General features: G+C 36.2%; 4 protein-coding genes across 8 annotated transcripts; 2 read left to right on the top strand and 2 right to left on the bottom strand.

The window, feature by feature from the left end:
* Positions 1 to 2,356: 2,356 nt before the first annotated feature.
* LOC131157392 (protein yippee-like At4g27745) lies at positions 2,357 to 4,226 on the bottom strand. 4 transcript variants are annotated; one of them, XR_009137262.1, is made up of 4 exons: positions 4,035 to 4,225; positions 3,588 to 3,660; positions 3,375 to 3,466; positions 2,357 to 3,062 (listed from the first exon to the last, which is right to left on the bottom strand). XR_009137262.1 is itself a non-coding variant. In XM_058111502.1 (4 exons), the coding sequence occupies exons 3-4, from the start codon at positions 3,426 to 3,428 to the stop codon at positions 2,564 to 2,566; spliced, it is 321 nt and encodes a 106-aa protein (XP_057967485.1). In that variant the 5' UTR covers positions 3,429 to 3,466; positions 3,588 to 3,660; positions 4,035 to 4,226; the 3' UTR covers positions 2,357 to 2,563. The 4 variants fall into 4 exon arrangements, 3 of the variants coding, with proteins under 3 accessions (XP_057967485.1, XP_057967487.1, XP_057967488.1); XM_058111502.1 differs by having other exon boundaries at positions 2,357 to 2,791; positions 3,336 to 3,466; positions 4,035 to 4,226; XM_058111504.1 differs by having other exon boundaries at positions 2,357 to 2,791; positions 3,336 to 3,466; positions 4,067 to 4,225.
* Positions 4,227 to 24,615: 20,389 nt separating this feature from the next.
* LOC131158253 (oligopeptide transporter 7) lies at positions 24,616 to 29,804 on the top strand. The gene is made up of 7 exons (XM_058112990.1): positions 24,616 to 24,840; positions 24,957 to 25,468; positions 25,569 to 25,666; positions 27,081 to 27,650; positions 27,770 to 28,025; positions 28,514 to 28,696; positions 28,871 to 29,804. Exons 1-7 carry the CDS (start codon positions 24,804 to 24,806, stop codon positions 29,477 to 29,479), a joined length of 2,265 nt encoding a protein of 754 aa, XP_057968973.1. The 5' UTR covers positions 24,616 to 24,803; the 3' UTR covers positions 29,480 to 29,804.
* Positions 29,805 to 31,725: 1,921 nt separating this feature from the next.
* Positions 31,726 to 58,777, top strand: LOC131158089 (N6-adenosine-methyltransferase MT-A70-like). Its single transcript, XM_058112687.1, has 7 exons — positions 31,726 to 33,131; positions 39,093 to 39,191; positions 39,375 to 39,458; positions 39,567 to 39,922; positions 41,290 to 41,506; positions 52,714 to 52,793; positions 57,630 to 58,777. Exons 1-7 carry the CDS (start codon positions 31,941 to 31,943, stop codon positions 57,907 to 57,909), a joined length of 2,307 nt encoding a protein of 768 aa, XP_057968670.1. The 5' UTR covers positions 31,726 to 31,940; the 3' UTR covers positions 57,910 to 58,777.
* A 1,232-nt stretch (positions 58,778 to 60,009) lies between these two features.
* Positions 60,010 to 63,992, bottom strand: LOC131157691 (cation/H(+) antiporter 14-like). 2 transcript variants are annotated; one of them, XM_058112026.1, is made up of 3 exons: positions 63,600 to 63,937; positions 62,003 to 63,004; positions 60,010 to 61,486 (listed from the first exon to the last, which is right to left on the bottom strand). In XM_058112026.1, exons 1-3 carry the CDS (start codon positions 63,828 to 63,830, stop codon positions 60,398 to 60,400), a joined length of 2,322 nt encoding a protein of 773 aa, XP_057968009.1. In that variant the 5' UTR covers positions 63,831 to 63,937; the 3' UTR covers positions 60,010 to 60,397. The 2 variants fall into 2 exon arrangements, with proteins under 2 accessions (XP_057968009.1, XP_057968010.1); XM_058112027.1 differs by having other exon boundaries at positions 60,236 to 61,486; positions 62,003 to 63,014; positions 63,600 to 63,992.
* Positions 63,993 to 72,089: the final 8,097 nt, after the last annotated feature.

Raw genomic sequence — 72,089 nt, 5'->3', positions numbered from 1 at the left:
GGCAACCCTCATCCCTGTAGTAGAATCCTCGTGTTAAAGCACTTGTCACTTGCCACCTACTAGCCAAATAAAAAGGAAGTGATGCTATGCACTGCTCAGTCAAACAATGTCCCTCCATAGCCCAATTGAGTATGAGATGACACCACCCCAAAGGATGCCAACAGACCAATATGAGTATACGTCTCAACCTTCAAGCCAAGAGTGATTCAAGACTTCATTCTCCATTGAGTTGTCTATGGGACTCCCAAACTCGCACGGAAGCCTAAGACACTTCTCGAGGATGTCAGAGTTCGTCCTGAGCATTTGTCAGGATGCTCACTTAGTGCCCAAGAAGATAATGGGGGAGGTAGGCTGCTCACTTGGTGTTTCCCCAAAGGTAAAATCTTTCTGTCATATTTTCACTCATGTACCAACAACCATCCATGGGTCTAATGATCATACATCACAACCTGAGAATACCACCATGACAACTATCCAGACCATCTCAATGTTATAGTTACATTCAGAATGCCTCCTATAACATCTCTATAAAGGAATCCATGTTAAGAAAAGTTCCTTCCAAGGCTGCCTAACAATCCATTTGACATGTGTCATGAATGCAAGAACGGCGCACTATGACACTTTGCAGACAAATCATTTTTTTTAGGGAACTCAAAATCTTGCTACTAGGATGATGGAGTAGGCATACAGGGAAAAAGAGAGAGAGAGAGAGAGAGAGAGAGAGAGAGAGAGAGAGAGAGAGAGAGAGAGAGAGAAGAGAAGAGAAGAAAAGGGAATAATAAGAAGAAAGGAGAAGGAAGGTGAGGGAATGGGCCATACAAGACTGGGGGTGGGGAGGAGGCGATAGTTATGAATTCAAGCAATAGTCGTTGCATCATGCTACAAAAAACAACAACTAACCTTTAAGTCCCACAATGCCCCTCGGTTAAATGAATCTTTTTTTTGTCAATTCACACTATTGAGAGCGTTTTCCTCAACTTAAGAACTGTTAAATCATTTCTCACTACCTCAGTCCAGGTTAATTTAAGTCTACCCCTACCTCTTCTAGTACCATTAACAATAACTAGTTTGCTCCTCCTCATCAGTGCCCTACTGAACTTGCGTTTCAAAAGGCCAAATCATCTAAGTCACCACTCCCTTATCTTATCTTCTATTGGCAATCCACCTAATTTATTGTGAATATGTTCATTCCTTAATTATCAAGTTAATCTTATCATCAATATTCCTCCTTACATGACTGAAATTACAATTCATATATTATGCCTTATTTCTACTAATACACCCAACTTAAAAATAAAACAAATAAGTACAAAATTATCAACAATAGAACACCCAAAATATCCCTTAGTTCACTAAAAATCTAAAATAGCCAAGTTTTCCACACTAAATTAAAAATTCTAATTTTTAAATCAACAGCCACCATATAAACATCTAAAATTCTGTATTGGTGGTTCCTACATCATAGAATGGCATAATCAAGTTATTTCAAGTAACCATTCATTCCACATCTCTATAAACAAATTGTCAAGCTGTAAAAACTGTTTTAACTACAAGCAACAAGCCTAGTTCACGAGAATTCCCACAAACTATGTTGCAAAAAAGAGCAATATATCAGTAGCTAATTGACAGGCTGTAAAATGTTTATCTGGAACCAACTAATGTAATTCTCTTTGCTTTTGGAGTGGGGAGACAAATGGCTACGTGTCTGTGTCTGTGTAACACATTGATGCATTCTGAACCAACAGCTCGGAGTCTTTGGGGAAAACTGGTTTGTCCCTTACTGCAGGTATTGAGGTATTCTTTCTTCAAAAATCTTAAGAGTTCCGGTAGTGGAAAAGAGAGGGGATTCTTTGGTATTGTCATACGTACACAGTCATGTTGTCTTTACGGAGGATTGGGTTTGCCCTTCTTCACAAAAAGTATTTTTCCTCAGAAATTTTCCAGTAGCAGAAATGAGGGGAAGATTCTTTTGTGGTTGCTAGTTTTTTGCAATCGTGTTGGGTGTTTGGATAGAACATAATGCTAGGAATTTTAAACGGAGATTTATCAATCCCAACATGGTTCAGAGCACAGGGCTTGTTTTGGCTTCATTTTAGATCTCCAATTTAGGTGTGTTCAAACTTCAAAGGAGTGCCCTTGGCTATGAAAAGAGACTAGAAGGCTTTGCCTCATTAATAGATTCTTTTTTCTTTTTTTCTTTCTTTCTTTTCCTTTTTGAAATTATTTGTTTGATTTCAGTACTTAGTAGGAGTCGAGGTAATTAGAGAATCGAATAATCCAAATCCCAACTCCATGAGAGACAAAAACTTTCTAAAGAATCTTGAAATTAACACTCGACCGCACAAAGTCACAAGCATGAACAAGAGAAATATCCGCAAGTTTATTCACAAGATAAATAAAATTCAATACAATATTCAAACAAGGAACACAAGAAGACTGCACAGTGAGGAGCGATGAGCAAATGTTTTCAATTGATGGCAATTTCCTGGACAAGATGAACATGGGGAAGCACCCATACACTTACAGCTCACTAAGACAGACTATCAATGAACCTTCATTGGGACTACCAGTTTTCCTTGACAATTTTTGACTTCTCAAGTATAAATTTCCCTTCCTTATACTTCTGAGTTTCCTCATAAGCTCGTTCATACTTCCAACCTAGCACCTCACGGCAGTCATTGCAGTGGACATCCGCAACTGTATGCAGACCAGTCATGAGCTGTCTGTCCTCTTTGGGCCCCACCACGATGTTCATTGCATGAGAAAACAGAAAGGCACGGCCATTTCTTCCCTAAGATCAACATTATAGAAAATTGTTGGGACAAATATCTAGCCAAAGGTTTCAGTAGAGTCACAAATTCACAGTCAAAACTAGCAGAAAATATACATAAATCAAATAATCAATCCACATTGTCTTTCACTGAAAAATTAAAAAGAAATAAAATTTCCCAATTCTGTCTGATTTATGAATCATGAGCAATTCATACTTCCCCTCAAAATGCTAGACAAACAAGGATCCATAAGGTTAAGGCCCCTTTCGATTGCCAAGAAGAACAAAGTAGCTGCAATGAACATCGTGGATCCATAAGGTAGAAATCATCAATCCTCCTTGAGAAAACATAAAACTGCCACACGACTACTTAGATGGAGCAAGTTGAACTCTTCATTGTTTTGTTCAAGTATCAAACTAAGCAAATGACAGAAAACATCAAAATCAATGTTTGCTTTGTTCCATTATTTTCCAAGGAACCAAAACCCAGAATATATTCCTTCTCTTCACTGACAAAAAATTGGGGGCAGACAATTTAAAAAGAAAACTGTGATAAGTTGTTCACCTGAAAAGCTTTGGAAATGACATCATCGTGAAGGGCTACCTGGTTTCGACAATTACAGCAGCAGTACAATCTAGGGCCAATCAACTCCGCCATAGAAGAATCAACACAGAGCACCTCCTTTACAGTAATTACTGTTCCATATCCAGATTGTTTTCAAAAAGGGGGGGCATAAAAGTAAACAACAATAAGCATCCCTTCATTACGATCAGAATTGAGGGAAGAATAGAGAAGCAGAGGGAATTAGGAATTTACATCTTCCACCGACAAAATGTACAATCTTTAAACCCCTTCGCCTGCTTATCTTTTTTCATAAAGAAAAATTAACCTGAATTAACAGAGAAAGATGCAATCAAATGCAAAGCTTCGACAATAACATATTGAAATAAATAATTTAGGCAGACACTTTAACAACAAAAGCGATTGATGACGACCCAGTTGAAAAATGAATTCACAAGATTCGTAGACAAAAATGAATTAAACCCAGCGGCTGACAAGATTAAAAACAACAATATCTAATTAAAGCCCGCGACGATCTGACTTGTGATCTTCTAAACCCTCGAAAGTAACAACAATCAAAAACACGTGAAATTACGATTTATTGCAAGGTAAAAAATTTGAATAAGAAAACACCAGAGGCATCCAAACCCAAGAAATATTGACAATGAATGAACAGATCGTTCTAAGGAAAACGAGAATTACATGTGTAAATTCACAAATTTGCATTTCTTTACATGTTCTTGGGCGAACCTGGCCAGCGTGCCATTGAGTGTTGTGATTTGTGAACTGCGAGAGAGAGAGAGAGAGAGAGGGAGAGAGAGGGTTAGGGTTTTCTGAAATCTGAATAGTGTAGAGTTCGATGAGCTGTGATGACTACTGAGGGCGAAGATGACGGATTTTTTTTCCCACTTTATTATTATTTTATAATAAAATATAAAATAATATTTAGGAGAAAATTTTCCCTATTTAATAATTACGCTTGCAACTTAGTCCTGCGAGATTTATAGGATCAGACAAAATGGAACGCATGTCAAGATAAATCTCACAGGACCAAGCTACGAGATTTGACTGGAAAATGGAACAGTTGCTCAGTGTATAACGCATAACAAATCTCGCAACTTAATCTTGCAAGATTTATTTCGGCTATTCAACAACCATTTCTCTTTCAATTTTTTTCGCAAACAGAGGGGCAGTAGAGAGACCAGAGTGGAGGAGACTGCAGAGCAAAGGGCAGAGTGCAGAGGCTGTTCGATTTGCATTTGACCGTTGCTTGTGAACGTTGAGGAGGAGGATATAAAAGGGGGAGATGGGGAAAGTTCAATGAAACCTGCTCATTTGTTTTGAAAAGTAAGTTTATATTTTTGATTGAAAAATTGTTAGTTTGATTGGTAAAATTGTTAGTGTGACTCATAAATTACTGCGTAGCACTTTTAATTTGCTGACTGAATGCATCATTTGAAAACACCCAAATTTGAGGTTAGGGTTGTTCTATTAGTATTTTAGTTCCTTTCATTTATTATTTGTTATATGTATTATGTGTAATTTAATTGACAAGTATGCTGTAATGTAGTGTTTTAAATTTGGTATTAGAAAATAGTTGTATTATTGATTGGATTTTAATTTAAAATGAATTATTATTAAAAGTTTGTATTTTTTTCAGATAAAATATATATATGTAATTATTGTTAAAAGTCTTGTATGTAGAATTGATTAAATAAATTCTCTTATGATTTGTTTGATATATGGATAATAGTTACATGCATGTGTATCGAGAATAAATATATGTTTTGTTTAATCATATATATATATATATATATATATATATGATTATCTTATTATTATTCCTAATGATTTGTTTGATACATCAGAATGGGATGGAGAAAAAATTGGTCTTCCTAAACTTATTATAATTTTTATAATATTCTTATCATGTCCTCACAATTTTATTATATTCTAATGTACTGAAATTTAGGTAGTATTCAAAACTCATTATTTGCTTGCTGTGCAAAATTAATAAGATTAATTTATTAAATATTCCTTATATAGTTTTTCATTAGTAAAATTCGAAACACCTAAGATTTTCAAGTATGACACTTCAATCATTGAGTTTTTTTTAGTTCGTTGGTTGATAGGTAGTCAAATTTAGAAAAGATAAAATTTATTAATAAAATTATTCCATTGTCCTTTCATTATTATGATTAATGAAAACTCAAGTCTAATAATAAATTATCACTAAAATATTACAAAAAACTTACTCTTTAGTATCTTGCATATTATTGGGATTTAAAAAACATATATATGCTGCAAAATAAGTAATTAGCATAGGTTAATTAATATGAAATTGCAAGTATAAATGAAAGAAATAATGAATTTAAATTTAGAAATCATTACAAAAGCAATTTGTTATCATAATTACCTTTTTTAATATATATATATATATATATATATATATAAAATTGGAATATGCTATTTGTGAAAGAGTAACATTTTTAAATATATATATATATATAAATTTTTAGTAAATATTTATCATTGTACCTTAACTTTAATTAATCATGGTAACAAAATATTCATATTTTTTTGTGAAGATGTGCTTTTTTAATCTTAATGTTGTTTTATTTTTGGGTAGGGCTGACAATGGAATTTTAGTTTATGGATTTATATGATTGACAATGAAACACAAACATTTTAGACAACTTCATATATTTTATATAATTCAGTAGTCACATCATATATATATATATATATATATATATTCGTGTTCATGCACACAATAGCTTTACTTCTTAACTGATATTGAATATACTGTTTTTGCATGATTAATCTAGAACGCTAACTACATGGCTGATGCAGTATTGTGAAATGCATGTTGATAGTTGATTAGGAGTGCATGCTGATTGAACTGAGTGTCACCTGCATGGTTGATGCAGTGACTTGTGAATTGCATGTTGTAGAAACTCTTAGGATATTTGGTGCATGGTTTGTGGTATGCATGATGGGAAAATGTTTAGTTTATAGACGACATGCTGTCGAATTTTTTATAAGAGTTTTCCCACCAAAATTAATCAAAGTGTATAAACAAGAGTACTGAATGATTAACAAATGCTGCATGTTGAACTTTATTTTAAAGGATTACTGCATAATGAACGGAATAATGATTATAGTTGATTAGATTACTATTAATGAAAAGAGTTGTTATGTCATGTGCTTATATATACAATTTTTTTTTTTCGTAAGTTTTTATTATTTCCTAAGGGTCGATCTAAATGGCACGAAGTGTCTTGCCCTGAACCTGCAGATGGGTCCCAGGTGTGAATATAGTAACCTAACATGTCTTTGTATCAATTCAAACATACATGATACAATACAATAAGAGGGTCCGACCCCATGGGGTACACGGATGCCCTATACACATACACATATACATCCATACTCATCAATTACGCAGCGAAAAATGCTTCATCTTTCTATATTACATACCATACTAGAGTCTGTACAAAGTTAGGATACATGAACCCATGCAATACTAAGGTATTCAATCCCATAAATACCGTACGTACTCTGGGTGTCTACAAAACCCATCATGACAACCTGGTTACAAAATCTCGTACCTAACCAGGTACTAACAGCAGCTAATGACACCTCCGCCTCCAATTGCCAAGATGCTAAATACGGCTACCTGATGGACCTGAAAACATTATACGTACATTCGAGGTGAGACACCTCTCAGTAAGGAAGAAAGCAAGTTATATCAATGTGTGGTATACCAGTGTTATTTTACGCAAAAACATAACACTATACAATACGATACAGTTCGAAAACATTTCCAAACAGTTCCATACAGTTCTAGTATTTTCACAAATACATTCCAGTACATACGATATCCAAAACATACGATTAGTGTCGTCACACTAATACACAACTACGTTATGAAACCCGAAACTTCACAGCAATTACATTGCCAATACGATGTAGCTCACACTAGTACGCAACTACTCCATGAATCCGAAGTCTTACAGCGATTACATTGCCAATACGCAACTACTCCGTGAAACCCGAAACTTCAAAGTGACTACATTGCCAATATAGTATAGCTCACACCCCTCGGTGACCAGCCGGGATACGTAGTGATATTTCACACCCTCATATACAGAGTCGGACACTCTCGCCCACGATTTTCACACCGGTACATGGCGCAGCGTATAGTAACCTGTTCTGGCATACGGTAATTAGCCGCCACTAGCCGATTTCACAAAACTTGGAATCATTTTGGAGCTCACACTCCTATACATATCAGCGTATGATAATTAGCCACCACTAGCTATTTTACAAAATACCTGGAATAATTACATACAACCATACGTACCACACTTATTTGGTTTACGGCAAATCATATCGTTTTCCATTTCAAGTATACGGTTTATACAAATATGGATAACAATCATCTCAATAATACAGTTTAAATAAAACAAACGTTTTTCTAAACAAAGTAAAAATGATACCCAAAATCCCCAAATTTTCTCAAAAATTGTAACCCAAAAATCCCATATTTTACCCAATAGATTTCCTCAAATAAGTTACCAAAACATACAAACGATCGTGGCCTACAAGCTTACCAATCCCGATTTCGAAAATAAACTAATATAAACAGAATCCCCTTACCTTAACCCGAATTTCAACTACGAATTCTACGGTCCCCAAAACTACGAACCAAGACTCCAAAGCCTACAAACCACAGTACAATACATACTTATAATTTATATTACTACACATATTCTGAATCAGAAACGAAAACCGAGCCTTACCTAGATTTTAGCCTGAAACCCGAAATTTCGATTTGCTAAAAATGTAGAGAATCCTTCCCTGATCGTCACAATAATATCCGATTTACAAATTAGGCGACCAACGGCGAAGAAATCAAAAGAGAGAGAGAAAGAGAGCTTCGAGTTCTAGAGAGAGAGGGAGAGAAAATCAAGCTATCTTAACTTGGAAGCAACCCTTTTGGATATTTATAGCCCTTTGACTCGGGTGAATTCGACGAATTGGCATATTCATCGACAAGTCCACCATTACCTTCGTTGACGAGACGGTGGCCTCGTCGACGAGCCGAGGTTCTAGATTTTCCCAAAATCCCTTGGTATCTCCTCGTCTACGAGACACTGAATTTCGTCACCGAGAACAGAAGGGACTTCGTCGACGAAACTTGCCCAAATTACCACTTTACCCTTATTTCAAATATTAAATCCACATACTATGGTTTGGGTTCTTACAAGAAGCTCAAGCAATGTTTTGGTGATGGTGGGGAGGAGGTCGATGCACCCTATCTATGTCATTTTTATTGGACGACATTTTCGAAGGGGAGGAGGTCGATGCACCCACTATGCCATGTCGTTCTCGTCCAAAGACATTATATCAGTTCTCTCCCCGTGCGCTTGGCATGGATGATGATTATGCAGTACCTCTTGATGAAAATGATCCACAGATAGGACGGCGACGTGACAGGACACCTGATGCAGATGACTAGCAGGGGTTGGGCAGACGCAAGCGGAAGCCACCACGACCCTGGAGACGAACTCGCTGCGGCACTGAGTAGTATAGCATTATGTTTATTTCATTTGTATAGCGTTGCTTATTTTCATTTCATTTGTATAGCATCGTTGTATTATTTATGTATAATTAAGAATGTTTATTCATTTTCCCCAACATGTATATGTGAATGAAAGTTGCGCATGACAGTTTCGAATGAAACACAATGTTATCACCTATTTTTAATAGTGATATAAACGCAATGCATGCATCTTTTAGCCTTTAATAATGTTCTATATTATAATTTATTTAATTGTTTATTTTGCATTTCAGAACCCGAATTCATGCAAATTATCTATTCATTATCAACGAAATAGTCATCATGATGCAAATTATCTCAAAAAATTATCGTCACTATTTTAATCCTCCTATCATACACGCAATTATACTTAAACAAAAAAATATATATAAACTGAGGAAAATCTTAAAATCAAACATTCACTTATATTTTTTTTAGAAGAGTATTAAAAATAAATTAAATGGTAAACATAGAATTTACAATGGAAAAATGTCGAGTTAGTAAATAACTTTAAAAATGGAGCAAATGAAAATGCAATAATTTTTTAAAATTTTAAAATAGCTAATAGAATTGGATAGTTATATTCACTTTTTCTTTGCTAGTGTGACAAATATCTATAGTGTGACAAAGTGTAGCTCATTTTTTATTTAAAATAATTGAACTACAGTTTTAAAAAAAATAAGTATGACTATTCACTTGTGAAAATAATTTTATTTTTTATTTTTAAATTTTCAAACATTTACAAAAATGTCACATTGTTTTCAAATTATTCAAAATATAGAAAAGTTGGAAAACGTCTTTTTTTTTATAAATATTTTAGATTTTTGACTCTTACTTTACATATGAAAGAAGGTAATTATGAAAAATATTTATAAGTATAGAAACATTAATTTATTTTTTTCATTTTTTTTATATTAATTTTTTAAAAACTTATATAAATATTAATTTATTTTTTAATCTTTCAAAACTTGCATTGAAAATAATTTGATACAGAAAATCTCACAGGACCAAGCTGTAAGATTTTAATGGTCAGGGCAATCGTGTTTTGACACGTGACAAATCTCGCAATTTGGTGCTGTGAGAATTAAATGGTCAGGGCAATTAGGTTTTGATCCGTGACATAAATCTCGCAGCACCAAGCTGCGAGATTATGTAAGCATTAGACTAGAATTTTTTTTCCCAAATGAAGTATTATTTTAAATTTTATTATAAAATAATAATAAAACGGGAAAAAACTCGAAGATGACGAGTTACATGGTCAATTTCTCAGTAATGGTTGGCGTCGGGTCAGTATCCGAAACTACGATAATACTATTCTAGGTCGGGTCCTTCATCCACCAACTCACTGTTGGGAGATTTATTATAATTATTTATAAATAAAATATTATTTTTTCCCAATATTATTTTTTTCCAATAGAATAACAATAATGATAATGAATTGCAACAATAGAGCATACACTTCACAAGAAGAGATAGTTAGGTTTTATAATTTCTTATTTGGTAAGAAAATTAAAATGGATGAATTTGATTTTTTAAAAGATTCTGTTTAGAATTTGAAAATAATATTTATTTTATAAAAATGTAATTTTTTTTTATATATTTTGTAATTAGGAAGAAAAGTGAGAAAAGAAAAATGAATTGTAAATTATGTACTTTGTATGAGTTAGATACGTTTTTGTTGGGATATTTAGATCTCGTTGTCTACTTAAAGTGACACTTCGATGTGCATGATTTCGTGGATCTTAGGTGAGTAAGGGTATTGTCTAGTTAGGGGGTTTGTGTTTGTGCATGCATCCAAGATTATGAGATGGAAGCAATTTTGCTTATGTAGGGTTTCTAATATTTAAAAATATGTATTATAAATAAAAAGAAAGAAGCAAAGTCTTGATAAGTGGAATTTAAGGTTGATTTCATGTCAAACAGTTATTTATGGGGCATTACGGCATATCCTCTTGTATATAATCCTAATACTTCTAAACTTGATTGTAATGATGCAAACTCTGACTATTGGTTTTTTGACCTTAGATTAGTTTAAAATCCAATTTATCTATGATAATCAGATGAACTAACCAAATCTTTCAGTTTAAAGACCAATTTATCTATGATAATCAATGAGCTAACCAAACTTATACAAATAATAGATTAGTGGTGATTTCGTGAATTTAATTGACCCATTTCTCAGTATTCATCCCCTATACCCTATACATTTTTTTTTTTTTTTTTATATCAGGATCACTATGCCTCAAGTCTAGTAGTAGTAGTAGGGGTAGTTTGTTGGTTTAAGTGTTGTGCGCCCAAATTTTCATTTTTATCTGGCCAACCATACTAATCTTACCTTTGTAGATTTGTTTGGACTAAATCAATCTTTTAATAGTTGGAAAGTAAGAAACTTACTCATTTTTTAGTGGTTGGATATTAATACAAATAAAATCATAAACCAAGTTATTTTTTTTGTTAAAGACATACATATAGTTGTTAAAGGTTTAGACTTGTTGCCTGATTATTAGGTCTCCATATTATGCTTTGTTACTAGTTTGACTTGTATTTTGCTATATTGTTTAGACTTTTTGCTTCTCATTAAATAATTTGGTGCTTAGTTCTTCCAACAACAACAACAACAACAACAACAACAATAATAATAATAATAATAATAATAATAATAATAATAATAATAATAAAGTTAGGCATTAAAGATTTTACAATTTTTCTTAAATTAGAAAGCTTTTGAATTTAGTACAAAAACCTTCTCTTTGTTTTAAATTGATCTCACATCTATTTTATTTTTAGAGTGAGGCAGAATGTGGAATGATATAAGATTATGTGAAAATAAACATGGAAAACATGAGGGAGGCAATCAACTACACCAAAAAATGCACAATTCTGCCACTAAGTGAAGGTAAATATTAAGGAGGGAAGTTGATTAGTTGGGTTTGAAAGAGGTTTGGACACTATCATGTTAAAAATAAAAATAAAATAAAAACAAGCAAAAGACATTTACTTTTCCTAAGATTTGAAAAAAAGACACAAACCTTCCTTGAAATTTTAAAAATCCTGTTGATCTCCTCTGAGATTTCAAAAACACTGTAGATATTTTCTGAGATTTGCCACAAAGATACAAGCATCCTCTCAAAAGACTTGTCTTTTTACACAATATAAGAGAAGATTTGTGTTTTTTTGACAAACTTCGAAGGGAGGTTTTTTAAATTCTTGAAACTTCAAGGGAGATCCCTGGGATTTTTAAAATCTCAATGGAGGTTCCTATCTTTTTACCAATTAGGAGAGATTAGTGTCTTTTGTCCTAAAGAAAGGTATAATAAGTAAATAAGTGTTAAACTTGACAAGATAAATATTAATGTTGGTGATATCAGTGTAGTAAAAGGCAAGAACATAATCCAAGAACAGAACATGAATGATGAGGATTTTGCTGATACGTGGCTTGAGGAGATAAGGTTGTGATATAACTCTTGTAATCATAAGTAGTTGTAGAGTAAGCTTATAACCACTTTTCCCTCCAAAAAGGTGGAAATCTGTTTCTCTTTCTGTGTTGTATTTGTCAGCTCTTGTATATAATCAGCTAGAATATATTCAGTTCGTCGTCGTCGTCGTTGTATTTTGCTCATTTCATGATTTAGTAAAACACAGAGTTTATCTACAGAGAGTATTCAAGTTTTACATGGTATCAGAGCAGACGGTTCAGAGCTTGGGCTAGCACAGAATCACTGATTTTGTAACGACCCGGATTTTAAAAGTGAAATTTAAATAATAAAAGAAAGGAGAAAGGGAAATTGGAAAAAGGAACAAAGGATTTCAAAGATTTTATCGACGAACATAGGGTTTCGTCGACGAGAAAATGCCGAGAGGGCTTTGGAGGCAGTCTGAATTTCGTCGACGAATACAGGGTCTCATCGACGAAATTTATGAAGAACTCGTCGACGAAGATCGGGCTCGTCGACGAATTCCGCTGTCTATATATATGAAAAATCCGATTTTATTTCATATTAAGCTTCATCTCTCTCTCTCCTCTTCGGCCCTCTCACTCTCTCTCTCTCTTCGATTTTGGGTTGGTTTTACGCTGGATTGAAGATCTGAGGCTACCATGACGCTCCTGGAGAAGTTCCCTACAAGTTTGCCGGAGCGGATCGTTGGGGAAACGAAGTTGGAAATCATCCCAAAGTTGAGGTAAGGCTTTTTAAGCCAAATTAGACTTCATGGTAGTTATAGAAATTGATGTACGCATGAAAATACTGGTGTTTAATACTGGGAGTTTTGAGTTTCAAGGTGTTGATCATTAAGTCATACGGGGTTAGCCTAGGATATTTTGGGAGCTTTCTCAGTAGCCAGGTAAGGGAATAAACTAAAACAGTAATTTTCCATACATATTATTATTAATTATGAGCATATTTATTTTCAGAAAAACCTATGCTATCTTTGTATATTACATATGAAAGGTATGATTGGAAAATACTACTATTGTGATGAAAATGTATATGTATGTATAAGAAGCCAAAAATGATGATTTTAAAATATGAAGTAAGACCTAACAGCACTTGTGTGGCATGAACATTATTTTTATGTGAAGCGAATCATGATATAAATGATTTTACGAGTAAAGCATATTTTCAGGTATTTTGAAAAGATGAATTATGCTATATTGAGTTTGATGAATATATGGTAAATGAGTTGTTTTCAGAATATAAATACCTGAAACGATTTTGGCGCGAGGCCACATGTATGTTATTGGCACGAGGCCATATTTATGTTTCGACGCGAGGCCGTATTTATTATGTTATCAGCACGAGACCGTATTTATTATGACTTTGGCACGAGGCCATATGTATGATTTCGACATGAGGCCGTATCTTTGTTTTCGGCACGAGGCCGTGATGATATTATGTATGTTCATGTATTATATGTTATTACAGCCAAGATGTTAGTTTAGTTCAGTTCAGGGCTCGGTACCATATCTATATATGTAGATCAGATATCTACTTCATATTATTGCTAACCGTCCCACGAGGGGATAGGAGATGGATAGTTGATGTGGCTTTCAGTAGAGTGTGGACGTCCACCAGGCAATCCAGACCAGGGTATGGCGGGTCCATCGTACATACAGACATATTTGATCCGGCAGTGGTCGGCCAGCCATTGTCGGGTCCTGCCTTCAGGCTGCACAACCCGTCATGGGGGGTAATACATGACACCAGCTAGCTATTCATCCTGGGTATATTTTCAGTACTACAGTTACAACAAATGTTTTTATATATGTTATTACAGTGATAACAGATGCTTATGTATGTTATGATTTATAAACAAATATGAAAGTACATGATCATCCAATATAATATTATGATTATTTCTAGAGTTATGAAATGTACTATATATGTATAAGCACTTTAAATGTTCATGTTGCCACACAACTGTATTTAGTTTATTTTTTCTTACTGAGAAGTGTCTCACCCCCGACATTAATTAGCTTTTCAAGAAACTCCGAGAGACCAGCGGGTCAGGGCTGCCGTTGAGTGGTCGATGCTTCTCTACTAGAAAGGTAAGCGTCGAACTAGGACTAGGAGATTTTGTTGTATGGTCTTAGTGATGTTTTGACTTTTTGGAGATTGTACATATAAACAGTATATTGTTGTTAATAGAAAGCTCTGATATTATGTTTTATGATTGGATGTTTGAGATTTTTCTGTTTACTGCTGCTAGGTTTTCCGCTGTGTTTGATAAATGTCCCCGCTACCCACGGGTTCGGGTTGACCATTTGATTTATTATGTTACATTTCATTGACGGCTGTTACAGATTTCCTAGCCAATTTCTCTTCATTTTTTGCTTGACTTTTCAATCAAGTTTTGGAGCACCTTCCATGGCGCCGTTTGAATCGAGTGAACAAACAAATCGTATGACTCAACCAAACACTAAAACCAATTCTCCAAATCTATATTTTCTCAATTCAAATGAAAATCCAAGTAATATCTTGGTTACACAACCATTACTTGGAATGAAGAATTATCACTCTTGGTCAAGGGCTATGATCTTAGCTCTCACTGCCAAAAAGAAGATAGGTTTCAATAATAGCAAAATTGCTGAGCCAAGTCCAGAATCTCCTCTCTATGAAGATTGGTTAAGTTGCAACACAATGGTGATTTCATGGATGATTAACTTCATGCATGTTGATGTATCGAGCAGCATAATATACTGTCAAACTGCTAGAGAAATGTGGTTTTAATTGCAAAAACTTTTTTCACAGGGTAGTGGCCCTAAAATCTACAATCTTTAAAAGGATATTTCTAACATCTCTCAAAACTAGATGACAGTCACAGAGTATTATACAAGATTCAAGAAACTATGGGATCATTTACTAAATCTGAAGCCATTACTAGAGTGTACCTGTGGAGCCATCAAAACTTTAAATGTTTCTCATGACAAAACTTATACTATGAGGTTTTTGATGTGTTTTAATGAGAATTTTGAGAATATAAGGACTCAAATTCTGATGCAAGAGCTTTTTCCTTCGATTAGCAAGATTTATGCCTTGGTTCTTCAAGAAGAGTCTCACAAGAATGAAGTACATGGAGGATCTTACACTGTAAAGCCTGATTTTGTGGCAATGTATGCAAATTCGAAGGGAAGTAATTCTGGTAATCCAACTTGGAACAAAGGAAATAATAAAATGGAGGGATCTTTATGTACTCATTGCAACATGCTTGGACATACAATTGATAAATGTTACAAATTACATGGTTATCCACCAGGATATAAACCAAAAGGAAGATCAAGTGCTAATAAGGTTATTTGCAATCCTGGAACAGCACCTGAGAATGTTTCAGTTTAATGTCCTATTTCTAAAGCTTAGTGTGAGAAATTATTGACCTTCCTCAATGTTGGATGTAACTCTGGTAAGAATCATCTTGCAGCCAATGTGAGTACTAGTAATGGATTGGCTAATTTGGTTTTTGGAGTTGTTGATATGTGTTCATTTACTGGTGTTCCTGTTACTACTGATGTGCCAGCCACTACATCGTATCCTCAAACTCATAATAATTACCTTGAAACCATGTCCGATATTGTCTCTAATCTTGCTTTCAGTCCAAATTTGACACATTCCATTTTTTCAACCAAACTGGTTAATAGAACCTGTTTTGGATCTACTAATTGGGTTATAGACACAGGTGCTACTGACCACATGGTGCATTTTGTGTCTTGTTTCACCACCATAATTGCTACAATGAATTCTCATGTAAATTTGCCAAATGGTGAGGTAGCCTTAGTCACACCTATTGGGACTGTCAAAATCAATGAAAACCTCATCTTATATAATGTTCTTTGTGTTCCATCGTTTATTTTTAATCTTATATCAGCTAGTCAACTTGCTAAATCTGTTCAATGTTGCCTTATTTTCTTTGGTAACTTGTGTTTCATCTAGGACCTTGCTCATTGGAGCACACATGGTCTAGGAAAAGAGTGCAATGGTCTATACCTGCTGGAAGATAGCAATTCTGTCTCTTCTTCTATTTTAGCTATTTCTTCTGTTAATAAAACTCAGCCACATATATGGCATTTGCGGTTGGGGTATCCTTCAAATACCAAGCTGAATTTACTCAAGTTAAATAATGTATTGATTTGTGATTCAAATGAAGATTTCTTTTGTGATGTGTCACCTTGCCAAACAGAAAAGATTACCATTTAATGAAAGTTTACATATTTCCAAGAATTGTTTTGATTTGATTCATCGTGATTTGTGGGGTCAGTTTTCTGTATCTACCATTGATTCTTGCAAATATTTTCTCACTATAGTGGATGATTGCTCTAGATGTACATGGGTTTACTTGTTGAAGCACAAATCACAAACTCAGTCCATATTAGAACAATTTTGCACTATGGTTGAAACTCAATTTTTTAGGAAAGTAAAGGTCATTAGAACTGATAATGGAACTAAATTCATCATGAGTGATTTCTTTGCTAAAAAGGGAATTTTGCATCATTTAAGCTGTGTTGAAACCCCTCAGCAAAATGCAATTGTAGAGAGGAAGCATCAACATATTTTAAATGTAGCAAGGTCACTTATGTTCCATTCTCATTTGCCTTTACATCTTTGGGGACATTGTGTTTTAATTGCTATATACTTGATTAATAGAATTCCTAGTACACCTCTTTATCACGAAACTCTTTATCACAAAACCCCTTATGAGGTTCATTATGGCAATCCACCTTCCTATGATCATTTAAGGATTTTTGGCTGCCTTTGTTATGCATCTACGCTTGCACATAATAGATCCAAATTTGCAGCAAAAGCAAGGAGGTGTGTCTTTCTAGGCTATCCTTCTGGCATAAAAGGTTACAAGGTTTTAGACTTGTCCACAAATGCAGTTTTCATATCTAGAGATGTGGTTTTTTATGAACACATATTTCCTTTTATTGATGGTAAAGCCCCAATTTCAGATCATTTTACTTCAATTCTTGTAGTTGATGGTCTTGCATCTTCCAGCTCATGTAATGATTTTTTTGTCACTCCTCTTACTATACAAGATGAGTCTATTGCTTGTTCAGATTTTGTTCTTGATCCTGTTCCAGTTCAGGTTTCTCCTCTCCATTTTGATTCCTTTCTTGCAGTTTCTGATTCTACTGCTCCTACAGTTCCCACTTCAGTCACATCAACACCTGCTTCTACATCAGCTCATGAGCCACCATCGGCACCTATTAGAAGATCATCTCGGCAATCCACTAACCAATTTACTTATAGGATTATGCTTGTGCTACTACTCATGCTTCTGGTGCACCTTATGATGTGGTTGATGGGCTCATTTACTCACATTTGGAGCCTTGTTATCAGTCATATATGTTGGAAGTTAGCACATCACCTCAAGAGCCACAATCCTTCTTTCATGCTATTAAGGATCCTCTTTGGAGAGTTGCAATGGACAAAGAAATTCAGACCCTTGAACATAATCATACTTGGAAGCTAACCACTTTACCTCCTGGTAAAACCCCTATTGGGTGTAAGCGGGTGTACAAGATTAAGTTGAATCCTGATGAAACAGTAGAAAGATATAAGGCAAGACTTGTGGCTAAGGGGTACACACAAAGGGAAGACATTGATTTTCTTGAGACCTTCTCTCCTGTTGCTAAGACTGTCACTGTTCGAGTCCTTCTTGCTTTGGCAGCTGCTAGATGTTGGCCCCTTCACCAATTAGACATTAACAATGCATTTTACATGGGGATTTAGATGAATAAGTGTATAATGCATAGCCTCCTGGTTTTTACAGTAAGGGGGGGACTTCAATTACTTCTTCATCCTCACATTCATCTGCTCCTCCTGTTGTTTGCAAGCTACTTAAATCCCTTTATGGTTTGAGACAAGCTTCAAGACAATGGTATACGAAATTGTTATACACTATTTAGTAACTTGGATTTGTTCAATCTACTGCTGATAATTCTCTATTTGTTCATGTTAAAGGTTCTTTGTTCACAGATTTATTGATCTATGTGGATGACATGGTCATCACAGGAAATGATCCCACTTATGTAGCAATTTTGAAGTCTGTTTTGGATGCAAAATTTGGAATTAAGGATCTTGGATCACTTAAGTTCTTCTTAGGACTTGAAATTGCTAGAAGCAAGAAGGGGGTAAGCTTAAACCAAACGAAGTTTGCTTTAGAAATTTTATAGGAAATAGGCATGATGGGTTGTAAGCCTGCTAAATCTCCAATGGAACAACAATTGAACCTATCAAAGGACAACGGTGAACTTCTATCATATTTAAGCAAGCATAGAAGGCTCATAAGTAAAATTGATGTATTTGACACTCAGCAAACCTGACATCACATATGTCGTGAACATGTTAAGTCAGTTTTTAGCCAAACCAAAAGTTCCTCATATACAGGCTACAACAAGAATCTTGCAATATATCAAAGGAACACCTGGACAAGGGATTCTTTTTCCTAGTGATTCAGATTTACAATTAAGAGCATACTGTGATGCTAACTGGGCAGGATGTCCAGATACAAGGAAATCACTTATTGGATATTGTGTTTTTCTTGGAATGCCTTGATTTCATGGAGATCAAAGAAACAATCAATGGTGTCAAGATTTTTAGCTGAAGCTAAATATAGATCTATGACAAGCACTACCTGTGAAGTAACTTAGATTTTATTTTTATTAAAATATTTGCAAGTGAAGCATGAGAAATCAGTTTTGCTTTACTGTGACAACAAGGCAACATTGCACATAGCTGCAAATCTAGTGTTTCATGAAAGATCAAAACACATAGAAGCAGATTGTCACATTGTTAGAAACAGAGTTTTAGATGGTGCAATCAAGACTTTCTATGTTGCATCCACGAATCAATTTATTAGCAGATATTTTTACTAAGGCATTTGGTGTAGACAACTATGTTGGAATGGTTAAGAAGTTGGGATTGATTAATATTTTTACTCATCAAATTGAATATCCAGAGTATATTATGGATGATCAAGCGACAAGAGCTTTTCTCTTGAGGGGGGTGTTAAACTTGACAAGATAAATATTAATGCTGGTGATATCAGTGCAGTGAAAGGCAAGAACATAATCCAAGAATAGAACATGAGTGATGAGGAATTTGCTGATATGTGGCTTGAGGAGATAAGGCTGTGATATAACTCTTGTAATCATAAGTAGTTGTAGAGTAAGCTTGTAACCACTTTTCCCTCCAAAAAGGTGGAAATCTGTTTCTTTTTCTATTTTGTATTTGCTAGCTCTTGTATATAATCAGCTGGCATATGTATTCAGTTTGTCGTCGTTGTTGTATTTTGCTCATTCCATGATTCAATAAAATATAGAGTTTATTTACAGAGAGTATTCAATTCTTACAATAATACTAATACACATAATGAAAAATGTTTTCATACAATCTTTGGTTATCACACTCAAACATTATTTAATCCTTAACATGAAATATTTGTATTTGTTTTTGAATCGCTTTTTCGTCCAACTCAAAACAAATGAATTTTGATAGGAGACTAGTTCCTTATTTAAACCATTAAAACAAATTAATTGAAATACATGACTTCTCTCATTTACTTTGACTATGACTTAATAAAGCACATCCCTTAATTCAAACTTTGATTTTGTAAAAAATGTAAATACAAGAGTTATAAAATTACTCTACGTGCCTTGTGAAACATATACAAACAAATTACCACAATATTTGAAATGTGTCATGTGAATCTATTTCGATAAGAGCATAATAACCTATTATCGATTAAGAATTTAAAACCAAACTATTACCCAATAGAGGTAAGTACAAAAGGAAATTAGCTATACACTAAATTAATTAAGAATTAAATTTGTTGTGCTAATGGTTTAATAATTATCTTTGTATACGCAACCATCAATAAACATGGAGGATCCACATATTGATTAATTGATCTCCACGTCCTACCAAACCAGAATTGCTAGTAATCACCGGTCAGCCCCTCCCATGGAAAATGTTGTGCAGAGTGATACTATACCAATGTGCAGGGGAAACCATGAATTGAATCTGGAACAAGCAATACAGCAACCAATGATGAATGAATACAAAAATAATTAATCACAAAGAGAATAAAATAATGTAATAAGAACACACGACACAAGAATTTACGTGGTTAAGTAATGTGCCCATGTTCACAAGAGCAAGTGGCTGATTTCCACTATCAATTGTTAAAGTTTACGTTAAGGGTTACAAATATAGTTTTATATCAACCCTATGCTACAGAAGACTTAAATTGTATCTAAAATACTCCTGTAGCAATCTCCAGAGTAAAATCCTTCGAAATCTCCCAATCTATTGATCTCCTGATTCAAAATCCACAATCAGTGCCGAATAAAATCATCGACAGTTTTAGCAAACCATGGACGATATGGACGAAAACCATCAACAGTTTCCTTTGAAACCGTCGATGATTATCTATCGAGACTAAATCATCGACTAAACTATCGACAGTTTCTTCCTGCAGCCCAGCTTCCTTATTCTTTGCTTCACCATGTTTTCCCGGTGCATGCATTTCACTCAATATAAGCCACATATCCAACAGTCTCCACCTTGGCGAATATTCACCCCTTAAAAGAAATATGAAAGTGTAATCTGCTGACCCACTCGGAACAGTAAATTAGGACTGCCTCTCGTCTAATAACTAGAAACATAAACCAAGTCCAAGCAATGCTTGAACTTGTTCGTGGTAACAGGAATTCCACCTAACTGAATACCCGGCTCCTTGAATCATCCTTTAAACCACAATGCTTCTTTGGTAGCCTCAACCATTGTTTTCCGCTATACATTGAAGTCTATAGAACCTAACAACCTAAACTCTAATATCACAATGTAACGCGCCGAAAATTTTGCTATATATATAACTCTGATACCATAAACTGTAAACAAAGTCAACCCGGACCCAAAGTGGGGTACTGAGGATATATCTGTTCATAAATACATATCAACTATGCATCGGAAAACATGATATACCCAAACCTTATGTACAATTCCAGAGTTCTACAATTTTCATAAATATATGTGTACATTTCCCAAAATCCACCAAAAAGAAACTCCCAGGGATTACTCAAAACCCACTCCCCAGCTCAATACTCACCCTGAATCTAAGACGGCACCAACACCTTCTCTATCTCGGAGCTCACTCCGCTCGCCTGTCTAGATCACCTGAAATGTTTGAATTCTAGGATGAGACACCTCTCAGTAAGACGAGGTAAGTTATTACCAGTGTGTGGCAAAAGAGTTTTAACTATTAATTAAACTGTAATTGAAATAGTAATTGAATACAAATACATATCTTTATTCACACCTTTTCCATTTAAAATACAAATTTTCTATTTGATCATACTTTTAACTGTAACACATAGTTATTGTTTTCTGTAAATTTGCATATATATATATATATATATATATATATATATATATATATATATATAACTATGAAAACTTCCCCGAATAGATAAGTAATCATGAATTAACCCTGCATGATCGGGTTATGCTGCCCATGGGTTGGACTTAACCCTGGCTGGCCTACCAGGTTAAGTCAAACTATAAATCGTTTGTAGTACGATTGACCTGCTCAACCTGGTCCAGACTACCAGAGAACTCCTCTACTCTCCTCTGAGGCACAATTGACTATCAACACTACACTCTATGTGAGATGTGTGGTTGCACTATCTATACTGTATTAACTACGGTATCATGCTCTATGTTCTATTCTAGTCCATCAGGGTTCTAAAATTGTATAAAACTATTAATGTATATTATTGTTTTACCATGATTCTATAATAACTGTATTACCATGATTCTATAATAACTGAAGTATCATGGTTTTGTAATAACTATAATATCATGGTTCTGTGTAACTATAATATCATGGTTTTGTAAAACTATAATATCATAGTTTTGTAAAAGCTATATAAAATTCTATATTAAATTTTGTACTAAAACTAGTATTTCTCATGCCACACAATTGAGTAATGCTCATAATACTATATTCTATGTGGGAAAACTATATTTTACTACTGTATGGGAAAATTATATTTTTTGCTGTCTGAAAATAGTATATCATCTATAGGGTTTTTCTATAATTTAGATTTCTAAATTTTCCCAATTATGCATATCATATGAAAAATAGTAAATTTTCATGCCCATAATTTCATATCCTGAAATATCCAAAAAAATCATACACGATTATCTCTTTATCTTATACTATACTTTAATCGATAAAATTTCTAAAACGAACTGGTATAATTTATCCCCTTACCTGATTTTTCTGAGGAAACGCTTGCATAGATCCTAAATCAACGCTTGCGGTGGTCACGAAAAACCTTGTATTTCATAAATCTTAGTTTTATCAGCTCAATTCTAGAATACATATCATCCTAACATTTCTAAGTCTACACAACCCAAATAACTAACTCATCTTTAAAAACAACTCTCTTACCTTGGTTTTAGAATGGTGTTTAGGATCCTCAAAACACGAATCCGCCCAGGTTAAATTAACAAGGATCACCACTAGGCCCTAAAAATAGTGTTTGATTGTTAATCTAGGGTATTAAGAGTAAGAAAATGAGGAGAGAGAGAGGGAGAGAGAGAGTTCGCAGTTGGAGAGAGAGAGAGAGAGAGAAAGAGAGAGAGAGAGAGTGAGGGTTTTGAATTTTCAAAGAAGAAAATGACTTGCTATCCCTATATAGTATTCTGTCATAGAGCAAAATCGTCGACGTTTTTCTTGGGTTCTTAGAAAACCGTCGACGGTTTAGTATTTAACCAAATCGGTTTTCACTGTTTCACCCTTATCCTGACTGTGGTAAAACATAATCGTCGACGGTTTTGCTGAGCTCTCCCAAAACCGTTGACGGTTTGGTCCTCACCAAACCATTTTCCTCTTTTCTCTGTTTTTTCTTTTGATTTCTATTTTCTGGGTGTTTACACAAATTGTCAATGGTTTCTTCCCAACTTCCCTATTTTTTACTTCTCTGCGCTTTCCCAATGCATGCGTTCTACTCAATATGAGCCACATGTCAAATAGAAAATCCCAAATTGAAGTGTAAGCCTCGAAAGCCTTTGAATTTGGTACTTCGGTCCTGAATGGCGTGAGCCTCATGCAGGTATACCACTATCATAGAGAAGGTCAAATAGATATATAAATTAATAATGTCCAAAAAATTGCAAGACCAGTTATACATGTTAAGTTACTCAAAATATCAAAAAAAAAAAAAAAGGAAAAATTATCGAGCCACACAAAAAAAAAAAAAATGAAGCCACGTGGCTTAATATCATAGGCTAGAAAATATTCTAGAATATTTGCGGGATTCCTAGCCGTTAAGTCACTTGCGTTGAAGGGTAGCATTGGCGGGTAGTTAGCTTCAGAAAAGATTCTCCCAAGGCCCAATGAACTTTCAGTTCTCTAAACCATCATATCCTTTGATTGCTGCTGTGCTCAATGTCTATTTTTAATATAAAAAAAATAAATTAAAATAAAATAATTTATATGAAAATCACACATAAAAAATTTATATTATTTTGAAAATACATTTTTTCATTATGATATTTGAAAATAATCATTCATTATATACTCATAATATGAATTTATAAAAAAATTATTTTGTTACTTGCTTTATGATGATTATGTGTTTTTCCCCCTAATATATTGATTCTCATATTACAAGTATTTTATAATTAAATATAAATAAATAATTAATTAGTCTAAATTAATAGTGTATTTATGTCGATTCGGCATAGTAAAAATACTTAAATTTGACTTGACTCAAAATCGTAAAACTCGAAACTTAACTCAAAATCGATCGATTTTATAATTGTTAAATTCGAACTTGGTTCAACTATAAGGTCATAAAACCTCAACTCGACTCAATTAAGTTTGATCTGAGCCTCAAAATTTAGCTTTTGAGTAATATTTCTGAGTTTGAATTTGACTTGTTAAAATATTTAAATAACTTGAATTTGACTCAAACTCGAATAAAATTGAGTTGAATCGAATTATGAGATGGATCGAATTTGAATAGCTTGCAAGTAAATTCCTATTAATAAGTTATTTTGTGAATTTTGATGTTCAACAAAATCAATGAAAATTAGTTTGGTGTGCTGTAGACTCACCTAATCATTTTGTTGTGAGCATGCAGTGAGGCAAAAACAGAGCCTCTCATAAAAGAAATACCAAATTTTTCTTTTAAAGAAATTCTAATTTCAAGACAGAAAAAATTACACTGCATCACATACATTAATTCCGATTTCACATTTCAGAGGAATTCTTTAACTCCCATTCCACATTCACGCTTAATTCATCCACCACAACGCCAGTTCACCTGCCGTAAATTTTAACAACCACAAAACAGAGCATCCATGGCAGACTCCTCCCGCGAGATCACAGCCCCTCTGAGTAATTCGCTTCAAATCAATCGGCACCCACTTTCTAATTTTCCTTCTTGATTCTTCTTCTTTTTGTTTTCGTAAATTCAAAAGCATAATTTTCTGTTAATTTGATAAATTCCGCAGTTTTTGAGGCAGATAATGAAGAAGACGACACCAGCCTCCCGTCGTCCTCAAACCCCAAAGCGGCGGTCAACGACGAACCGGAGGAAAACTCGCCGATACGGCAGGTGGCCTTGACGGTGCCCACCGGCGACGACCCATCGCTGCCGGTGCTGACATTCCGGATGTGGGTTCTCGGCGCGGTCTCGTGCGCGCTCCTCTCGTTCCTCAACCAGTTCTTCTGGTACAGAACGGAGCCTCTGACTATCACCGCCATCTCCGCCCAGATCGCCGTCGTTCCTCTCGGCCGGCTCATGGCTTCGAAGCTCACGCGCCGCGCATTCTTCAAGGGGACGCGGTGGGAATTTACGCTGAACCCCGGGCCCTTCAACGTCAAAGAGCATGTACTCATCACCATCTTCGCCAACGCCGGCGCCGGCACCGTTTATGCCATCCACGTCGTCACCGTCGTCAAGGTGTTCTACAAGAAACACATCACATTCTTCGTCTCCTTGCTCGTAGTTATAACTACTCAGGTGGGTTTTGATCATTTTCTCTTTGATTAACTAATTGCTGGTTCATTTGAGCGAATGTCAGTGTTTGACCAATTGGGGGTTCTGGAAATTTGAACTGCAGGTCCTGGGGTTTGGATGGGCGGGCATATTCCGGCGGTACCTGGTGGAGCCAGCGGCTATGTGGTGGCCGGCGAATCTCGTTCAGGTCTCGCTGTTCAGGTCGGTACGTACGTTGAGTCGAGTTTAGTTTTTCCAATTCATAGCTAGCTTTTCCCGGTGGCCACGGCGGTGAAGAAATTTTAAAAATTGAAACAGAGACTGAAAAACATAAAAAAAAAAAATTAGCATGATTATAATGCCCATTGCGACTTTAATTCATCGTCACAGTGTTTAACGAAAATAAAAATTTCTTTAATAGAATGATTTCAAATTTATTTTCATTTTCACTATATTAAATTCAGCAAAGCAAACGTGACCTTACCGATGACTGTTAGTTAAGTACTCCTCTCACTCAACTGCCGTACCTGAAAGTCAAAATCTCCCCTCTTCCTTGACAAGCTAGCTAAGCATTTCCCAACTACTGCGACTATGGTGAAATTCTGTCACTATCAATTTACTTGCACGAGTTGGCCACGTAGTCTACTGTAAAAATTTATTAGTCATTGGTCGCCTGTCATGCGTCACCCATAAAGGGTTGTTTGGCCTCATTCTAAAAAATAATAGAAATACAAATTTAAATTATAAATAAAAATTAAGAAAATAAAAATTAGGAACCTATTTGATTAATATTCATAAAATTATTGTAAATTAAAACTTTTTAATTAAAAATACTTATTTTCATCTTTAAATCAAATAATATTATAAAAATATAAAAATACTAAAATTACAAATTACACAGATTAAAAAAAAAAAATACTATAATAAAAATAAAAATCATTAGAATTATTTTACTTAATTGTTATATTTTCAAAATTCTCTTTACTGTAAAAATTTTATTGGTCATGATAATTAAAAATAGTAAAAATATTCTGTAATTGGTTCCATTATTACTTTTTGAAATTTCTATATATTTTTATTTTAATTATATTTAAATTCATATAACCATTTTATTTTTATTTTATTTAAATATATATATAAAATGAATGAATTAATCTAAAAAATTATAAATCTAAATATTAAAATTTTTGGGAACAGGTTGTTAAAAGACTCAAAATAATTGAAAATTTATAGAATCTTATTTTTCATTTTTTTTGCAAACGACTAAAAACAGGTCATAAAAATAGAAAATTAACAAAATAAACAAATAGGTTTTTATAATCTATTTTTTCAATGTGTAGAAATAGAAACAAAAAATAGAAAACAACAACGATACTAAATAGACCTCGGTGTTTTGCAAGTTGAAATTCTATCGAGTAATAAGAAAAGAAACCTCATTTAAAATATTCATATCACTTAACTCACATTAATATATATATATATATATATATATATATCCTGATATGTCACCTATTTAACATTCAAAATGTCGAAAATAAAATAAACAGTTGAATATAAATGAAATAAAAAATTAAAAATCTATTATATTGTTTTTTTTTGGGCTTCCATGTTGACAAATCTGCAATTGCTCTTACAGGGCCCTGCATGAGAAAGAAGAAAGGCCCAAGGGCGGGCTAACCCGGATCCAGTTTTTCCTTATAGCCTTCATTTGCAGCTTTGCTTACTATGTCTTCCCAGGCTACCTCTTTGAGATGTTGACCTCCCTCTCTTGGGTCTGCTGGGCCTTCCCCAAACTGGTCCTTACCCAACAACTGGGCTCTGGCCTCTACGGCCTCGGCATTGCCGCCTTTGGGCTCGACTGGTCCACCATCTCGGCCTACCTCGGAAGCCCACTGGCAAGCCCATGGTTTGCCACCGCCAATGTGGCTGCAGGATTTGTCCTGGTCATGTATGTGCTCACCCCACTGTGCTATTGGTTCAATGTGTACAAGGCCAAGACCTTCCCAATCTTCTCCGACGACCTTTTCACGTCAACCGGACTATCCTACAACATTTCGAGCATTGTCGACGCCAATTTTCACCTCGACCTTGCCGCATACGAGCGCGAGGGGCCGCTCTACCTCAGCACATTTTTCGCAATGACTTATGGAGTTGGTTTTGCGGCATTAACCGCAACGATTGTACATGTGGGGTTATTTCATGGCAGGTACTAAATAGTAAGGTACCATAGCACGAGTGATTTTAGGCCTTTGCAGGCACGGAATTAATGAAGTCGAAGTTATCATTTAATTGAATAATAATTAGAAGGAAATATTGAATGCGCAGGGAGATATGGGAGCTAAGCAAGGCAAGTTTTAAGGAGAAGACAATGGACATACACACAAAGCTAATGAGGAAGTACAAGCAAGTGCCAGAGTGGTGGTTTGTGGTAATACTGGTGAGCAACATTGGGCTCACCATCTTTGCCTGTGAGTACTACAATGAGCAGCTTCAGCTACCTTGGTGGGGAGTTTTGCTTGCTTGTGGGATTGCCATTTTATTCACTCTTCCCATTGGAATCATCACTGCCATCACAAATCAAGTAATCTTTCTGCTCTCACACCCACACACTCACATACATATTGAAGTGACACAGTTAAAATTCTTCTAGTTGTTCAAGACAGCTTGGGGAAGTGACCCAGAAGCCAAAAGGGCAGTGACCCAATTCAAGTTTACCTGTTCATGTCATGGAAAGTGACATTTTTGTTTTCTGAATGGATTTCTTGAAACCCAATCTAATTTTGTATACTGGGTTTTGTGCAAATTCAAATCGATCTGAGCTCGAAACTCTCAAGTATTAGGTCAGGTTTAAGAGCCAAAAAATTAAAATGGATTGCAATGAGCTAAAGATCTGTTTTTCTTTTTTCCCTTTTTAACAAACAAAAACATACCTTTTAATTTCCAAATGGGATTACTTAATTGATGGGGGCTATTGTTTGGATTTGAGAGCAAAAGCTTTTTTGAATTGTTCATTCTGCAGTTCTTCAAACTTGCATGACTCAGCTATTATTTTTTTGGGTTGATTGACAGACACCAGGACTGAACATAATCACTGAGTACATAATTGGGTACATCTATCCAGGATACCCAGTTGCTAACATGTGCTTCAAAGTGTATGGGTACATAAGCATGACGCAGGCAGTCACCTTCTTGCAGGATTTCAAGCTTGGCCACTACATGAAAATCCCTCCCAGAACAATGTTCATGGCTCAGGTAATAAACAGCCAAGCTCTCTTATCAACTAAACAATATTCTTTACATATATAACATCATTATTTCCTGTTTCGGACTTGGACGAGTCCATAGGGCAGAGGAGTCTTCGCTTAATTCGCATCCTCCTTTATATATAGTTAAGTAGGTATGAAATTTGAACTTTTGTTATTGCAGATAGTAGGAACACTCATTGCTGGTGTAGTGTACTTGGGAACTGCTTGGTGGCTGATGGAAACCATCCCAGACATATGTGATACATCCTCAAGCAGTACATGGACATGCCCGAGTGACCGGGTGTTCTACGATGCGTCCGTGATCTGGGGTTTGATCGGGCCGAGGAGGATTTTCGGGGATGAGGGCACCTATGAGGCTGTGAACTGGTTCTTCCTGGGAGGAGCTGTAGCTCCCATTCTGGTGTGGTTGGCTCACAAGGCCTTTCCTGAGCAGGAATGGATTGGGCTGATCAACATGCCGGTCTTGATTGGTGCCACCGGGATGATGCCACCTGCAACTGCTGTGAACTACACAACCTGGATTGTCGTGGGGTTCCTCTCCGGCTTCGTGGCATATCGTTATCGGCCGGAGTGGTGGAAGAAGCACAACTATGTGCTTTCTGGGGCACTTGATGCTGGGTTGGCATTCATGGGGGTGCTATTGTATTTTTGCCTTGGCTTGGAGAGTGTTGAGCTTGACTGGTGGGGAAATGACCTTGATGGGTGTCCCTTGGCCTCTTGTCCTACTGCCAAAGGGGTTGTGATTGAAGGGTGCCCTGTGTTCTACTGATATGATCTGCAGACCAAGTAGTGAGATGAAGAACTCTAAACAAAAGAAATTGAACAAGAATGATAGAACAGCCCCATGATTTCTTTTCTTTTCTTTTCTTTTCTTTTTTCGCCCCCAACCCGAAAGGTCCATTCGACATTATTTTTCCTAAGAATTTGCCTAACTAAGGTGTTGCTCAATTGGTTAATTTCAAAGTGATATGCAAAGGATGTTAGGTTATGTAAGGCATAGGCTTGGATTTGAATTTGGGTAAACCTTCTTGTATTGTATTTTATTCCAATCTATACAAATTTAAATCTAAAGTATGAATTTACAAGCTTCCAAATGTGGAATTAGTATAATGCTTAGCATTCTACATAAACAAGGGCGAGCATGAGTTGGATGAACACATACACATAGGTGGATTTTATAATCATAATGCATAAATTAACTTGTGATTCTATTAATTACGAAAATAATCGAAATTTAGGACTTATTTTGTGGAAGGTAGAAGCCAAAATTATATCAACCTAGTTTGTTCAGAATCAATTTGATTTTACTTTAGAACATGTAAATTTAAGATAATTTTGTCGTGGCAACCTCTTTATGAAAAAAAAAAAAAAAAAAACTTGTAGTATTAATTTCTTTTAATTATTTCAAAAAATTTGCAGGATAATTCTAAGAAGATAAAATGTTGAAAACTTTCTAAAATAAAATTTCAACATCCATCATAATACTGAATTAAATATTTGAATTTAATTTTAAAAATCAAACAGTTGTCAAAGTGATTGCTCTCTGCATTCACATTAACACATGTTTTTAAAAAATCCTTTGAAAACATAATTTCATTAATAATATAACACGCAAATAAATTAGTAATGCATACAAACAAAAAAGATAAATTATGTATTATAACCCTTACATTGCAAAAAAAAAACATAAACAATCCTGGAATAAAATTTCAAAAAAATCACCCGAAATTTTCAAATCATTCAAGTTTGGAAGATGGGAAGAGTTTGAATATCTTATATTTATTTTTTCATACTTGTAAATAATTTTTCCGGTCATTAAGTTTGGAAGATGGAAATAGTTTGAAGATCTTGTATTTATCTTTTTATACTTATAAATCTTTCAATTCAAAAGTTTTATATTTTTTAACTTCATTGGAACTATCACTTTATGGTATAGTGATCTATATGTATATATAAGAAAGTGAATTATTTTGCACATTTTCCATTCTTGGTGAGTGAGCGAACGATTGACAAAGAAGGCGATTAATTGTGTTAAGAAAAGAGTTGCACAATAGAGCATGACAATGATAGGAGATGACAAGGAAAACAATTAATTTATTACAAATTGACATCTGATGCTTGAGTGTCCAGAAAACTTTGAGCAACATTAATATCATCCGAGGGTGTTATTAAGTGAAAGCATAAAGTGATACCTATTAGTTAGAAGTGCCTCTAGGAGGTCAAACTAATTATTTTTCTTAGAGGGAGCAATGATCAGTAGAGCACGAGGTTATTACTCTCTTTTATCCTCACGATAATTGAATCAATTACATTTGTTAGTTGTTTCAAATAGTGTTGTAAAAGCAAGTGAGCGCACACTCTTATTTTACATTAATAAAAGTTAAGTTGGGGCAACCTTCCCTTTCTTATAACGATTTGGTTCCTCCCCATTTATATATATCTTTATTGTTAATTTTTATACATAGAAAATAAATAAATAGCAGAATCGACAATATAATATCGATAAGATTTGTAATTGATGAATGAACTTTAGTAAAATAAATTATATTTAAAATTAAAGGGTAAAAGATACTCAACTCTCAAAAGATTTGGTAAAAAGATAGAGACATTTTATAAGATTTTAAAAATATTACAAGCCTCAAATGAGATTTCAAAAATATCATATAACTCCCTTGAAATTTATTGAAAAAACATAAATCTTTACTTAAAAATTTATCTTTTTACAAAATATAAAGGGAGGTGTGTGTATTTTTATTAAATTGGAAGGAAGGTTTGTAAAATTCTTAAAATCTCAGGAGAGGTTTGTAGGATTTTTGAAATTTAGAGAAATATTTTTTAATTTTTTAAAATTTTAAAAGAGATTACTGCGTTTATATCAAATCTTTATCCTAAATTAAAACTAGACTTTTGCCCTAAATTAAATAATTATGCCAAGTCTTAGAAAATAATTAACATGGTTGGATTTTGAAATTTTCGTGGTCCATAGTCTCACCCGACCCGCAAAATGAAAGATCCGGGTTCTATTTTACCATCACCAGTTTGAATGCATTCTTTCAGTCTCTCTAGGTCTAGCCAGTACGTAAGAGACCCTCCTCGCTCCTCGAACACCCTGCTTTCGCTGGAGCTCAATCGGAGAAGTACACGGCCACCTGAAGAAACACCATCAACTCATACCTTCTTGCTGGGATCTCCGGCGACCCTAATAAACCAAACAAGAGAGAGAGCGAGAGATGGATGCCCAGTCGGACGGCAACGACGAACTCGTCGCCATTAAGGACATGCGCCGGCAGCTCGAAGCTCGCATAGAAGCTGGAACCACTGTTCAACAGGATCTCCTCGCTTCTCTCCAAACCCTAGTCCCAGACATAGTCTCCTCCCTCGACCTCTCTCTTAAGGTTGTTGCCGCCTTCAATGGCCGCCCTTTCACTCCCATATCAGTTCCTAACCCCAACACTAATCTTAACCCTAAAAAAAGACACATCGAAGCTGCCCGTTCTTCAACGCCCGAAAAGTCTCCTAAACCATCTCTTCCCAAATCCTCTCGCCGGAAGCCTCCCGCCGAAGCCCCCGCTACGCGTCGGCCGGATACGGAGAAGTTCACGATCGATGAGAGCGGGAGCCCGTTATCGGTGGTGCGATCGATGGTCGCCGTTTGTTTGCTGGAACGAGTGCCATTCAGCACGATCGATTCATCAACAGTGTTGAGGAAGCTGGAGAATGACCGGTCTGCAACGCCAGCCGAGAAGGCGGCGTTGAGGGAGGTTGGCGGTGAGTCCGGGGCGATACTCGCGGTGGAAATGGCGTTGAGGTCGATGGCAGAGGATGAAAATGGAGGCGGCGTTGAGCTGGAGGAGTTTGTAGTTAGTGGGAAGTCTAGGGTTATGGTTTTGGGCATTGACCGGACTCGGCTGGTAAAGGAGTTGCCGGAGAGCGCACAATATCAGCAGCAGCCGGAGTCAGGTTCTGGGGATGGGAATCATACGAATCAGATGCAGGCAGTGGTGAGTGGTGGTGGTGGTGGTGGTGATGCCAATGGTGGAAGCTTTGGAATAGGAGGGCCTGGTCTGAGATCAATGCAGGATATGTGGCTTGGACCAGGGTTGCCGCCAGTGTTTCCGGGTGCTGGAGGGCCAGGTCCATTGATTGGACCGAGGGGTGGACGAAGAGTGATGGGCATGATGGAAATGGCAAGAGGGATGGTTGTTCCTCCCCTCCACAGACCTGCGTTAGGGTCGAATGCTTCGATTGGTGGTGCAAATGGGATTCCCCCAAAACCAAGGACCGAAGAGGATGATATGAAGGATCTTGAGGCTTTATTGAATAAGAAGTCTTTCAGGGAGATGCAGAAATCAAAAACTGGAGAGGAGCTTTTGGACCTCATTCACCGGCCCACTGCAAGGGAAACTGCTGTGGCTGCAAAGGTATTGTACCTGTAAGCCTTATGTTATGATAATATTAGTATGTGGTTTGCTTTGTAATGCTAGATACATCAATTTTTTAAACTGCTATCTGGTGTGAAAGAATATCAAGTTGAATTTGATTAGCATCTTTCTGTGAGAGTGTTAACTTGTGGGTTGTGTGCGACAGTGCGACTGAAAAATTCAGAACTCTTAGGAGGTGTTTGGCTCACAAAATTTAAGATTCTACTGAATTTTGAGGCTACTGGAATGTTAAATTCTAGAATGAGATTACTATCCCCGTATCATTCCTAAGTTTGGTTCATTGGTCATATTACCATAAAATTCCTAGAATGTAATATTCCTACGTTTGGTTTGACCCTTATATTCATAGAAAATAACACCAAATTTTATTTTTAATTTTGGAAGTTACCCAACTACATTAACCTTGTGTTTGGGAGCATAGAGTTCAGATCTTGAATTTGGATCTGTGTGGGTTTAAACAAAACGTAGTATAAGATTGTATTGAGTTTCTTCTAAATATACACAAGTCCAAATCCAATTTGGGAAATCCAAGTTCTCAAACAATACCTCACAAAATTTAAAATTTGTAAGAATTCTATTGCTAGAAGTAGAAAACTTGTGTGCACTTCGAGATAAAATAACTCCAAAGCTTGTAGTGTTAAAGAAAAGTATTCAAACTTCAAACAGTTAAATGGATTGTCATGTATGCACCTGCCTCATTATTTTTCCTCAAACATGCATCCTACATAACACCATCGCACCAAGCATATTAAAGTTCTTTCCATACAATGGCAACAATATCAAAGAAAAACATGTCCTTTAAACATACAGATAATTTTTTAAAGCAAGTAAGGGCATAATCCATCTCATATGAAATGGACAGTGGCTCAAAAGTTCATTACGTACTTTCTGCTAAATTGCCTTGTCATGCATCTTCCTCATGCTTTCTGCTCCTTCAGCTCCATGCTTCAAACCAGTAGCAAGAATATTTGTGGTTTCACCAACTCCCCCATAAAGACTGACCAACCAACCTACCAATCTGATCCACCAACTTGGTCAATGTATCATCGGTCCTAATTCTCTCTTTTGATTTATTCATGATGCTTGATTTGATGGCAGTTGTATAAAAATTGTGAATGGCCCCTTTTGAGACATCTATGTTATCCAAGTCAATTGGTGCACCTCTCACTTCCTCACTCTTTTATTCCTTATCCTAGCTTCAACTTCCTCCCTTCCCATATTCTCCCCATGATCAGCAAGGCCTTCCACGAAAAGTTCATTTGCTCTGTATTTTCCAAAGACAAGAGGAAGATCATCATAGCGAGCAAAATATTTATTTGTTAAAGCCTGCAGCCAGAGGGGTGGCTCTACAATTTCAATTGCTGAAAGTAAACAATATGGTAAAAGCAAAAAATAGCAAGAAATGATGTATGGTGATTCCTTGATAATTGCAATAATAAATCCTTGGAAGCATATTTAGAATTTCAGTCTTTCAAATGTAACATAATCTATATCGGATGACTAAATTAGAATTTGAGACCTCCCATTACATAACATTTTTATCCAAATATGATATATGTGCCGCTGGTTTCCTGTTTCTCTAGTCAGTTATAACCTTTTCAGAGTCTGAAAAACAGATGACTAGAGGCAGAAAACACATGCAAATTGGTGCAAGCAGACAGCTATTGTATAAACATCAGTAAGGAAATTTGCAGACTCTCCCTCTATTCCGCCTAAGCATCAGACTTCTTATTGTGTGTCTAGAGGCAGAAAACAATGCAAACAGATAAAAGAAGACAGCCCTGTTGTGTTTATTTGAATAGCCCTTCTGGTCTCATTTCCCACAACTTTAATTGTCTCCCAGTTGTTTATTTGGTGCAAGCAGACACCGTTTGTTAGAATTACAAATTCACACATACACCTGCTGCATGTGCTATAACTGTTGATATTGTAATGCTATTATATCATATTGTAGAAACAAAAGCTAAACTTGATTTTGACTAATGCAACTTTTCTGATCATGTCGATTCTTTAATCACTGATTCATTTTGTGAACCTTAGTGGGGTCCATTTCTCATCTGTAATATTCTAAAAAGTGATTTCTGGATGTTTGAGCTAGTTCTTGTAGAGATGTAGAACGGAAAGCAGCCTCTATGAAATTGCCTACTAATGGTCTCTTCTGATTGGTCTAAATCTTTCTTCACAATTTTATTCTTCATATTGTTTGCTAATATATGAAAGAATAGTATGTGCATGTAAACATTTATGTTCCTTGTGCCTGAAGTGATTCATTATCTTAACTCTTAAGCACATTGCACAACTTATAAAACTTCTATCCATTCTTGTATTTTCAATACATGCTCAATCACCATCAAAGACCATCCTTCTTAGGTTTATTTCTCTCACTAAATTAGTAGAATAAGACTGTCCACCTCTAAGCCTTCTCATGGCACGTAATTTTACAACCATAAGTTTACTGCTACTGCTAGCATAGTAGTCAAAGGCGCAAGGCGCATTGAGGCACAAAGGGTACTTGGAGCCAAGGCGCGAGGCGAAGGTGCTCGCCTCACAAAGGTGAGGCGCACATTTATTAAAATTGTGTACAATGCCTATTTGCTGGATAATTGATATATGAAAACACATTAATAGTAATATTATAATTTAAAATGCCAAATATTTGATACCAAAACATAAACGCATAGAAATTATAACAACCAAGTACCAAGTTCCAAGTGAAACAAACATAGTTCGACATAAGTAATTACACATGCGTTCAAGCTTCAAATTAGAAAGGGAATGAAATTGCTAGGCCGAAGGCCCAAAAGCATCGACATAGTGGCTTAATGCAAGTTAATCTATAACTTGCCAAAGTAGGGCAGCCAGCTAACCACCAGCAATCACTCAATGAAGTAGCTTGACGAATCATGAAGACTGGGGAAGAAGCAGCAGCCTGACGAATTAGGAAGACTGGTGATGACGACTCAATGGAGACTAGTAGTAGCCTGATGAACGACTCAATGGAGACTTACTAGTTTTGAAGCAACCTGATGAATCATGAAGACTGGCAATGATGACTCAATGGCTTGTCGTGCTGGTTCGAAGGCTTGAACGTCAAAGGGCTCTTGGGAAGGCGAAGAAGAAGAACTGAAAGAAGAAGAAGAAGACTTACTAGCTTGAAGCAACTTGATGAATCATGAAGGGCTCTTGGCAAGGCAAAGAAGAAGAAGAAGAAGACTTACTAGTTATGAAGCAGCCTGATGAATCACGAAGACTGGCAATGACGACTCAACTAGTTATGAAGTAGCCTGATGAATCACGAAGATTGGCAATGACGACTCAATGGCTTGAAGCCTCAAAGATGAAGGTCGTGCTAGCACGAAGACTGGCGATGACGACTCAACTAGTTATGAAGCAGCCTAATGAATCACGAAGATTGGCGATGATGACTCAGTGGCTCGAAGCCTCGAAGACGAAGGTCGTGCTGGTTCGAAGGTTTGAACCTCAAAGGGCTTTTGGGAAGGTGAAGAAGAAGAAGAACTGAAGAAGAAGAAGAAGCTGAAGAAGAAGGCAATATTAGCAGCAAAATACTAAAGAAGAAGAAGAAGAAGAAGAAGAAGAAGACTTACTAGTTTGAAGCAGCCTGACGAATCACGAAGATTGGCCATGACGACTCAATGGCTCGAAGCCTCTCGCTTGTTCTTGAAGGCTTTGGTGAAGGCTCTCTTGCTGGCGGAAGTCTTGAAGACTTGAAGATGTAGGTTGTGTTGGTTTGAAGGCTTGAACCTCAAAGGGCTCTCGGGAAGGCTCTTTTGCTGGTGAAGGCTCGAAGACTCGAAGGCTTCAAGATGAAGGTGTTTCATGTTGGTCCAAAGGCTTGAGGATGAAGATTGTGTTGGTTTGAAGGCTTGAACCTTGAAGATGAAGGGCACTTGCAAGGGCTCTCTTGCTAGTGAAGGCTCGAAGGCGTGAAGATGAAGCCCAGACTGTTGGTTTTGTGTTGGTTCAAAGGTTCGAAGATGAAGCCTGGACCGGCTGGTTTGATTTGAAGCCTTTGGTTAGGGCTAGGGCTAGGGCTAGGGTTGGTTCGAGTTTGGCTATATTTTCTTTCTTAAAAGGTTAAAAAAAAATGAAGTTAAAAGGTCAGATATCTCAAGCGCGACTCACTGCGCTTGGAGCCTCAGTGCACCTACCTGTGCCTTTTGAAGGTCGCCTTGTCTCAACCTTGATGAGGCGCTAGCCTCGTCGCCCCACTGCGCCTCGGGCCTAGGCGCGCGCTTTTGACTGCTAGTGTCATCATCATTAAGAGTTGATTTAACACATCCATGTAAAGTTTCAATACCATAATCGTTCGCTACTTCCCAGCCAAAGGAGTATGTGCCACATATATTCTAGTAGACACAAAACATTATAAACTCCCCTCAATGTAATTTAAAATTGAAATATTTCTTCTCTCTCTAACCTTGTTAACTAACCTCTCAATCCTTCATTATTAAATAATTAGTTGCATTTTGAATCATTGTGGTTATATGTTGTGCAGTACCGCTGCCCTCAGCTGCTACTGTAGCTTCAATATGCAGTTTTCTTCAGTCAATTCAGAGTTTGCATTTTAGAATCTACTTCCTAGCTATAGCTAGTTATGGTTTTTGCCATCCACTGTCTATATTTTTATTTTGTTTTTTCATTTTCCAGCTTGTGCATACAAGGTTCATCTAATCAGCGTGTTATACCGATACCAAAATAAAAGAAAAAAATTTCAGCATTAATTTTCACAGGTGCTTTGTAGATGATTAGGGGTTTGCCATTCATCATTAAATTCTAGACTCAACTGGAATCATAATTTTGCATCAAATTGGGATCTTAGATCCTTTTTGGTAATCGAGTGAGGAAAAAAACATGGATTATATATCTTAGAAGTTAATCATAAGTTCTACGAGGAACTTATGTGTTCGATTTTGAACTCGGAATTTCCAATTGAAGTACTTGTGAGTTCGACTTTGAACTCCTTAGTTCAAAATGGTAGCACTTATGAATTCAACGATCCTATGTTCAAAATCATTGAAATCAAGTTGCAATAGCATTTATGAGTTTGATGATATTTGATTTTCTCACCTGCGATAGATGCAAAAATTTTTGGCTAGAGAAGCTTAATCTCATTCTGTTTTTGAAATCACCTGCCAAGCAAACAATACAGCACTCAGAACACTGAAGATTCACTCAGGCACAAACAGAGATGGGAGAGGGAGAAAATTCTCTTTTGATGGATTCAGTATAGAGGACCAAGGAGTATAACTTCTTGTTTTTGGAAGGTGAAAAAGCCAGGAAAATGGTTGGGGACGGTTGAGGATTATGTTGAATATTTTTGAAATTTTCAGAAAAGAATTAGGATAGTTTGGTTTTCTTCTTTCCTCTAATGCATTGCCCATTTCATGGGAGTTACTATACCACCTATTATATGGTGATCACATTCCCACAAATGTGATAAATGATAAATGATAAATGGTAATGTAAGATGCTTGAAATGTTATATTTTAATTGCAAATATGAACATGGATACATTTTAACGTTATTGGAATATTACTTTAGTCACATGCGCATTTCATGAAGGCATGAACCAATCCCTGTAATGTTTTCTGTTTTCTCCTTTTGATGATCAAGACCACCATGAAAAGTGATTCTAAGTTTGCATTTGACTCAGACATGATTTGGTTATAACATATAGTTCCAGTTCAAACTTATTTTTCAAAATATGTTACAATCCCTAATGTTGCCATGTTCTCTTTAGTTGGATTTTATGAGTGTTTGATGTTTTAAGTTCTTTTTCATTTTACTTCTTGTCATATATGTGCATCAGTTGCATCTCTAGGACTTGTAAACTGTAAATTGATCTGTATACATTTAGGTGTCCATGTTATTGCTCATGGATATGTTGTTTAACATCTGTGTTATTGAATCTTGTTTCAGTTCAAAACCAAAGGTGGTTCTCAGTTAAAGGTGTACTGTTCAGCCTTAACAAAAGAAGATTGCCGCCGTCGGTCTGGCTCTTATATTGCTTGTGAGAAGGTTGGTATGAAAACAATGAGCTCGATATTGCTTGTTAGCATAGAAAAATGTGCAGAAGGTTATACATACTTTATGAAGTGCGATTGACATTTTTGTCCTCTTGTTTGGCGCCTGTATGTTACCTTGATTTTAATATTATGTAACTATATATTGTTTTTTATGATTAATATCACTCTCATTCAGGTTCATTTTCGTCGCATAATTGCTCTACATACTGATATCAATTTAGGGGATTGTTCTTTTCTGGATACCTGCCGTCACATGAAGGTAAGTTTATGTCCGTTTTTAACAGTTATTTCTATTTGGCAATTATATTAATCATTTGATATCATCATTTTAACTAGGAGTTATATTAATTATTGTTTTCTTAAATAGACATGCAAATATGTTCATTATGAGCTTGACCCAACACCAGATGTGCCACCCATGATGATGGGTGGTGCTGCTATTACGCCCCCAAAACCATTGAAGTCTCAGCGTGCTGAATATTGTTCAGAAGTGGAGCTTGGTGAACCACAATGGATTAATTGTGACATTCGTACATTTAGAATGGACATCTTAGGACAATTTGGAGTTATAATGGCAGATCCACCGTGGGATATCCATATGGAATTGCCTTATGGGACAATGGCAGATGATGAAATGCGTAGTCTTAATGTTCCTGCCTTACAGACTGATGGCCTGATTTTTCTCTGGGTGACTGGACGTGCAATGGAGCTAGGACGTGAATGGTATGTGTTTAGAAACTCTCAGCTGCTATATTTTAAAGATCTCTGTTTGGGTTCTTATTTTTTATTCTCTTACCTGGAAAACTGGTAATTCTTCAATTAAATGAATTAGAAATAAACATGCTGTGAAAATTCCTTGTAGAAGGCCCTTCCTTCTATTTATAGGCAGACACTTATCAGGGCTGAGAGCCTTGTAGTCCAATGAGATGAATGCATACCTCTTCTTACATTGCATGGTGGTTACCCATATTTGGAGTGTCCTCTTTTCTTGTTTTAGTGAAGCTTGGGTGCTACCTTGGGCAGTGGGTGTTCTTTTGCTGGTGAGGTATTGGGGATTCAGCAAGAGTAAGGAGGGAGAGCTTTCATGCATTGTGCTGTTTTTTTGCTATTTTGTGACCGTTTGGATTGAGAGGAATTTGTTACCCTTTGCATGTTGGAAGGCTGGAGGACCATGGGAAAGGGATCCCAACAAACTTTGAGAAGGTTGGAGGATGTCTATGATTGGGTGCAGAGGAAGATGGATGAAGAAGTGAATGCCAAGAGGAAAGGTAAGGAGGTAATTCTTCGGTCAATCACAATGAGAGTCTGATAGTATTCCAAGGTGGAATTATTTATTTAGAATCTTAGAAGAGCAGGTGGGGGGAGAAAATAGCATGGAATCATTTATCGAGGGATGCGAGAACTTTCGAGGATTGCACAATCTCTTCTTGTCTGTTGTGGGATGGAGCAGTGTTGTTGAATCATTTATTGAGAAATGCGAAAACTTTCAAGGATTGCACAATCTCTTCTTGTCTATTGTGGGATAGAGCAGTGTTGTTGGCCTCATTCTGGGCCCATTCCTTCGGGTTTCTTTTGGGGTTTCTTGCTTCTTGATCTTGTTAGAGATTGGAGGGCAGCTTTATTGTAATTTTCTTGTTTTTTCCTTTTGCTCTTTGGGGGACTTATTGCCCTCCTTCTAGTGTACTTGCTTGGTTATTTTTTTAAATAATTTATTTGTTAAAAAAAAAAAGGAAACAATTGCAATAGATGGTGATCTGCTTGACACATATGTGCAGAGGCAAGGACTGGAAAGAAACTCGTCATGAATGAAGAGATTACAATGTTCTTTCTCTCTCTCAAATTCTAGCTCACTAAACTCTTCTCACTCTCAACCAGCAATGATAATCACGGCTAAATGCTTTATACCTGTTTTTTTTTTTTGAAATGAAGAAGGGTATTTACATATGTTGAGTCAATTTGATGTGCTGTGTGGTCTTTGCAAATGTAGCATGCTTTTGAACAGTTTATTTCTTTCTGTGGGTTCCTGTATGCACATGTTATTGCTTGTTCATTGAGGTTGAATTGCATGTATTTCAATTCATTTCCTGCAGTTTAGAGCTTTGGGGGTACAAGCGCATTGAGGAGCTCATTTGGGTGAAGACCAATCAACTTCAGCGAATAATTAGGACAGGGCGCACGGGCCATTGGCTCAATCACAGTAAGGAGCATTGCCTTGTTGGAATAAAGGGAAATCCTGAAGTTAACAGGAACATTGATACGGATGTCATTGTAGCTGAGGTTCGAGAGACGAGCCGTAAGCCAGATGAGGTAGAATGCATATTTCATAATTCCTGATGGTTTATATGTTTCCTGCTATTTTTCCTTGACTTTTCCCATAATATAGGTTATAGCATACCCATGGTTGTGCCTATTTTATTTTCATTTTTATATTTGAATTTATATATGAGATGTTATAGCGTGTTCAAATAGTGGCTGTGACAGATTTGTAATGCTGTTGCATAAAGGAGTTTTGGGGCCCCAATACTATTACACACTGCTAAATTGATGTGAACAAACATGGTAGCTGTAAAGGCCATTTGGGCCACTACTGTTATGGGACTGCTTTTTTCCTTTCGTAGATCAATCTTGAACAGCTATGTGAAGAGAAGGGGTGATGATTATAATGAGGATGATAACGCTACAAAATTATCTATTTTTTGTAATATCACAAGATATCACATGCACTAATTAGCAATAAGATATTAACAATCTTTTATTTTAAAAAATAATATTAGTATTTGGTATTTCATTTCTATACTGTTAACTTCAACGTTCTTTCCTTTTCTAGTTTTTGCTTGCTCAAGTTGTTAGTGTTTTTTTTTAATGATAAATTTTATGATGATAATTTTGTAAATTTATAGCTCAAGTTATATATGCAATATAGCTTGTTTCAATTTTTTGTGGATAGAAAAAGAAAAGTTATTAGGACATCAAGGAGACTAGAAATTTTTATTTTTTATTTTTTGCTCAGTAAGAGAAATTATATTAAAAAGAGGCATCAAGGGGGTGCCGCCCAAGTACAATGGAAAAAACAATAGGAAAGAAACATCCCTTATTGAAAAGTGTCAAGAAAACCAAGGATTACTAAGGGGTCCTTTCCAGCCAGCCCTATAATTATAGGTAGAGATCATGACCATCGATTAGTTCATGACGGATTGAATAGGAGAAATAGTTCCTTTGAAGGTTCTTTTGTTCCTTTCACCCGCATAGATGAAGAACCGCCTAACTTTGCAATTTTCAGTAACCCTATGTTGGTTGATCTTCTCGCCGTCAAGAGCAAGGTTGAAGGACTTCCTTTCAATGAAGATGGCTGATTTGCCATTGAAGCATGTCGGAGAGAGGGAGCGCACAGGAAGGAGTTGAAGGAGGCTATGAGACAAGGAGAGAAGTTCGAGGTTGGGAGAGAGGCTCAAGGTAGAGGAAGGGATTGCGAGTCTCTTTGGGGCACGGACAAAAGGCAGCGAAGCTTTCAAGATCGACAGAAAAGAGCTTTGAGGAGAAGGGAGGAGTAGCGAGTGGCTCTAAAACTTTGATGAATCTTTTGCTTGAGGTTGAGAAGTAGGGCTCCAATGAGGCAAGGCTAAGAGGCTTTGAAGGATAGTGAAGAGAGAGAGTATCAAGAGGAGACAATTTTGAGGCTCCCATGGTTTCCAACGAGAGAGAGCTTTGAGCGTCGTTTTGAGAGCATCGCAAGAGATTGACCAACTAAATACATTATCAAGGAGAGTAGAATACAATGAAGAGAACAAAAAGTTTCAAACCTAAAGTGAAAAGAAAAGAATAAAATATAATGAGCTTAGCAAAGCCTTTCAATCTTTATTTACATCCTCAAAACAACATCCCTTGAAACAACCGACACTAAATTCCCAAATGGATGCCAAATACCTAACCTTGTCTCAAAGTAAAGATAGAGGCACTCTCTTGCCAGAAAATATACAAGCATTTTGTTCTGGCTTAATACCCCATGAAATAGCAAAAAGAGCATGCCTCCACAACCTCCCGCCATCCTTCTCCTTTCCAAAACTTACAAAAGAAATACCCAACAACCCCTCTAGAAACTTCAGGCGCACCCAAACATTATTGAATACTCCAAATAATATATTCACAGCTCCACGAAATAGAAAAAAGAGCACGCCTCCACAACCTCCCGCCATCCTTTTCCTTTCCAAAACTTACAAAAGAAATACCTAACAACCCCTCTAGAAACTTCAGGCGCACCCAAACATTGTCGAATACTCCAAATAATATATTCACAGCTCCAAAGCAAATACTACAACAACAACAACAACAACAACAAGCCTTAAGTCCCACTAGGTGGGGTTGGCTACATGAATTCTTTTCTGCCAATTTACCTGATCAGGGGCGTCTTCTTCTATTAGATTAAGGGATGTTAAATCCTTTCTCACTACCTCATTTCAAGTTATTTTAGACTTACCCTTACCTATGGTTATCAAAATCCTGATCCCAATCTTGCAATTCTATGATCCTACGATCCATACTTGTCTAATCGATCTGGATCTTAAGTCGAATCTTAATAAAGTAGGATCCCAGTTGGATCTTATCTGGAACCTTAGGAGCTTAGGATCTTGATTCTACTTGCAATCCTACCGATCCTACTTTTGCAATGGAATATGGATTTTTCCTATTTAGGATTTTAATGAAAAAGGCCCAATACATATTTTTATTGGCCCAAACATTTTACTTTTGCAATAGACACAAAATTTGGTCTAGTTGGCTAAATGCGTCAAATTAGGGCAGCATAGCGAGCATGTTCTAGGATTTTTTCAATTCAAGTCAAGAGAACAGCTGAGCATCTCTTCAAAGCTCTCTTCCTTCAAAATTGAAAGCTATATGAGGGTTTAGAGGTCTTGATAGATAGATCCTAGATTGTCTATCAGCGGGCTTGGATTATTCCTTCTTCTAGCAATAGTAGAGGTCAGCTAAGAGCTTCAACAAATAGAGAGCTGCACAATCAGGCTGAGAGCTTAAAGTTGCTAGCCCGTGGCAGTTATGCATTATCGTTTTGGTTCTTTTTACTTTCTTCTTCTCCTTTTTCCTCTTATTATTGACAAGCCAAAGACCTATCTTTTTTTCCCAAAGTAAAGAGCATATAGCTTTCCTTTTCCTTGTCTTTTCTTTGTGACTTACAAAAAGTTCTTCCTCTTCAAAATTGAGAAATTTACATTAGTTCATTGAATTAAGATTAACATTTCTTCTTCCTTCTTCTCTTCATTTTTTTTCGCTTTTCTTTTTAATTATAATTATTAAATAAATAAGCTAGCAACAATCTACCCTTTTTATAGCACTTTGCAGTTCAAGCTATTTGGTTTATTTTTATTTTTATTTTTATTTTTGTTTTTTATTTTTTTTTAAAGTTCAAAATTGTTGAAGGAAAAACCAGCTAGGTGCTAGCTAGGAAACTAGCTACATTCTTGAAATTAGTTTTAATTTCTTGAACTTACTACCAAGTTTTTAGGATTATTTTGTGGAGAGTTGTCATGAATTGCCAAATATATAAATTTTAAATTCATTTTACATTGTAAGTAGCATCGTACGATCCACAATCAGATCCTATGCAGACACTCTTAATGATCCTATGTAAGATACCAATTCTAACAATCTCGCCCCTACCATTTTTATGCGAGAAACAATAACTAACTCCTTACGGGTAGGGGTGAGCAAACGGTTAGTTCGGCCAAATTCGGTTAATTAATCGAATTAACCGAAGTTTTCGGTTAATGAGAACTGTTAACTAAATCGACCGAATTGAGGGGCCTCACCTCACCTCACCCGACCAAATTACCTTTTCGGGTAATTCAGTTAACCGAATTAATTTGAAATTAATTAATAAAAACATAATATAATTGTAGATTTTTTTACCAAATACTAATTAACCTATTAACAAATTAGCATATACTAATTAACATATTAACAAATTAACATATACTAATTTATATTTAAATTTTAATTAATTATTAAATCGGTTATTTCGGTTAACTGAATTAACATTCCTTTTAACCGAACCGATGAACCGATTAACGGAACTTTGTAAAACGAACCGACCGATCTTGTGTTCTTAACCGAACCAAACCGACCAATTTCGATCGGTTAATTCGGGTTTCCTCGAATTATGCTCACCCCTACTTATAGGTGCTTTACTAGGCCTGTGTTTCAAATGACCAAACCATCTAAGCCGTCCCTCCCTTATCTTCTTCAGCCGGTGTTATGCTTAAATTATTGCTTATGTGCTTGTTTTTTACTTTATCTTTTAATTTATATCACTCATTCGCCTTAACATTTGTATTTCAACAACTTTTACTTTTTGTACATGTTATTTCTTAGTTACTTAACATTTTGAACTATAAAGCATAGGTGGCCTTATGGCCATCTTATAAAACTTTCCATTTAATTTTAAGGGTATTCTAAGATCATACAACAGACCTGATGCACTCCTCCATTTTACCCAATCTGTTTTAATTTTATGTACTACATTTTCAATCTCCCCTTTCGCTTGCATAATAGATCGAAGATATCTAAATCTATTAGTTGCTATTAATCTCTTGATTATCAAGTTTAATCTTCCCCCCATTGCTACTCCTTAAATTACTGAAATTATATTTCATTTACTTTGTCTTATTCCTACTTATGTTAAACCCTTTAGACTATAATGTGGCTCTCAAAAGTTCTAGCTTAGATTCCATTATGCTTTTACTATGATCAATCAACTTGATATCATCTGCAAACAACATATATCGAGGGATCTCATTTTTGATATTCCTAGTAAGTTCATCAATCACTAAAGTAAGAAGATAAAGACTCAAATTAGAACCTTGATCTACACCTATTGTGATTGGAAAATCTCTAGATTCCCCTTCTATAGTCCTAATGCTAATCACTACTCTATGATACATATCCTTAATGACCTTAGTATATCTACTGCATACCCCTCTATCATATGCTTTCTCTAGGTCAATAAAACCTACATGCAAGTCCCTCTTCTTTTCCCTAAATTTTTTCATTTAACTTTTTAAAATATAAATAACTTTTTTTTTGTTGATTTCCCAGACATAAAAGCAAATTGATTTTTTGAAATCCTCATTTCTAGTCTTATTCTATGTTCAACTACCCTTTCCCATAATTTTATTGGATGACTCATATTATTAATTCCACAATAGTTATTACAATTTTGAATATCGCATTTGTTTTTGTACAAAGGTACTAACGTACTTTTCCTTAATTCATTTGACATTTTCTGGGTTTTTATGATAGTGTTGAATAGATTAGTTAACCAAATATTTCTTTTATCCCCTAAAAATTTCCAAACTTTAATTGTTCTTTTATTTGGTCCTATAAATTTCCCACTTTTCATATTTTTTAATGCCATCTTAATTTCAAGGACTCTAATTTTGTGAATAAATCTCCTATTTTTAGTATTCTCCTTATTTGTCACTTCTAAGTTCAATATTTTATTTTGGTTTTCATTGAACAACTTATCAAGTATTTTTGCCATTTTTCTTTTATGTTTTCTTTTCTAGTTAAGATATTGTCATTTTCGTCCTTTATACAGTTTATGTTGCCTAAAAATTTGCATTTTCTTTCTCTAACTCTAGCAAGTTTATGAATGTCTTTTTCTCCTTTTCTGTATCTAGTCTATTACATAAAGTATCATAAACTCTATTTTTAGCTTCACTAATAGTATTTTTTTTTTTTTTTTTGTATTTTTTCTCACATGTTTATATTTTTCAAGATTTTCTATATTTTTACAATTTCTTTTTATTTTAATGGCTTTTTGGACTTCTTGATCCCAACACTTTCTTTACTACTCGAGTATCTTCCTTTGGACTCGCCTAAAACCTCTTTTGCCATCCTTATGATAAAATTAGTCATTTTATTCCAAATAGCATTTGCATCTACCTTGCCCCTTGCTGTGTAATCACACTCTGATAATTTTCTTTTTGAAGTTTACCATATTATCCTTTCAAACTCCACCATCTAGTCCTTTTGTGTTGATTTATGTTACTCTTTGTCTTCCATTTTTTAATATGTATATCTAATACTAGGACTTTATGTTGTGTAGCTAAACTTTCACCTGGGATAATTTTACAATCCTTAAAAAGATAAACGATCCCTGTTCCTAGTTAAGAAGAAATCTATTTGGCTTTTATTAAGCCCGCTTGTGAAAGTTATTAAGTATTGATTTTTTTTTTATATTATTTTTATAAAGCAAGTATTCAATGTAACAAAATCATAATACATGGCAAAATCTAAGATTGTATCACTGGCTACATTTTTATCTTCTTATCCATGATCTCCATGTATCATCTCATAGCTTATATTATCCTTTCGAACGTGTCCATTCAAATAAGCTCCTATGAATCTCTTTTTAGACGTTTGCGTCCCTTGTAAAATGCTATAGATATCTTCCCAAAACTGTCTTTTAAGATTTTCTGCTAAGCCTATTTGGGGAGCATATGCACTAATGGCGTTCACTATCTTCAAGCCTAAACCTATCATGATTTTAATGACCCTATTCCTTATTCTTTTAACATCTATTACATTATCTTTTAGATCTTTGTCTAACAATAATTCCCACCCCGTTTTTATGTTTCTCTTCACCAGTGTACCAAAGTTTAAACCTTGATTTTTCAATTTCTCTTGCTCTCTCTCTACATATCTCATCTATTGAAAGTAGATCAAGTTTTCCTTCTAAACATTATTTCCACTATTTTTATACTTTTGCTTGTAAGAGTCCCTATATAACAAGTTGCTATCCAATCTTAGTTTATTGTGCGAACTTATTAGCATTCTTCCTTCTATACTGATCGGGTTTATTCACTTGACTTAGGTGAATTTGGTAAGAATTTATGATAATAAGATCTAACAAAGTTTTACACTGATTGTCAGCTACGTAGCACAACTCTACTCCTTTATCAGGGCTTGGGACTAATTGTGTGCACAAAGATAATTTGTGTTACACAGGCGAAGTCCACGTTTGACGGTTTTTTCTTTTTTTTGCAAATTTATTTCACACAGACAATTTTCTAAATCACATCGTACAACTAGTAGAAACCACACAAACAATGCAATGCATTTAACAAATCTAAAGCATACAATTTTAGGTGTGAATCGAAGCTAGACTAAAATAAAAAAAAAAGAAAAAAAAAGAAAATTTTTAATAGTACTCTTTGAAAAATTTTGTATACTCCAAGATTTGCAAATGGAAAACTTAAAACAAAAAATTGCATATATTAAGTGTACAAATCATAAACACAAAATTTTCACTTCTAACCATCTAATAATAATAATAATAGTGATAAGAAAAGAATATATGAAATGTAATTTTAGTAATGATAGGAGGAATATTGGAGACAAAGTTAAACTTGATGATGAAAAAATAAGTAGCACTTGTAGATTTCGATACCTTGGATCTATTATGCCAGCTGAAGGAGAAATCGAAGATGATGTAATGCATAGAGTTAAAGTAGGTTGGGTAAAATGGAAAAGTGCTTCAAGTGTGCTATGTGATCGTTGAATACCCTTAAAATTGAAAGGGAAGTTTTATAGGACAGCTATAAGACTAGCTATGCTATATGGATTGGAATGTTGGGTGACGAAGAAACATAATATCCAAAAAGTAAAAGTTGCCGATATGAGAATGCTTAGATGGATGAGTGGTATAAAATTAAAAGATAAATTAATGAATGAACATGTTCGTGGTAAGTTAGGTGTAGCTCCTATAGAGAATAAGATAAGGGAGGGACGACTCAGATGGTAGGGACACTTGCACTTGTGAGGAAGAGTGACTTAGTTACTGTGGGGGGCAGTAGAAGGGGTAGGGGTAGGCTTAAAATAACTTGGGAGGAGATAGTGAGTAAGAATTTAATATCCTTGAATCTATCAAAAGAAATGGTCCATGATCGCATAAATTGACAGAAAGGATTCATATAGCCGACCCCACTTAGTGGGACTAAGGCTTGGTTTTGTTGTTGTTGTTGTGATAAGAAAAGAAATAACAAGAGAGGAGAAGATTTCACCGGTTGCTGAAACTAAAAGGTAATGACAACCGACTAAAAATACTACATTAAGTACCCTTTGCGCCAGAATTTTGATGCTGCTAACGAAAATCAAATTGAAGAATATTGAAGCAATGAGGGATTGCAAGAATTCCTTCAATCTGAATTCAAGATTGAAGTTGAGTAGTATATGGTGCTGACATAACCTCTCATTAAACTCATGCCCCCTCCTATATAACCTTGATCAAAGTTAGGTGTTCTTTTTTCAACACGATCTTAAGCAAAAATGTGCAATCTTGTGTATTTTCAGTCAAAATTCTTTTGAATCACTCTTTTGGAAGAACTCTAAATTTTGTGCTTCTAGAGAGACGAAAATATAAGTGCAAAAAAAAAAAAAAAATGAATTGAGGATTTGGTTTCTTCACTTCCAAGAAAATAAAATTCAGGAAGTGGGAGTGTGTGTGTAAGTCAAGATTTCAGAATAGACAAGTTGGATGACGAAGAAAAGAAGAGAAGGGAGAGAGAAGTTCCGCACAATATGACAAATAAACTTGTAAAATCAACCACCTTGAAGAACATCAGAACGATGGAGAGAGAGGGAGGAGAATGGAAGGCGGCGGGTGGAGTCTAAGATGTCAAGTTTCTTTGCTACTATGGGGAGTGACGGCTGAAACCAAGCAAAAACTCATACAAGAACATCGATGAAACATCAAGAGAAATCAAGAAACTGGAATAGCTGCTGAAAATTTTGCAGTTGCAGACACTGCAACACTTGAGGATGTGTTCTTTGAAGAAAGAGGAATCACATTCCTTTAAAGAATTTTTTTTAGGCGTTCTTTAAAATTTAAAATTTCCCTTTTTTAAAATCTACTATGATCCAATGTAGGACAGGAACAGACAGAAACATATAGGGAATAGAGGGAGAGACAGAGAGAAAACAAGAGAAGAAGGAAGAAGAGAGAAGAAGAGGAACCTGTTGGACAAAACCAGGGAGTAAAGGACAGAATGGAAAAAGAGTGGGGAAGTTCTGAAGACAGAACAGAAAAAGAATAAGTTCGTTCTGAAGATTAGAAACAAGAGATCAAGATTTAAGATTTAAACTACATGAAATTAAACAGGTAGGCTATCAGATTCTATCTGCAAAATTTGTTATTATTGTATTGAGACAAGATCTCCTGTGTTGCAGGACTGCATAAAGGATCTGCAGACATATGTGGAGACAATGCCTTAGAAGGTCTCATCCTCTGTAACGGATTAACTCTATTAACGGCTCCCAACCAAACAATTACCTTTATCTTACAAGGGACTTTAGCCTTCTCATATGTGCCAATGAAGAGGGAAAGACAGATTAGGCTTGACAAGGTGAGGAAAAAAAGGATTATGAATAGGCACATAAAGAATCCAAAACCACGTTGGCACATCCTAGCAGCACTCCTGTTAGAGACTCATAGAAATTTCTTCTAAAATGATAATCCCAATAAAAGGAGTCACCGTTTCGAATTTGAAAGGAAGAAATAACATCGTTATGGACAGAAGAAAGATGGTACAAATGAGCGAAGGAACATAACAGAGCAGAATTCCTGACCCCAATTATCCTTCCAAAAGTGTACACATGTCGGATTAAATTATTCTCAAAGTCATTCAATAAGATAAAAAAGATTAATTGGTGAGGAGAAGAGCTCTGCAATGGAAGGAGTTATGAGGGAGGAGAAGAACACCTTTCAAAAGCTATATTCAATAAGTTAGGCCCACTACCTGGAATGAGAGAATACCTTTCGATGGCTTAGAAGACCCCTGATCTGTCTTATAGAATAGAAGTAATATGAGGATCTCCCATGACACTATCAGAGTTAGCAGCATTCCCTGTATAGTATGAGTCTTCCACTCTTCCTTGTATGGGATAACAGTCAGACTAAAAAGTCCCTTCAAATGAAAAACACCAACCTGCGACTCCTTTGGTCCAAAGTTCCAATCTCCTGCGAATCAAATATAAAACAATCCCTGAAATCCACAGAGCCTGAAATGGAAGCTTCATTCATCTTTTCCTGAGGCTCGAACTCGTCACTGGAGTCATTAACTTCCTCCAACAGATCCAACAATAAGCCTCTCTCTGACTCACTCATCCTCAAAATCCTTGTCCCCATCTTCAAACAACTCAGATGTCAGAGTCAGGCCCACTATCCCCCATTGTCATTGCCTTAATTTAGAATTGTGCTGTCCTCAGTCAACTCTCCTACATATTCCTTTGCCATAGAAAAACCCTCAATAGGGTTGATAGGTGCTGGAACTTTGAAACCCCCAGCATCATCATCTCAACTTCCCTCTGGAGTCTGGACTATTCCTCTGTTGAACATCCTCCTCTGGCTTTCCAGTAAATTGACTTAATTTTGCTAGAGTGGATCCCTCAATAAATGTCAAATCTTCAATTAACAGTATTGCCTTGGCCTCCAAAGCCTTAGCCATGGTCGCTCATCCACTCTATGAATTCCAACAGTGCCATCGTCAGGCTCCCTGATCCTTATCCTCTGAATCTTCAAACCTGAATCCCAGTTAAAGGCTCAAGGCAATTGGGCTTAAACCTCATAACCCAATCACATGTCAGCCCACCCCTGTTATTTACCGCCACATTGACATTTCCTACAAGCCCATTTGGCAGTCCAACTCCCTTCTACTGATTTATGGTCCATTTCCCCTTACTGTTGGTATTTGCTTATTAAGCCCACTCCCATGAAGCCCATCCCCCTCCCCCCTCCTCCACAACATTCAAAAGCCAATTTGTCTGCTCATCATCAGTAGCTTGTGTTCCTGGCATATAAGGGATTACTAGCTCAATTTGGGGCCCTACTATCTTAAACCTTGATGAGTTGGTATGGTAGAATTGTTTCTTACTATTGGGCCAAGAATTTCTTATGTGTAACACTTGAATTTTAATAGAAGCTCCTGAAATCTTTCCATGAATACTCCGGGAATAAAATAATAGAACTTGTTTAATTTATTGTATGTTTTATGTGCCTAGTAGATAAATGGAGTATATCATATTCTAAGCTAACCTATTTTCATTTATTTATTATCACCCATATGATTAATGGAAGAGCAAATTATTATTTTGTTTCCTTATCAATAGCAAAATTTTTTTACTCTTATTAAACAATATTAGTAAATTCATCCAAAGGATCCAAAATACTTTAAAAATTTTTTTAATTATTTTTTGAAATGAGGGTTAAGCTGTTATGGCAAACATGCACATACACCAATATAGACAAGGTTGTGTGCACTTGTATAAAAATGAAAAAAAAAAAGGATCACAAACCATTACACTCGCAGCTGTTATGTAACTTCTGCTTCTTTTGCTACGTGCTGCTGCAATGATTATTAGCGGTTTGTGTTGCACGGAGAGTGCTGTTGTGAATAACATTGGCCTAGCTTTGCATTTGCAGACTTAACTTTTATGTGTTCTTGTAGATGTACCCCATGCTGGAAAGGATAAGTCCAAGGACCAGGAAGCTGGAATTGTTTGCTCGTATGCATAACACACATGCAGGGTATGCTTTCTTAGAGTTACAGTTACATTTTTTATTTTGATATACTGAAAGTTGAAAGTGCTGGCATGTGACTGCTACTGACTAAGGATTCACAAAGGCCTGTGTATAGCCTTGGAGTTCTTGCATTAACACCTTTAAACCTGATTAAGATTACGAAATAACAGAATCATGATTGCACCGAGTTTTCCAATGATAACTATCATAAAAAAAAAAATGGAACACTCCATGTGGGGCTTTGTCTTTGTATTTGGACGGGCTATTTAACTTGTGATTTCTAGGTGTTGTACTGGTACCGTTACCCATGGTACCTATTAACTGGGGTTATATTATTACTTCTCTGCCTAGGTCTCCCGTGCAGTCCTATGGTCCACGGACTAGATTGTTAATGCCATGAATTTAAAATAGTGTTTGGCAATGGGGGGTAAACTTTGGATGTTTTGGGAAGAGGGAGTGCACTTTGAGTTACAACATATGTCTGATCAAGTTATTTTGGGTATTTTTAGTTCTGTGGATCAGAAGTTCTTGGCTTCATTTGTTTATGCTAAATGTCGTCAAACAAATCGATGGGATCTTTGGAATGATTTGGAGTTTGTAAAGAGGGATGATTTCCCTTGGTTAGTGGTGGGAGATTTTTATATCATCCGTTCAGATTCGAAACATATTGGTGGTCATATGAGGCTGTTATTGGTTATGGAAGAATTTAATACTTGCTTGGACAACTATGGTCTTATGGATTTGGTTGTTTCTGGCAGCAACATGTCTTGGTGTAATGGTCACAGTGGACATTCTTGGAGTTGGGCAAAATTGGATAGGGTCCTCTATAATTCGACTCTTCTCCAATTTTTGCCAAATATTTTTTTTGAGTATGGAAATAGGAGGACTTCAGATCATAACCCTTTGATTATTCGGTTTTATAGAGATTTGCATTGGTATAGTCCTTCTCCCTTTAGGTATCATAATATGTGGAGTACTCATCAGTCTTTTAAGTCTTGGGTGGAGGAAGCCTGGAGGGAGGAATTCCTTGGCACGGGTTTAGTTAGATTTGCTGCTAAATTGAAGCATACGAAAGTTGCAATCCGAAACTGGAACAAGCAGGTATTTGGACATGTGCATCAGGACATTAAAAAATTGGAGGAAAATATGGAGGGTCTAGAGGCTCAGCTTCAGGAAGGGTATTTGCTAGAAATTGAGGAAGATTTATTCCTTACTAAACTCGAGTTGGAAGCATGAACAAAGAGGGGGGAGATTCGTATTTCTCAGCAAGCTAAAAAGAAGTGGTTGGAGGCAGGGGATAATGATACAAAGTTCTTTCATGCATTTATGAACCAAAAGAGGAAGAAGGCTATGATTCATTCATTGAAGCTTCCGAATGGAAAAATGTTGGATTCGATGGAGGCTGTTCATGAGGGTACCGTAAGGTATTTTCAATCTTTCTTAACAGATGTAGGACCCAATCGAACAACTTACCTTGATGATATTATATCTCCTATGGTTTCGAAAGAGGAGAATTTTGCTCTTTGTCGTGCACCGTCCGAGGTGGAGGGAAGGGATGCTATTCTTTCTATCCTGAGAGTAGCCTAGGTCCGAATGGTTTTGGTTAGACTTTTTTCTATGATTGTTGGGATATTATAAAAGAAGAGGTGGTCGATGCAGTTAGAGATTTTTTTTTCTGGGTCTCCTCTTCTTAGATTTTATTCTGCATTTTACATTGTTCTAATCCCAAAAGTTCAGAATCCCCAGAGTTTTGACAAGTTCAGGCCTATTAGTCTTTGTAGTGTTATTTACAAAATTTTTTCAAAAATTATTGTTGCAAGGATGACATGTTTATTATCTTCATTGATTTCTCCGGAGCAGGGAACTTTCATTCCCGGTAGAAGTATATTTGAAAATATTACATTGACACAAGAAATGGTTCATTCACTGCATAAGAAGTCTAATGGTGGAAATGTAATGATTAAAGTTGACATGGCAAAGGCATATGATAGGGTCGATTGAGATTTTTTAAACTTGGTTATGAAAGACTTTGGATTCTCCCAGAGATTCTGTGGTTTAGTGGCGGAATGTGTTTCCTCTCCTTGGTTCTCCATTATGATGAATGACACCTATAAATGTTTCTTTAAACCTTCTCGAGGGCTTCGCCAAGGAGACCCTCTATCTCCTTATCTGTTTATTATTTTGCAGGAAGTTCTTTCTCGGCTTTTAAAAAAAAAATTTATGGAGAATAAAATAGGGGCTTACTATCATCCTCGTGGGGCGCCTTTGGTATCTCACCTACTTATGCGGATGACATTCTTATTTTTGCCAATGGTAAGAGAAGTTCCATTCGAATGCTTATCAAGACTCTTAAGAAATATGAGGATTGGTCTGGTCAAATGATAAATAAAGACAAGTTAAGTATCTTTTTGTCAAAGAGAATTGCTTATGCTCGGAAGCGATCCTTGTTAAGGATGACTGGCTTTGTGGAAGGAGGGTTCCTTGCTACATACTTGGGTGTTCCTTTGGTATCGAGTTGTCTTACGACTCGTATTTTAGAGCCTCTAGTTGCTAAATTGAGGAAAAAGATAGCGGGTTGAAAATTTAAGCTTTTATCTTAAAGGGCCCGCTTAACTTTAAATAAACATGTATTATCATCAATGGCGGTTCATCAATTGGCGGTAATTGACATTCCTAATATTGTCTTCACAAAGATAAATTCTCTATTATCGAATATTTTTTTGGAGTGGAGTAAATGATAAAAGGAAAAGGAAATGGTGTTCCTGACCTAATATGTAAGCCTGTTTGTGAGGGTGGTTTGGGTATTAGGGATTTTGAGGAAGAAAAAAAATCATTGCATATGGAGTTTGTGTAGAGATTGTTAACTATGAATAATCTGTGGACCCAATTCTTTAAAGCCAAGTATTTGAATAATAGGCACCTCTTGAGAGAAATGAAGCCAGATAAAGGAACTAGATTTTGGAGATCGATTGCACGTTTGATACCTGAAGTATTAGAGCATGTTCGGCTTCAAATTAAAGAAGGGTCGACCTCTTTCTGGTTTGATCGTTGGTTAGCCTCCAGTCCCCTTTGTGCTAAGGTTCAGGAAATCAGAAATCATAAGCTACGAACACGAGATTGTTGGGATAGAGATGGGTGGAATGTTGATTTATTAGTAGATCTGTTGGGTGAAGAATAGGTTGAGGAAGTAATGAATTCTGCTATTTCTTGCAAGGAGGGTCCAGATACAGTAATTTGGGAACCTTTAACAGATAAGAAATTTACCACGGCAAGTGTTTGGGAAATTATAAGGGAGCGTAAAGAGGAATTTTTTAGTTTCAAAATGGATCTGGCATCCTATGTTGCCAAAACGGGTGTCAATTTGTATGTGGAAGTCTTGGTTCGCTTGTCATCCGGTTGATACTCGTGTTCAAGAAGTTGGTGTTCAGATGACCTCTTGGTGTGATTGTTGTTCAAATGCCAAGATTGAATCTCTAGACCATGTTTCTTTTGCTCATGAGGTTTGGAAACAAGCAGCATTGGCGTTGGGTGTTAGTTGTGTGGCAACGAATACAAGGAAAGCCAGAGTTAATTTCTGGTTTAGTTGTGCAAAACGGGCCTCAGAGTTAGGCATTTTGGTAGGTCTTATACCTAGTCTCATCATTTGGAGACTTTGGACTCATCGATGTAGAGTTAGGATGGAATCAATTCATGATTCGGTGAGAATTGTGTGGCTTGATATTAAATATTGGATGAGATCCATTTCAGACAAATTATCTAGATGTGCACTTGCTTCTTGCACAGATATTGCAGTCCTTTGTGCTTTGGATATTCAAGTAAAAAATTTGAGAGTTCGTGTTCCTCGTGTAGTCAGATGGTGTAAACTTGAGATAGGTTGGGTTAAGTTGAATGTGGATGGAAGCTATAGAGGTAACTTAGGTAATTGTGGTGGTAGAGGCATGATAAGAGATGAAAAAAGATTATTTAAAGTAGCTTTTTCCTCATTACTGGGTTATAGAACCAATAATATGGCTGAATTGAAATCGTTTATTATAAGGATTAATCTGTGCAAAGATCTCGGGTTTGATCAAGTGGAGATTGCCTGTGACTCTGCTTTGTTGGTTTAGTGGATTAATTCTAGGAAGTGTTGAGGGAAGAGCTTGTGTTAGCATTGAGAGGCATACATTACAAAGTGGAACATGTGTACAGAGAGGTGAATTAAAGTGCAGATTTCTTTGCCAAACAGGGTGAATCTGGTATATCTCGATCATATATAGTTGCCAAGATGATCTTCCACAGCAAGTCAGGGGAATGATTCGATTGGATTTGTTGGGATTTCCTTCCTTGCGCTCGTGATGCTTTGTGCTGGTGTTTGTGAAGGCTGTAGTGGATGATTTATTTCTCGAGATTTTCTGGAGTTTTGTTAGTTTTCCACTTATAGTTTTCTAGTTCTTATTTGTTTGTTTGGTTGTTGGTCTTTGGTTTATTGGTTTTGAAATAAATTGTTTAAGTCAGTTGGAACCACAGTATTCCTCCACCATAAGTGAGGGGTTTTCTAATAAAGATAGGAGGTGCTGCCCACATTTACAAAAAAAAAAAAAAATGTTTGCAAAGAAGCTGAATATTTTTCAGTTCGGGTATTGCATGGTATTAACCATGTGCCTATGAGACATGACACCACTTTTAAAAATCGAATTTGTTTCTAGCAAATCAAACTCCATAGATTTCCTTTCATCCCTGAATAATTGTCCCCTGCATTTTCTGTTTGATTTTTTTTTGTTGCCTCTGTTTTTCATTATGGCTTCTGCTTATTTTGTGTAATAATGCAAGATTCTCGATTTTCTCCATTCATTGGTCTATCAGGTGGTTGTCACTTGGTAATCAATTGCAAGGAGTACGATTAGTGGATGAAGGGCTACGTGCTAGGTTCAAGGCTGCTTACCCAGACGTGGAAGTGCAACCCCCGTCCCCTCCCAGGACATCTGCTATGGAAGCAGACTCCAATGCTGCTCAGATGAGGAATTCGTTCATGGGAATGGAGTCAAAAACTGCAGGAATGCAGTTTGCAGAGCCCACAGTTCAAGAGACAACCTATGCCTCTGAAGAGAAGCCAATCGCCCCAGATGTTGAGATCACTGGCTAATTAACCACCAACTCTGTGTTTATAACTTGATCAATAATCATGTGATTCTGGTTGTTCTCCACATTGTTGGTGCTGCCAAGGTAGAAGGTTCCGCTCTTGTCCGATTCGCGCCGATTAGTATTTCAGTGACAAAGGATTCCGGTTTGATAAATTTTATCATTGTTGCTTGTATTTCTTTCTCATGAGAAAGCACTTGCATGCGATCTCTCTGGGAGGCTGCCCCTTCAGATCAGGCTACTTTTGACGACATACGCAGGTGTTCCATGTAAAAAATTACGACTACCATAGGGCTTGGGTCTAGGTACATCTCTAGAAGCATTGGATCAAAGGTATCACTGATGTACCGAAATAAAGTGATAAGATCAGCAAGGGGCCTTATGCCATTTGAGCTCAAGCCAGTTGATCTTGGTGCATCTTCTTGACCCCCTTCCCCTCTATGGGAGGTTTTTCTTCCCTTGTCACTCAAATTTTTTTTGTTACATTTGTAGTTTGTAATGTGAGCCAAAACCCAAAATGCTACCAAATTGTATAAATGTAATGTTTAGAGTCTTGTCAGAATTTGAATGTTAGGTTGCTCCAATGTGGGTTAACTTTATTTTTATTTTGCATGGAAACTGGGGCCATCTTTTTCTTTGGAAACAACAAAAGAAACGAACCAGGAGAGCTACCTTCGAAGACCGTCTTGCATTCCTGAAATCAAGCATTCGGAAAATGAGTTCACAATGAAGCAGAGAACGAGTGCTGCAATCCTGGGAGTCATTTTGGATTTTCAGATTTGTATGAGTTTGAATGAAATTGGTTATAACATTGTATTATGTTTTGTTTGGATTTACGTAAATTTCAACTGACTCACCCTCAATCCTCAAAACACATTCCAACTCATGTGAAAATGTGATCCACCGGCTATACAGAGGTTTTGTGAGGGAGTTTAGTGAAAATGCATTTGATGTAATGTTTGGGACCATGTACCTCGGCCTTCTATTTACATTTGTGCATATTTATAAGAAAATTAATATAATTTTATATCATATTTACTAAATTTAAATACAACGCTTGAGCAATTAATGCCTCAGATAGCTTTATATTACGCTGGAGTTTCATTGATCAATTTTGATACAATTGTGATTAGAAAACTCCTATAATGATGTTGCCCAACCATTATTATGTGCTAACAAAGAATATGCTATTAGTCTTATCATATGATGTTCGAGATATTAAATGCCGCCCCATTTGTTAAATTACATGAAGTATATGCTTTTTTAATTTCAAAAAAATCATTAGCCTAAGTATTACTTTCAAAAAAAGCCTTTGACACCACCTTGTTCAATGGATTAAGAAAAGGCATTAAAGGAATGACCTAATTAAAAAAGTAATATTACTTTGTTTCCAAATTCATCCAAAATGCCCATGGCTTCTTTTTTAATTTTTTGAAAAATACCCCCACCCAAATTTTTATTTTGAAAACACTCTACCACTTCAAGTTTCTTTGCAAAAAAGCACCCAAAGAATCCAGGAAGCGCACTGATGAGGGATAATTTCATTATTTGGATTCATCAGCCACAGCCTTTGCTTGAGTTCATTACCTCTCAAATCTCACCACTAAAATGGGATGGGCTTTCTGCTCTTGAATATATCAGGAGATATGTTTTACAATTTTTGCACCATGTATTGAATACACAATTAAGTAAAGAAAGTTTAGTTTCTTGTTAATGCACTTGTTGCGTAATATGCCCCAATGCATATTGTATGGTGTCACGGTCCGACTATTTTCACACCCTTGTGAAGGGTCGTGTGGCGCTAGCTAAAGCACTCTTGCTTAACTAGCCAACCTATCGTTTACCAACGTTCATCCACGAAACACTTTTATTAGCATTCATTCAAATAGCAGCGGAAACAATAATCAATTCACGAAAGCCGTGGCAAGCAAGCAGTAAACATTGAAGCAAATGTAATTCATTAACAATACCTCCGTTGACATTGTGTGCTCAGCGAGGGAGGCAAGTAGGCTAAACACGTTGACAAAAGCTAGTGAGTTTTACAATGACTGATGAACATTCACCCTCCGCTAAAGAGCTTTCTAGGCCATTCCCACTCTAGCATTAGGAAACATCAAAGTGACCGAGGAGTTATATTGCCTTATTTGGCATACAAAGACACTACTAACGGAAAATAATCCTACACTAGTATTTACATGATGGAAACTCATTCCAAACACACAAGACAAACGGTTACAGGCAAACATAATGTCCTAAACAAGCTTAACTTGTGACGTATGACAATGTGGCTCTCTTTTTTGCTCCTTCTCTTTTCCAATTTCACCCAGAAAAAAATGGAGTTTGGTTTCATTACTGAACTAAATATTCAAGCAGTACAAAAATAAGCTGCCCAGCTGCCAAAAAAAAAACAAAGCCTGTACATCAAAACACCACTAAATGAGTATATGCCTACAGTCAGAACAAAGATCTTACAGCCCATCTTCTAGATACAGTCAATGTTGAATTACCAGTACTGAAAACTGAAACTCTGATGAGGTTAACATGTCTCCTACTGTCCCCAGCTCTGGGCACTCATTCCACTCTGTTAGGCCTTGTGTAGCATGACACAGTGGATCGTGTCGTCTTCCCACTATGAATAGATCGCAAGTCGTCTCCATTGATCGAACTACCCGTGTCGTTCCAACCCCATCTGTCACAATCTCTTCCTCGTAAACAATCCTCTCCTTGCTTATCGTATCAGCCCTCAAGTTATGCATCATTTCACTGTCAAGGTACATCTCCTTCTCATTGTTTAAAACTTGAGATTTAACCCAAACCACAGTGAGGTACACGTTAGGATGTCCAGCCATGCGTTGGCTATATTCGAGTGCCTCCCGATCATCAGCACCGCCAAGGAAGATCATGACAATGCGGTACAATGATGAGCCTGCAGCAAAAACAGGCTGATTCCCACCTTTCTGGCTTCGGTCGATGAGGATTCCCACAGAACAAGGAGCCTTGTTGATGACATTTTCATTGACAATCTTAATGGAGGGGAAGACGGTCTCCACAGTCCCATCAATGCCCCAGTGCTTGTGGTATGGGATGATCACAATGCTTGTTCTCTTGTCGACTGCGAGGGTGCATATGTCGTCGTGCATGCTCGCATATGGCGCAACACCAACAAAGTGCTGCAACATGATGCAGCCACGGCTGGTCTGTTCCAAGTTATTGAAGGCCTTGGCGATGCGCTCAGAGCGCGTGAGCTGGGATGAACACTTGTTTTTATGCCCAACAGGTGTAAGAGTGGCGGTTGCCCTGCCTTCCAGGTCTTTTAGCTGGAGGACCAATATGGATATGGGGCTGGTTCTTGTGGGATTGGAGGCCTCAAGGAAGTTGATGATCGGGGGTACGTTTTCCTCACTGTGGATGCAAACCAGTAAGCGGAGATCCATCATTTTCCGGTAGGGTAGACTGGTCCCTCCCTTTTGTGTTATGTATTTGTGTGAAGGATCATAAAGGTAACTCACTACGAGTGTGCAAATCCCAGTTATAGTCACCATGCTGATCACTAGAAGGGCAAACGTTTGGTTCGTTACAAGCTGTAGATAAACAAAAAAACCTATTATAACATGAACATCAAAGACTTCATTTTTGGCCTACACGGTGTGTCCATGCTAAAAAATTTGAACTCGCAGTATCTAACTTGTAAATAAACCTAGGCTTGGACAAATGTTTTTTTGTTTGAAAGCAGGATTTAATTTTCCAAAATATCATATACAAGTACATAAATATATATATATATATATATATGTCGTATGTTTGAGGAAGCTATCGACAGAGAGTGACTCCATTGTTGCAAGTACATGGGTATCCAGGAAGGAAGGAAAGCCTTGGAATCTCATTAAGAGATTCTACAAAATCTTTGAGGTAAACTATAGGGAGGTCAAAGTTATTCACACTCGAATAGAAGAAATTCACCTCGCAAATTGATTAGTGATTGCAAGTGTTTTAAAATCTGATACTCTCATGGTTTGGATCCAGACTGTCTTGAATCATACATAAAACTTAATTTTCTGATAAAAAAGGAAGAGGGAGGGAGAGACTGTTTGCATCACCTTGCAATCCAACAAGGCCATATACATAGCAATCTCCACAATTCCTTTGCAGCACATGATCAAAGCCAGAGACAAAGCATCCCAAAGCGGAAAATCAAGATAAAGCATTGACAAAATGGTGCCTGCAAACTTTCCCAAATATCCCATAAAAATGGGCATCTCTGTTAACACCCATGTCCCTGTTTCCAGTGCCGAAACATCAGTCCTCATCCCACTGCTGGCACAAAAAATGGGAAGCAGCAGCCCGGAAGCAACGGTGCTAAGCTTCTCCACCAAAGTCGAGCTCAATGGCGGCCCAGAGGGTAAAGACATGCCAAAGACAAAAGCTGTAAATCCACAATGCTGCCCAATGTAGTCCCCAGAGAACCCCACTACCAAAACCATTATAAGAATTGCAAAAAAGTGTTGCCCCTTCATGGGTTTTCCTTCAGGAGTGCACCTCACCATCCATACCGCCAGAGGTCTAAGAATGCAGAAAATGAAGCCGTAGTACGCCAGCAAAACCAGAATGGGCATAAGTGGTGCGACTGTGGACAAAGAAAGTGAAAACATGAATTTGGGCAATAATTCAACCACGAACCAACTACTTGCGTCGCTGATGAGGGAAGTGAAAGAGGCCAGGCGGCCGATCTCCGAGTTGAGAATGTCAAGATCGGCGAGGACGCCGGTGGTGCAGATGAAGTGGGTGACAGAGTTCCTCATCAGTGTAAAATGAAGTCCAAAAATCAGTTGCCTGCTCATGTTGGTTGTGGGCGTCGTGATCAGGAAGGTCAGAAAACCAAGTGCTACAGGGAGTGCATTGCCAGAGAGAGCTATGATCATCGGTTTTCTTCCAATCCTCTTCAAAAGGCTCGCATCAAGCCGAACTCCCAGCACAAACAAGTGGATCATGTTCCCAAAATGTCCAAATGTTTCAAGCGCAAGTGTGCCTCCTGGAGGGAACAACTTGCTCGAGTAGGAGCTGTTCCTTGCTAGAACTGACTGACCCAGGATTATACCAGCCTGGTGGAAACTGAACCCGTTATTAACTATCAGTATCTAGGTAAAAATAAAGGTTTTCTTCTTCATTTTAATTAATGTGCGTGTGTATTATTGCAGATGAAATAACACACGAATATCCTCAATTCAGCACTCTATTTCTACCACAGCAGAAATAGAATTTTCAAGTGAAATGTGGGAATCATTTTGTTAACCGGTTGATTCAAGAATTTGAGGATAGTTGAAGGACAGATTATACAAATTTTCTTGGGTGAAAAATTCTTGTTATAGTTTTCTGTTTTCCTAAATTATAAGAGTGGAATTGTTTTTTCAAAATGTTAACTTGGAGTTTCTTCATAATAGATTATATGGGCGAAATTTCATCTTTAACTGGGACAACCCAAGCATGATCAAAGAACCATGATTCCACCCCTGCATTTTATTCAATGTTTCAATTCTTAAAATCAGTTTTTTTTTTTTTCAAAATTCCCTTTTGAAAAGAGAGATCTACAAGAAATTAAGCAAAATTTTATATGAAGATTCTTCAGAGAATTACTAATGAAAAATTTAAGATGTTGAAATGGAAATTGTTAAAATTAGAGATGAAGGGAGAGCTCACTATGACATTTGTAATGATTGGGCTTTGGCCAAGAGGTCTCAACAGGGCATAGACACATCTGGTGGAAAAGAGAATGAGAACAATCTGTGCCATGAGAACAGGGGAGGAGTAACGAAGAGGATCATCTCCCATGAACAAACCCTTGGAGGTGATCATGTTGGCGTACTCACATATCATTTCTTCTTCATCGATCATTCCAGACACGCTCCTTGTTTGGCTTCTTGAATCCATTTTTATCCCAAAAATGAATTCCGTTGGAGGTGAAACCAAAAACAAAAGTTTAAATTACAATGAGGATGAGTCCAAATTCCGAGGAGGATAAGAGAGAGAGAGAGAGAGATGGAAATTAATCCGGAGTTTGATGGTTAACAATAAACTAGGCAGTTTGATTTTAAAAATTAATAAAATTGAATTATTATCCTCTTCAATTCAAGTAGTTTAATGCGACAAATACTTGTGAGGAAGGATTCTTTTCTATTTTTGTATATAATAATTTTTTTTTTGGATTAGTTAGAAGCCTATATTGAATTTGGACTATAAAATAAGAGGTAGGGGTGGCAAAACAGTCGTAGGTCAATTCGAATCCACCCATTTAAACCGGATTCAAGTTTAATAGGAGGCAATCCATTTATAAATGGGTTAACCCAAATTCGATCCATTTATTAAATGGGTTGGATGGGGTTGGATTGGGTACACGCTGTTCCCTTTAGTTTGATATATATATATATATATTAGTGTTTTTTATTCTCACACTCAATAGATCGGAGTTTTTTCCTTTATTAATCTTTTATATAAAAATATTTAATAAAGGTACGAGGAACTTTATTTCCAACTTTGATGCTTTCTAAAAGTCACTGGATGATCCAACGTTTTTTAAGCAAAAGACGGTGGACCATCCAACGTTTTTCAATCAGAAGATGTTGGACCATCCAACGAATTTTTCTTGGGAGAGCTAGGTGCTGTTTGACGCGTGGCAGCAAAAAACACTGGACCATGTAGCGTCTTTTGCTCTAGTTTTTGAAGTCTTCCTCCTCCATTTTTCTCACGAATTGTAGAGTAGAGCAGGCCGAGGGAGAGCAGAGGAAAGGACAACTGTAACAACCTGCTATTTAACTGGGTTTTTATTTATATATATATATATATATATATATATATATATATATATATACTGTAAAATTTATAATGCTTTGTTACCAACTAAATTAAACCAAACCATCAACCAAAACAGTGAGAAGCGGAATCCATATAAACACAATCCAGAAAATATACAATATTAGAGTGCTAAAATGTGTCCCCAAAATATACATATATGTCCATTTCCCAAAATACCCTTAACTGGGCTAGAGCTATACATAATACTCTAAAAAATACTCACTCTACTAACAGGGCAGTATTGAGGCCCCTCTATCTGCGAGCCTGATCTGCTTGCCTACCTGAATCACCTGAAAAATGTTAAAGTAATGGGATGAGACAACGCTTAGTAAGATGAAATGTGCTATTGTTAGTGTGTCGCAAATGAGTTACAATACTTTAAAGATCTGTTTCTAAATAATCATGTATAACTGAATCTGAGAATACAAGTGCGAATAACATATACAACCACCACCTGTACCCATATTGCTTAACATATATGTTTTTGTAGGTTTTCCATTCATAATACTTCTACTATATATAAGTACCCCCTCTGTTACTGTAAAACTGTATATACATCTAATAGCTGAAAACTTCCCTGTGGATAACTGTATGTCATGATTTAACCCCTCATGATAGGGTTATGCGGCTCGTAGGCGGGATTTACCTTAACTGGCCGACGAGGATAGACCACTATACTCCATCAGTCTGATCAGCCCTCCTCAACCCATATCTAATGGGGAGCCTGTCCACTCGTGGGCTCTATACGATTGACTTTCATACCACGTATTATCTGAATAGGTGGTTGCACTCTATACTGTATGTAACAACGGTACCGTACTCTGTAAACTATATTTGTATGGTCCATCAGGGTCTGATACTATATAATACATTTTTATATACAATTATCTGATTTACCATTATTCTGTAGTATCTGTATTAACCATGATACTGTAATAAACTGTTTCTGTATCAACTCTATTTCTGAAATAAATTGTAAAACTGTATGTCATGATAATGTAAACTGTATCTGTATCAACTGTATAATTATGCTATTCTATAATTATTATAAAATATATTCACTGTCTGTATAATCTGTAGAACATAGCTCTGAAAAATACTGTAAAACATGTCTCTGTACTATATTTATATTCTCAAGCCACATAAAATTTAAAACATATTATATATAATTAATAAACTGTATAAATTTCTACTGTGAATAATAATCTGGTAAAATATACATTTTATACTGAAAATCATTCTAAAACTGCCTAGCGTAGCATATTTCCTTACCTAATTTCTGCTAAAATCATTCTACTGTGACGGGTCCTACACCCGCAGGGTTCTTCACTCAACACCTTGAAAACCATATATCCTTTGAACAAAATATCACTATTTCTACGTCTACAACATTTCCTATAATTGTTAGAAAGTCAAATTTCAACAAAAAAGTCTTACTTTAAATTTGGGATGAAATCCAACTTCATCCCACCGACGATCCGCTTCAGCAGACTTAGGGAGAACTTCCTCAGGAGCGTCGTGGTGGCCTCAGATTGTTGATTCGGCGAACGATGGGGCCGAAATCGAAGAGAGATGGAGATAGAGCCGTAGGAGGGAGAGAGGGAGTGAATTTCTGTGAATTGTTTGTGTAAAAATCCAAGTTTCAGCTATTTATAGAGCTGGATTCATCGATGAGACACTTCACCTCGTCGATGAGTTCTGTAGAAAGTTCGTTGACGAACTTGGACCCTCGTCGACAAATTTCAAACTTTCGAAAAATCTTCTCTCAATATCTTTTCATCGACGAAACTTGTCTTCGTCGACGAGGCCCTCTTGTACCCTCGTCGATGAACGTCGACGAATCCCTTGTGTTCGTCGATGAGGACCTGATAAATTCTCTTGGGTTATTACACCCCAAAGTGCAACGTCGTCAACGAATGCAAACGAAGTCAGTTGCCTCCTTCTATTACTGTTTCCATATCTATCTCTCTTTATTATTTAAATACCCTTATTCTTCGGGTTGTTACAACAATTGACCGGCCGAACGATTTAGCGCTATAGTAGGTGACCGTTGCTTCCTATTGAAGAGGGGACCATTGTGAGATAAGGGAGAACCCAAACGTTAGGAAGGAAGGTATTATATAAAGGGGAGATGAGGTATGTTTCCTCCATTTAAACTCTAATATTGTTTTGTTAAGATTCGTTATTTTGATTCAAAATTTGTGTTAGTTTGTGGTCTAAACTAGTATTTGATACATTCAATTTAGTTGTATTGAACCAAATTTTGTGATTGGAAGCATCATTTGGAAACCCCCAAATTGAGGTTAGGGTTTACTCTATTTTCCTATTTAATTTATTTTTATTCTGTTCTTGTTTTCATATGCAATTTGTTCTAGTTTATGTTTTGGTATAAATTAATGTAAACATGTTTTTTTTTTATAAATAAAATCTAAAAAAACTTTGTCTTATTTCAATGATATTTACTTCTTCATTAGCATGTTGTGGAATGCGTTCTTTCTTAAAGTATCAAATTCTAATTAAAATCTAAAAAAACTTTGTAATTTGATATAAGTGAAAATTGATTCAAAATGTCTGACACATATACTTAATTTAAATATTAAAAATATTTTAAGAACTTTATGCCGAAGGGCTATAATTTTATTAGTCAATATATATAAGAAACTTGAAATTAGTATGTGCCTTTTCAAATTAATTTTATGTTTATAAATACTAATATTTGGGCTTTATAATTTTAATATTTAGATTAAAAAAATTAAATTTATTTTACATATTATTTTTTACTTAAATATTTTCATAAGATCATTACAGGACCAAGAATAACTTATTAAAAAATTATAATAAACTATTAATATGGATTACTTTTGAAACGACCTGCTAATAAAATAAAATATTTTTCCCTAATTTTAAATTCAATCATTAACCTAAACGGCGGAAGGCCAATCATATAAAATAGTACTCATAATATCTACGAAATTTTCCTGGATGGCTGTATGTCATGATTTAACCCCTCATGACAGGGTTGTGCGGCCCGAAGGCAGGACCTATCCTGGCTAGCCGACCAAGGTAAGTCAACTGAACTCCTATAGTCTGATCAACCCCCCTCAATCCATATATGATGGAGAGCCTGTCCCGATGTGGGCATGATCAACCTCATACCATTTACTGTCTGAGTAAAGTGGTTGCGCTCTGAACTGAATATCTGTAGCTACGGTACCGTGCTCTGCTGTTTGATCCATCAAGGTCTGATACTATATAGGTAATTAATATCTGTAATATACTGTTTTTACTATGGTTTCTAAAATAACCATAACCCCATAGAATTTATCTGAAATTTTAAATAAACTGACTGAAAATATGATTTCTGTATAACTGAACTGTTGTTTGAATATCTATATATTGGGGTGTTATAGTGACGACCTCAAAATTCTTGCCATTTTTATTTTATTTTATATATATCTATGTAAATATATATGTGCATTTACATCCATATTTTTCATACTGATAATATCATACTATACTCATCATATACTATAAAACTGTTTACATATACATAACTATACTTTTTCCCTGGGATTCTGTACGTCATGATTTGACCCCTCATGACAGGGTTGTGCGGCCCATAGGCGAGACTCTATCTGGTCGGGCCTCCAGATAAGTCAATATACTCTACACTACCTCAGCCCGTCCAAACTGCATCCTCTCTTAGGCGCAGGACTGGCTGCTACCTCGTCTAACCGGCCCCCTCTACCCAGTGTACTAGGGAGTTGCATCCTCTCCGAGCAGGGTTAGACGGTACCCACACACTATCTGAGATGTGTGGTTGCACTATGTCTGAATATAGCAATGGTACCGTGCTCAGTAATCTATATCTGTACTGTATCTATCTGTAATCTTTCCACAGAGATCTGATACTATATACATATATACATATATATTCATTTACTATTTTCACCATGTTTCCAAAATTACCATCATGCTATCTTTCTGTACTGTAAATACTATAAACTCTATATTTTGTGTCTGTAGCATCTTGATGCTACCTATATATATATATATATATATATCTGTCTGTATCACTGTCTATATTCTCTGTTTGTATACTCTGTATATTATGGTAATAGGAAACATGGCATACTAAACTCTGTATTTACTGTTCTGTATAAAGCTGTGATATAAATACTATTATGAATAATACTGTATACATGTATATGTATATATATCTCTGCTTCATGAAACTATTCGTATAAAAGCTGTGAATGCATGTGCAATCCTCTGTATAATTTTCTATGAATATATATCTGTAGCTGCATATTTTGTATAACTCCATACACTGGGAAAAACTATGCAAACTGTATATGCTGTCTACTTTCATGCATTCAGTATAGTATGATATATATATATATATATATATATATATATTATAAAAGCTATATAAATTGCATTGTCACATAAGAGTCTACTTAGGCCACATAAGTATTTAAACTCATAATCTGTAAATACTGTATAACAAACTAGTATAAACATGTGTTGATGAAATCTCTAATAGCATTATGAAAACTCCTAGCATAGCATATTTCCCATACCTTAACTTTGAAAAACCCTTATATAATTCTAACTTTATACTCGTAGGGTTCCTAACCCAACATCCTGAAAATGCAATCCCCCAGAACAAAACATCAGTATTTCTTAGTCTACATCCTTTCCTATAACTGTCAGGAAGTCAAAAACTGAATAAAAGACCTTACCCTAAATTTGGGATGAAATTCAACTTCGTTTTCCTGACGATCCGCTCCAGCAAACTTGTAGAGAATTCCGCCAGGAGCATCATGGTAGCTTTGGATCGTCGATCTGGTGACTAGTAGGGCCGAAATCGAAGAGAGAAGGGAGAGAAAGTCGTAGAGAGAGAGAGAGAGAGAGAGAGAGAGAGAGGAGAGAGAGGGCGTGGATAAATGGATAAAATCCCGGTTTTCCCACTATTTATAGGGCCAAATTTGTTGATGAGACACGTCACTTCGTCGACGAATCCTTCAGTAAATTCGTCGACGAAACCCTGTATTCGTCTACGAAATTCAGATTGCCCCAGACCCTCTCTCGGTATTTTCTTGTTGACGAGACCCTGTATTCGTTGACAAATTTTCTTATGTACTCGTCAATGAAGCCCTGTATTCGTCGACGAAATTCCTTATGTACTCGTCGACGAAACCCTGGCAATTCCTTGAAATTTATTATTATTATCCCCAAAATGCGATGTCCGTGTTCGTCAACGAAGTCTACTGCCTCTTTCTGTTCCTGTTTCCATTTTCCTCTCTCTTTAATATTTAAATATCAGTATTTTTTGGGTCGTTATAGTTATGGTACTGATAAATGTGTTATTCTAAAATTACTGAAAATGCATATTTCTAAGTATACTGTACACTGAAAAATTTGTCATTCTATAAACATTCAAATATCATGGTATTTCTGTTAATAACTATAAACATGGTATTCACAAATTCTATAAATATAGTACTGTTTCTGTTATCAACTCAAGCCACACAAGTAAATATTAATATTACCAGGCTCTGAAAACTGTATATATAGTTTGAATAATAAGTTAATACAAGCATATAATTTGCACTGAAATAAAATATGGTTGCCTAGCATAGTATGTTTCCCTTACTTGACTACTGGAAAGCCCCTACTGTATACTGGTCCAACACCCGCATGGCTTCCGACTCAACACCCTGAAAACAACATTCACCAGAACAGAATATCATTATTTCTTTGTCTCCATCATTTCCTATAACATCCAGAAGGCCAAAAACTGAATAAAAGACCTTACCCTGATTCTGGGAAGAAATTCAACTCGATCCCACCGACGATCCACCCTAGCAGACTTGAAGAGAACTCCGCCAGGAGCGTCGTGGTGGCCTCAGATTGTCGATCCGGCGACTGACGGGGTCGGAATCGAAGAGAGATGGAGGAGAGACCGTAGGAGAGAGAGAGGGGAAGTTTTTCGTCAAATTTCTGTGATTAAACCAAGTTTAGGGCTATTTATACTGCGGCTTTCATCGACGAGCCACGTCATCTTGTCGATGAGTCTAATTGGAAATTCGTTGACGAACTCTCCCCTTTGTTGACGAAATTCAGAATCACCCAAAAAATTCTCTCGGTATTTTCTTGTCGACGAAACATGCCCTCGTCGACGAGGCCATTAGAAAATTCCTTGGGTTATTATATCCAAAATGTAATGTCATCGACGAAGTCTGCTCTCTCCTTCTATTTCTATTTCCATTTCCCTCCCTCTTCATTATTTAAATATCATTATTCTTTGGGTTGTTACAACTTTAAATACATTTCTTTTGCTCTGTGTCAAACTTCATATTTAAAAGTCTTAAATAATTAAAGATCAAGTTTAATGTCTAAGTCATCAATACAAATCAAGCCAAACCAAGTTTAATGCCTAAGTCCAATTAATCAAAGTCTAAAGTATATGATTTTTATGTTTCTCGTAAGTCTTTAATATTTTCTGAGGAGTGGTTTATATGGAAAGAAACTCAAGTAGTGTTCCGATGACTGTGTTGTTGTACATTGGGGGGGGGGGGGAGAGGGAATTATCACAGTTGTAGAATGTGTTAGTTATAGTACTAAGCCTGTTCGAGTAATTCAAATAAGAAATTGGAAAAAATTAACAAATTGTACGCAAAGATATACAAATATTTGCATATTGATCCTAATCAATATGCATTGCAGGTGACCACAGTGCAGGGGTTGGTTAAATGATACAAGTGTCTATGAGGTTGTTCCTATAACAAATGACTACGGTCTGTGCATTTTGTTGGATGCATACTGGTTCGGTTCCTAAATTTTAACTGTGTAGTTATATGTGGAGACCATTCCTCAAATTAGTGTCGCTGAGGATAGGCAGATGGAGATGCTTATCGAACATGTGGCTGAAGTGGAAGAAGACACTCAACCAACACGTTATCATGAAATGGCTGCTCCTAGTATGGATGAGCCGTACAGGAGTAAGGGGATTGGTGGGGATGATTTCATTGCTGTGGATTTTAATGAAGGTCTAGGATCATCGTTCGAGTCGCCGATGTATGAAATGCCTATTTATCACACGGATGAATAGTCCAGGCGCGTTGAAGTCTTCGCCATTGAGAACATTGCGTTAGATGAGTGGATGAACATTATGAATGATGTTAATTTTGAAGACGAGAACACCTACAAGTAGGAAATCGTTGAAGGCTTAAATGAGTTCACCGATGATTTTAATTCACCCCCCGTGAAACAAATGATGTCATTTACAATGCACAGTTTATAGATGAACCTCCAATGTACACTCAAATTGAT

This window comes from Malania oleifera, chromosome 6 (assembly GCF_029873635.1).
Source record: "Malania oleifera isolate guangnan ecotype guangnan chromosome 6, ASM2987363v1, whole genome shotgun sequence".
In the NCBI taxonomy this organism is placed as follows: domain Eukaryota; kingdom Viridiplantae; phylum Streptophyta; class Magnoliopsida; order Santalales; family Ximeniaceae; genus Malania; species Malania oleifera.
The sequence above is the reverse complement of the archived record's forward strand: the minus strand, read 5'-3'. Positions and strand labels throughout refer to the sequence as shown.

What these genes read in the sequence shown, in the direction of transcription:
- LOC131157392 (XM_058111502.1), bottom strand. Translation starts at nt 3,428, where the DNA reads ATGGCGGAGTTGATTGGCCCTAGATTGTACTGCTGCTGTAATTGTCGA. An exon ending in TCATTTCCAAAGCTTTTCAG is followed by an intron (nt 2,792 to 3,335) that starts GTGAACAACTTA and finishes TGTTGATCTTAG; the next exon opens with GGAAGAAATGGCCGTGCCTT.
- LOC131158253 (XM_058112990.1), top strand. Translation starts at nt 24,804, where the DNA reads ATGGCAGACTCCTCCCGCGAGATCACAGCCCCTCTGA. An exon ending in TCGTAGTTATAACTACTCAG is followed by an intron (nt 25,469 to 25,568) that starts GTGGGTTTTGAT and finishes TTTGAACTGCAG; the next exon opens with GTCCTGGGGTTTGGATGGGC. An exon ending in TCACTGCCATCACAAATCAA is followed by an intron (nt 28,026 to 28,513) that starts GTAATCTTTCTG and finishes GTTGATTGACAG; the next exon opens with ACACCAGGACTGAACATAAT.
- LOC131158089 (XM_058112687.1), top strand. Translation starts at nt 31,941, where the DNA reads ATGGATGCCCAGTCGGACGGCAACGACGAACTCGTCGCCATTAAGGAC. An exon ending in ATGGAGCTAGGACGTGAATG is followed by an intron (nt 39,923 to 41,289) that starts GTATGTGTTTAG and finishes CATTTCCTGCAG; the next exon opens with TTTAGAGCTTTGGGGGTACA. An exon ending in ATGCATAACACACATGCAGG is followed by an intron (nt 52,794 to 57,629) that starts GTATGCTTTCTT and finishes TTGGTCTATCAG; the next exon opens with GTGGTTGTCACTTGGTAATC.
- LOC131157691 (XM_058112026.1), bottom strand. Translation starts at nt 63,830, where the DNA reads ATGGATTCAAGAAGCCAAACAAGGAGCGTGTCTGGAATGATCGATGAA. An exon ending in CAATCATTACAAATGTCATA is followed by an intron (nt 63,005 to 63,599) that starts GTGAGCTCTCCC and finishes AGTTTCCACCAG; the next exon opens with GCTGGTATAATCCTGGGTCA. An exon ending in TGGCCTTGTTGGATTGCAAG is followed by an intron (nt 61,487 to 62,002) that starts GTGATGCAAACA and finishes GTTTATCTACAG; the next exon opens with CTTGTAACGAACCAAACGTT.